The sequence below is a fragment of the Seriola lalandi genome, unplaced genomic scaffold (genome assembly GCF_002814215.2).
Source record: "Seriola lalandi dorsalis isolate HSWRI2012SDOR001 ecotype SW California unplaced genomic scaffold, Sedor1 jcf7180002054311, whole genome shotgun sequence".
In the NCBI taxonomy this organism is placed as follows: Eukaryota; Metazoa; Chordata; class Actinopteri; order Carangiformes; family Carangidae; genus Seriola; species Seriola lalandi.
The window spans coordinates 321,236-380,694 of record NW_019524864.1 but is presented as its reverse complement, the minus strand read 5'-3'; the positions used below and the strand labels follow the sequence as shown (position 1 = coordinate 380,694).

General features: G+C 40.6%; 2 protein-coding genes across 2 annotated transcripts; one reads left to right on the top strand and one right to left on the bottom strand.

The window, feature by feature from the left end:
- Nucleotides 1-1,635: 1,635 nt before the first annotated feature.
- psme4b (proteasome activator subunit 4b) lies at nt 1,636-37,983 on the top strand. The gene is made up of 47 exons (XM_023406547.2): nt 1,636-1,913; nt 2,620-2,760; nt 6,201-6,317; nt 7,611-7,655; nt 7,881-8,030; nt 8,881-8,944; nt 9,383-9,457; nt 9,541-9,663; nt 9,751-9,843; nt 10,181-10,359; nt 11,745-11,831; nt 12,668-12,854; nt 13,235-13,324; nt 13,909-13,973; nt 14,192-14,342; nt 15,950-16,048; nt 16,447-16,516; nt 17,522-17,589; nt 18,079-18,282; nt 20,623-20,780; nt 21,118-21,213; nt 21,329-21,384; nt 21,519-21,575; nt 21,685-21,740; nt 21,859-21,957; nt 22,063-22,125; nt 22,268-22,363; nt 22,548-22,679; nt 23,648-23,857; nt 23,958-24,094; nt 24,308-24,361; nt 24,777-24,906; nt 26,154-26,235; nt 26,550-26,703; nt 27,152-27,218; nt 27,306-27,431; nt 27,706-27,858; nt 27,975-28,079; nt 28,908-28,999; nt 29,180-29,311; nt 29,602-29,804; nt 31,321-31,406; nt 31,670-31,798; nt 33,532-33,687; nt 34,546-34,684; nt 34,877-35,010; nt 37,030-37,983. Exons 1-47 carry the CDS (start codon nt 1,720-1,722, stop codon nt 37,162-37,164), a joined length of 5,439 nt encoding a protein of 1,812 aa, XP_023262315.1. The 5' UTR covers nt 1,636-1,719; the 3' UTR covers nt 37,165-37,983.
- Nucleotides 37,984-38,268: 285 nt separating this feature from the next.
- Nucleotides 38,269-42,321, bottom strand: chac2 (ChaC, cation transport regulator homolog 2 (E. coli)). The gene is made up of 3 exons (XM_023406534.2): nt 41,982-42,321; nt 41,339-41,374; nt 38,269-39,973 (listed from the first exon to the last, which is right to left on the bottom strand). The coding sequence occupies exons 1-3, from the start codon at nt 42,114-42,116 to the stop codon at nt 39,578-39,580; spliced, it is 567 nt and encodes a 188-aa protein (XP_023262302.1). The 5' UTR covers nt 42,117-42,321; the 3' UTR covers nt 38,269-39,577.
- Nucleotides 42,322-59,459: the final 17,138 nt, after the last annotated feature.

Here is a 59,459-nt window from a genome sequence, read left to right as displayed (position 1 = left end):
CCCCCCCCCCCCCCCCCGCCCTCTGTTGGGTCTTCTCCCTGCTGAGTCAAAGAGGCATCATCATCATCATCCTGAATCATATTTTCCATCTGTAGACTCCACTTGTGGAATAATGAATCTCACAGATGTGTGCACACTCATTCGTGCGTGCACACGCAAGCGCCTGTGCCCATACAAACACACACACACACACACACACACACACACACAAAATTCCAACTAATTCTCTGTTTCCAGATCCCCAAAACATTACAAGGAAGAACAAATAGGAACAGACACCATGTTTCTTCCTGGATGCAGTTCAAAATTGGAGACAGTGAAAACAGGTGCTGTCACTGCTCTGAGAGTCAGAAAAAGCCCAAAAGTAATAAGATCTGAGGGGATATAAAAGGGAAAGACTTGGGTGAGATTACTTGGCAAAGTCCAGCGTGACTCTCCTGGGCTGATATGCCTTGTGGAAGAAGGCACACTCTGTTCTGGGATCTCTCTCAAAAGGCTGTCTGTCTTTCTCTGTGTTTATATAGAGAAAATCGTTTTAAAGAGGGCACTCCGCTCGCTGTCTCGTAAAGGTGAAACTGATTGAAGGCTGCAGGGCTATCATGGTCTGTAGTCAAAACCTGTGAAAGCATCCAGGAGACCTCTAGTGAGATTGAGGCAGGGTTGAAAAACAGGGCGCTTTGTGCAATCTGGCATCTTAAGAAAAGGCAGAGGTGGAGTGGCAGCAATAGCCCCATTTCTCTGAAAGGAACCAGAGCAAAGAACTGAGAGGGCTTTTGCATTATGCTCTAAGCTCTGGCTGTGAGCAGAAACGTCAGCGGTAGGCAGGCCAGACAATATCCTGCAATCGCCGCACCACTCTAAGCATGAAGTGGTCAGAGAATTACATGGGCTTAAAGTAAAAGGATTTACATGGGAGGGTGCACAGTAATGCTAGAGTGGAGAGGGCCGGGGACAGAGGTGTCATAAGATGGCAAAGGTAGACATGGATAAGATCAGCAGGAGTTGCTATTGGGGACTGTAATAAATGTATTACCGGCACATTTCACCGTACATAGATAGATAGATAATCTGCCCCTCAGTTTATCCCCAGTAACGGGGCTGTGGGTCAGTAGAACAGGAGAGGGGCATTAATCCAGTTATCAGAACATCCTAATATTCTGCAGATTAGCTCGCAGCACACGCACACATACAGCGCCTCTGGGATTTGTAGTCCAGAATGAAGCCTGCAAGGTTTCCTCCTCCCAGCCCACTTACCTAGTGCCCACACATGAAAGCCTTCACATATCAAAGGCTTCACTTCTTATTAAACTCAGTGGTGCTGAAATCAAAGCCTGACCTTAAAGTAATGCAGCCTTTCTTGCAACCTGTGGGCTAGTCATTTTCACTCGACCTCCTGTCGTGCGTCACCTGCCGGTGCAAGACCCCCCCCCCCCCCTCTCGGGGGCAATGCAGCCTGTGGATATATGTGAGGTGTAAAGTGAGAGGTAACGCAGCGCCTGCACGTCGCAGGTCAGGCTCTCTTCGGCTTTGCGCAGCTCAATTAGTCTGACATACTTTCCCCCTGTGATCACCCTCCTTCCGCCCGGGTTCCTGGACACAGCGGATTATGCGCACTAACTTCGGCAGCGCACCTCCCAGAAGGCACAACGTCCATTAAATAAAGAGATTTATTTTTTCTTTACTAAACTGCAGAAAAGGTGACCAGACTGTCAGTGGGATATGACTGTGGATGGGGATATGGCTGGGTTTATCCCTCAGAAGGAGGTCGTGTATAACAGCCTGCTGCCTTACTCCGACCGGTTGGACCGGGAGGCCACGGAGCTGTTGGCGGAGATCAAAGCGAACCTGTCCAGAGCCGTCATCCTCAGGGAGCTGTGGCCAGGAGTCGCTTTCTGGTCCAGGAAACTCTTCTCGTAAGTGTTTGTGTAAGGTTGTTTTACCACAAGTTAAACCCATAATAAGTGATTTGGGATTCATGATAATAGTCTATTTAAAAGTTCTTTCAAGTTGTGGTACTTTAAGGTCTTTCTTTGGGCACTTAATGCTAAATTGTGCAGCTAGTAGCCTACAACACAAACTACATCGTGACACATTATCATAGAGTTATATCAGTACCTCTCTGGTGCCATCAGTGACACCTAAAACAAAATGTAGTATGAGATTCACAAATAAGATATAATATTTGTTGCCAGGTAATCATCCTGGATTACAGTGTGCAGTGTTTTTTAGAGCGGGGTGGGGGGGTGGGGGGGGTGGGGTAAGAGCCTTAATAAAGAGGCTATTGATTTAAAAAAAAAAGAAAGAAAAAAAGAAGGCACAAGCCAAGTATTCAGTGCTAGATCTTTAAGTCAATTGCACTTTAACAAATGGGAAATAAAGTGCCAAAGAATATATGTGTCATTAGAGTCTAAAAACAGACCACATGGTGTTACATATAGAGTGCCATCATGATCTGCCCTTTAACTTTAAATAAGCCCTGGACTTTTAATTCACTTTGTCCATTTGGCATCAGCTCAGATTCAGTGAGGTTAGTCAAGGCTTCATTTTGGGACAGTGGGCCACTGACGTGTTCGCTGTGGTTAATTGAAGCAGGAAGTGATGGTCACCTTTCACCCTCAGGTTTCTGAAACTGTACGGCCGCAGGTTCAGCAAAGACGACCACATCCTCTTCATCAAACTGCTCTATGAGTTGGTCACGCTGCCGAACCTGGAGCCCAACATGATGCAGAGCTACGCCCGGCTGCTCATTCACCTCCTCAAGTGGGTGTGACACGAACGCACACATAACCGCACACATGTAGAAGGGGTATCTGATCAGCTCACCCTTAGGGACGGGGTGAGGAGCTCAGACATCTGGTAGAACCACAGCATCTTCTTATTAATAAAAGAAGCCAGTTGATGTGGTTCAGGCATCTGATCAGGATGCAACCCGGGTGGCTCCCTGTGGACCCCGGGGCAGGCCCAGAGCATGCTGGAGGGATTACATATCCCATCTGGCCTGGGAATGCCTTGGGATCCCCAATGGGGCTGGAGGACGTGGCTGGGGAGAAGGTTGCCTGCAGCCTGCTGCTGGATGGATGGATGGATGGATGGAGTATACTAAGCAGTACAAAATTAAATAGCTGTATAACTAATAAAACATGACAGAAAAATTATTATTCACTATCACAAGCATTGACAGACATTTTTTCACAGCAGAAAAAGTTGGACACCCCAGCATTAACCTCTCCTGGCCTTTGGTATCCTTTAGTATAATGAGATCACATAACAGCACCGGTGGTAAACATTACTGTGCGACAAGATGCTGATGTCACGTCACATGACGTGTTAAAGTGGATTTTTCACTTACGTCTCTGCCATTTGGAACGAAGCCATTTGGAAGTTTAAACAGCCTGCAGCGTTGAGAAAGCAAAATAAGAGTCACTCAGAAAGCATTCAGAGAGCGGATGTCTCCACCAAGTCCTCGCAATCCTCTAAATCTTTGCTTTTAATTATAGCAAATGTACACACCTGCACCTAGATATGGATCTGCATCAAAATGAGTAGTGATTGGTATTCATTCAAGAGAGTGCAATACCGGAGTTCTTAAGAAAATTGCAAAAAACAAACACACATTCTATCTTAAAATTTTTCTTCATCATTCTCCAAAAAATCGTTGATCTACAGGCGAATCCAGGTCTGCAACAAAAACTAGACAATTGCCGTTTACAAATGAAAACTAATATTCATTGTAAGTTCAAAATTCAGCACACTCAGGGGTTTTGTTGATACAGCCTTACTTGGTCTGGTATGACCAGTAGCTTATGGTAGCTAATGTTAGCTGACCTTAGATAGATATTACTGTGTAACTGACATTACGGAAATAGTTTACTGACTTTACGGCTTTTCTCTATTTGTGCTACTGTTACACTACAGTATGTTTTAGAATGCACATTTTTTTCTGTGTCACTTGTGGACATAGTAACTGCTGTTTAGCAAAAGTTATGTAATCTCCTTTAAAGCAGCCATTGCTCCGTTATGATTTCCCTTTCATGCTGTATGAGTTATTTCCAAGAAAATGCATCTTACTTTAGTTTTTAGATCTTCAGTTGCAACTAAACAACTATTTTAGCCTCATTTCAAACCTCTGACTAGCTGCCCAGCTTTTAGATTTGTTTTTCAGTGATGGATGAAATGCATTTCAGTCATATTATCAGAATACAGCAATATGGCTTCATGTGTAGTGGTTACAGAAAGTATAACAATCATATGAAGTAGTCTTCAAAGTCTTACTACTACATACTACTTGGTACATTTAAGCATCAAAAGTAAAATTACTCTGTGTGAGAAAATGAAATGAAAACGAGGCTTTTGGCTGATACATTATTAGTAATGACATCATTAGATTATTATCGGTGTATAAGCAGATTTTTACTTCTACTACGGCTGGTCAAGGTGGAACCAATTTACCTACTTTAGATGCAGTTTGATAGTTTAAATCAGTGGTTCCCAGTTTAGGGGTCAGGCACAATCCAGTGAGACACAAAATAAATCTTGGGTATTATTAGATGAGGGAGGAAAGAACAATTCTATATAAAGTTTTTGTGCTTTTCTCTACTCTTTGTTTTGTTTTGTTGTTTTTTATACTACCTCTTTAGTAGTTTTGCCTTTTATTTATTTTTAGCCATTAAATTGAAAAACACTCTCTCTGGTAGGGAGTCTCTCTAGGTTTGCTGGAAGGCCTTTTTGTAAGAGGTAACAATTAAGCCGAACAGATGAGGAACCACTGCCTTTTATCAGCTTGATATGTTTTTTTTTTATATGTAAAGACTGGATCTAAAAAGAAATGAGTGATTATAGCTTTCAAATATATGTTGAGGAATAAAAAGTGCAACATTTCTCTGTGAATTGTGTTAAAGAAGTGGAGTTAAGGTTATAGGTTACAAGTATGTCAAAAATGTACAGTGCAAAAAGGACAATACTTGAGTAAATGTAATTTGTTACGCACCCACAGACTCATGCACTCCAACAGACTCACTCAGAGTAAGTAAAAAAGACAGCATGTTGGTCTGACAGTACATTTATTACTTTTTGCTTTTGTCGTTCAAATCAGATCTGTCACTTTCTCCTGCGACTGCAAGATATTCTCCGAGACGGTCACATTCATCACTTCCCATTTGTCTCCACTTGTTTCCATGATTTTCACATCCATCATGAAACAACATCTTAATGTAGATGTCATTTGTCTGAGTGTTTTCCATTAGATGAAAAGAGAAAAATCTAGGCTAACCATATATTAAGTGCCAGGTCTCACTGCTGAGAGATGAATTTGATACTCAACATCATGCATTTGGGTCTCAATAGGCTTTTTCTTTTTTCATTCCTTACATTGCACCGTCAGTTCGTCTTTCCTTCATTTTTCAAATCTCCCCAATGAGAGTGTGTTCCATAGCTGTTAGATGAATGAGAGAAGAGGAGACAAGAGGAATCTGAGGCTGTGGAAATTGTGCATATTCTTCAGTGCAGGGGCTCTCAACTTTTCTGTGGGGTTTATTCCTGTAAAAAATTGCCATTAAACAAAGAACCAAGTAATAGAGTACAAGGAAAGCAATGTTAAAGTTTCTCAGGAGGATTAAAAAGAAAACCTGCTTCGCTTTAAAGCTTATAAAGTACTCATCAGTGGCACACTACTTACCATGCAGTTTAAAAGCTTAACAGGGTGTTTGAAAAATCAAGAATTCTAGTAAAAGGTGACTTTACTGTGTGGTTAGCTTGCAAAAAGTTGCGTTGTGTCTACTTTCAGATCTTAAGCCCCTTTCATTTTTCTCTACAGAGCCCCTTATAGGACATTTGCATTGTGTGTTTCTTACACCAGCTAAATCTACACCTACGAATTTCTAATGTCTGCGGCTGTCAGTTCAAATTCACTTTACTGGAAAAAAAAGAGAATCACAGTGTTGTGTTTGCAGACATGTCTGGAAGTTGGCAGTCATCATGTTGAGCACAGCCTGCGAGGTAGTGACTCACTTTCCCACAATTACAGACCCTTTCAGACACCCTGTAGTTTCTCACGTCAAAATAAAATTATTACTGTGATTGTGACTTGACCAGGGATTTTTTTTTTTTCGAATGTTTTAATGTCAAGTAACCTGCCTGCAGTAGATGCAAAAACTCTTATAAATTGGCTGGACAGATGGTAATTTACTGCTTTTTCCAAACAGGAAGAAGGAACTGCTATCAAGGGATGACCTACAGTTGCCGTGGCAACCCCTCTATGATCTGTATGAGAGGATCATCTACTCCAAAACTGAGCACCTTGGACTCATCTGGTTCCCCAAGTATGTAGTTTTTCCTTTACAGTGAGCCACTGTGAGAAGTTGAAGCTGGTTAACAGCTGGTGCCTGGTTTTATAGCTTAATATTTAATTTTTCAAAATGCTATTCAAACCTTAACCCGAGTACCTACCTTTCTGCATTAAAGGAAAAGTTTGACATTTTGGGAGATATGCTTATTTGCTTTCTTGCCAAGAATTACATTTCATGTATGTGCACAAAATATGAAGCTAACTTAGCTTAGCATAAAGACTGGAAGCAGGTGGAAACAGATCTCTTCAAAAGTAACACAATTCACCAACCAGCACCTGTAAAGCTCGCTTATTACCAATCTTAAGTTGTCTTTTTGATCTAATTAAAATGACAAATTGCAATTTTAAGGGGGTTATGTGTCGGACTTCCTGGAGTCTCCCTTGGTTGTACGTGTTACCTTTGTACGTGATGCTCCAGGACCGAAGTTATCCCAAACTCTGAGGCTAACCCCCTTCAAAGGAGCCCGGCGTTGGTTTTGAGGAGTGCAGCATTTATTTTCTAATAACCAGTTACAACTGAGCAGATATTGCCCTGGTACTTCCAACTAATCCTCACTCTCTGCTCCGGTCGCTAGCTTCACCTTCGCGTACAGCAATGTACAACAACACTTACAACCTACACCACCAAAGTGCCAACCTGCCCCAGTGGCCAACAGTGGTACTGCAACAAAAAATCCCCTGCAGCCAACCCCAATACATTGTCTACCACTTTAAAAACGACGTGTATAAAACACCTGACATGATGCAAGATCAATATATATATATATAATGAATTATGAAACGCAGCATCGTGCTGTTGTGAAAAATCGATGGGTTGCAGTGGGCAGCTCCAGATGTGAATGTGTGTAACTTGTGTGAGTAAATCAGGGAAAAAATGGTCAGTTATCAAGGAAAGATGCCAAACATTCTCTGGGTTGTGAAATATGAAGATTCCCTGCTTTTCTGTCTTTTGTATTACTCTGAACCAGTAAGTTGTCTTTTACAACTGATGGTTAGACACAGCAGATAATTTCAAGATGTCACCTTGGGCTCTTGGAAGTTTTTACGGGCACTATTTCCTGACATTTTATAGACTAATTGATTGCCTAATTTGAAATAACAAACAGATTAACTGATGATGAAAATAATTGTTGTTTGCAGCCTGAATACTGAAGGTTTTTTATTTTTTTTTACCCTTGGTGAGGACATGTGGTTCTCGCAAGATAATTAAAGCAGAATTCCTACACAAATGCACACTCACACACCTCCTCTCTCTGCTTGTTTGCAGCTCAGTGGACCACATTTTGAAGGCTTTGATCAAAAGCTGCAGACTGTAAGTCTCATTCTCTGTGATCATGTAATTTGTGCACCGGATAATGTACTGCTTTGATCTCCAGTTGAGCTGTGTACTGTAGATCAATGTGTGTATTTGTGTCTCCAGTCTGTCTTTGCTTGTCTGCATCTGATTATACTCATGTTTTGTCGTGTCCTCGCTGTGTATGTGTGTGTTTATACGTCTGTGTGTGTGTGTGTGTGTGTGTGTGTGTGAATTTCCCAGGTATTTCCCTGCACAGTCCACCAAGGAGATGCTGGATGAGTGGCGCCCCCTCCTGTGCGTGTTTGACGTGGTGATGCAGAAGGCCATCAGCAACATGGAGCTGTTCCTGCCCACCATCATGCCCCCAGAGGAACACAGCCAGGGCTTTCAGTAAGTGGGCCAGCTTGAATGGCTCTGTTTAGAAACAGGATTGGACGCCAAGTGCAGCTTGTCAGAGCCAGAGCAAACACAAAGGGTTTATAAAGTTTTAGCAAAAGCACCCTTTATAGAACAATCTCTGCCAAAAGAAAAAGGTAAAATATGTTGCATTTTTGCCATTTTTAGTCCTGTAATGGAAATGCAACCTTTAAATCTGTCATTAAATCTCAATATTTTCCTAAAGTGATTTGGTTGCATCTTGTAACTTAGCACCAAAATGCCCTGCCTTAAGTGCACTTGTCATGCCTGACCACATTTACAGGCTCTGCAAGTGTTTACACTTTTGCACCTTTTCAATAAATAATGCTCTTCTTGCATTAGCAGTGCTTCCCCTCTCTTTGTTTTGCTTATGTTTTTCTTTCCTGGAAAACCTTTGCCCCCACCGCCCCTCTCTCTCTCTCTCTCTCTCACTCTGCGCAACCTTCACAGTTGTGTTCCAGCTACCAAGCCTCTTCGCAGCGCTCAGTGCATTCTTTAGTGTATTCACTCTTTCACAAGCTATTTGTCTGGATTTACTCTTGGTTTCATCAGCGGTTTCTGCACAGTTTCCACAATACATCATCTTTAATACTCTATTTTTCCATTTCAGTTTTTCTCTCTCGCTGCTCCAGAATCTACAGGGGAGGGAGCGAGTTCATATTTTGGGGAATTAGAGATAGATGAGGGGAATTCAGCCTCAGGTGTGTGTGTGTGTGTGTGTGTGTGTGTGTGTGTGTGTGTGTGTGTGTGTGTGTGTGTGTGTGTGTGTATGTGTATGTCAGCGGGTATGAAAATAATGTTTTTTTTGTGTGTGTGTTTTCAGGTTGTGGTTTGATGAATTAATGAATCTTTGGATGTCAGTGCAAAATCAGCCAAGCTGGGAAGGGGTGAGACATCCACATACACACACAGACACACACGCACACACACACACATCCTTGTTTAACTATATCCGTGGGGACCCCTCATTGACAAAATGCATTCCCTAGCCCCATATCCTAATCTTAACCATCACTACTGAACGCCCACCTCCACCACTTATCCTAACTCGTATGCTAACCTTAGTCTAACCCTGGATAGATGATGATTGAAATGTTGTGTTTAAGTATTGGTTTCCACTTAACTCAGATATAACTTTTTCCATTTGTGCCTCCGCTCTGCTTTCAGCCTCTTGGCCCAACGTGGCCTGGCTGCACACACTTCCTCTCTTCTTGAACATCCTTACTTTTTTTTCCAAAGTGGATTTAATTCTTGGAATGACAGCCTTCACTTTTGGGAGTTTTGTTTGTTCTAGCAGTGATTGTTTGTCCGGTTTTGTCCGGCAGCACCTAGTGAACCTGTTCGCCCGACTTGCCAACGATAACATCGGCTACGTGGACTGGACCCCCTATATTCCCACAGTGAGTCATGGGCCGAATTATGTGGATATGCAAGTATGTCTGTTAATGTATTTTAATACTTTCCATTGTGTGTGTGTGTGTAGATATTCACCAGGATCCTGCGCAGTCTGAACCTTCCAGTTGGAGTCAGTCAGATGGTGGCACCGCGGTATCTTACCAACTCCTACGACGTTGGACACTTGGTGTTGTGGATCACAGCACTTCTGGTACGAGCTGTGCAGACTCATGAAGATTCATAAAAAATAAAAAAAATCGCAGCTGATAAGTTAAATACTTACTTTACATCCCTGCAGGGTGGACCAGGAAACCCTGCACAGAAAGAGCTGACCTGCCTCTTCAACAGCATTGCCTCCTTCTACCATCCCTCCAATCATGGTCGCTGGCAGGTAAGTTTCTCTTACTCATACATACACACACACACACACACACACACACACACACACACACACACACACATGCACACACCGTGAGTAAGTTGGGAATGTTTTCAGCAGCTTGCTGTCACACTCCTTTGATTTATACCCTGTCCTTCAGGACTTGGCTGGTTCTCTTCGCACTAACAACACAATAATGAAATGCACAAGTGCTGGAGAAAAGAACGATATCACAGATCTGTTTACGGCAGACTGTGGGAATGTGTCTCCAGATGATAACGGTAATGTTGAATGTGTGTGTGTGTGTGTGTGTGTGTGTGTGTGTGTGTGTATGTGTGTGCGCCTGCAGTCTCGACTGATGCGGCTGCTTCAGCGTCTCCCGGCGAGTGTTGTGCGCCGCGTGCACCGAGAGCGGCACGCTGCCCCCAGCTGGATCACGGTGGTTCCTGAGTGTCAGAGGATGACTGATGCAGACTTGCAGGAGTTCACCCGCAGCCTCATCGGAGCCGCCCTGCTGGCCATGTTCAGGTACAACACTCGAGGGTGGCTGCAGTGACAACTACAATACAGAAAGACAACCTCACCTCCTGTACATAAACATTTTTTATTTACACTCGTTTTTCAACATTAGACATGGAGAAATTTTATCACTCATGATCCCTTTTACTAGAGGTAATATAACACATGAGCATGCATACATCTACAAGTTAACCTACATACACACACATAGGCATATTCAGACATATGTTATTTACATGTAAATACTAATATCTGTACTCATACACATGCATAAGACATGACATGGTTAGCCTAAATTTAATGTTGGTAGGGACAATTACTCTCCGAAACAGCTGGATCACTACAATAGCAACACAGTAACTCAGCGTTATTCAGCAAGTCGTTTATTTATGGAGCACTTTTAAAGCAAGATGTACAAAGTGGTAAGAAGATAAAACACAATAACAAGACACAAGAGGCCCTTAAAAACAAGAGCATCGCAGAAATTAGCAGCAAGTAATAATACAACACTTTGGAAAATTGGTAGTGAAAAAGTATAATGACAATGATACAACCAACAAACAAACAAAAGAGGGAGATTAAGAGAAGTGCATACAATTAATATATGAGGATAATATTAGTTAAGTAAAGCCATTCTGCTAAAACAGGTTGTAAGATGACATTTAAAAACAAAGACAGTGCAAGACGACCTCATGCTAAGTGGGAAGGCCGATAGAAACTATTTCTACTCAGGCAGAAATAGAAACGATAGGTGTCATTGTGGGAGTAGGTGTGAGCATTCTGTTGCACCGTCAGAGCCAATCAGTAGTCTTGTTAACCCACGTTTAATGACCAGACGTCTTTTCATCTTTTCAGCCAGAACTTTAGTTCACAAATAGATTCTTTCTGCTAGTTTGGTTTTTAACCTCCCTGGTTTCAGTTTAGACTCAACAATTATGTCCCTTTTTCCACCAAATATCAAAGCTACCAAAGACCTCCTGGTTCGCTGGTGATCAGCAGGGCTCAAATTTGTTTTGCTTAAGTCACATAACACCATTATTTGAACAGCATTTTTATTAAAGCGTGTCGTTCGCATTAAGATATGGACTAAAACAACTAAAACAACAGTTGGATATCTAAAACACCGTTACTTTTCAACCAAATTTAGCCTAGTTTATAGCAGTTTTGACCTATCAATTATTAAATCTGGTGTTTACATAGTTGTTACTGTGTAAACATGTCATTTGTATCACTTCCAGCCAGCGATTGTAGTCACACAACAAGCCTAAGCTGGACAAAGACAGGTCATCTGTGATTATCTACCTGCTTGTGTGTGTGTGTGTGTGTGTGTGTGTGTGTGTGTGTGTGTGTGTGTGTGTGTGTTATGTTTTATGCCCTCCTCTGGCCATGTGCAGTAAAACCGGCAGTACGGATGCAGCCTACGCTCTACAGAACCTGGCTCTCCTCACACCAGAACTGGCCATTCCACCTGTACTTGAGAAGTATGTAATTATGTGAGATGTCTGTTATGAAGCATGTTGAGTCTTTGCACTGTCAAAAATTTTTTTTTTTTATTATTGATGAATTAATATCAATGTATTTTGTAACTCCTATTGTTATTCTTTGTCTTACTGTGATTCTGGCAATGATAATAACAATACATGTGAAACATAGTTTGAGGTTCTTGGGATGTAAACAGGAAGTATAATGTTGCCATGGAGTCAGATAGTTAGCTGTGGGCTAAAACCTTTTCTTAGCCTGCATGTATGTTTGTTCCCATTTTGACATCATTAAAAGTCATTATCTGCTTGCAGTGTACCCATGGATGTATAGACATATGTCACTGAATTCCTTTCATAACTGAAGGAGAGTTAAAGTCATGGTGTTTCTAGGGGAAGTTCTGCAATTGGAATATAAGGAGCATATTTTTTTGTGATTTCTAAGTAGTTTTATGGACATTTATTTGCAATGGAAATCAGAGATGATGATGTCCTTGGAAAGCGTAAGTCACACAGAATCAAAGAATATATGTATCATAGCTGTGTGCTGAGATTAGACTGAGTTATGACGCAGAGAAGGAGTATGAACTTTGACAAATTGCAGCTATTGGGTTCTGAGGGTTTTAAAGCACCTTAATTGCCTCCGTGAGCTGTGTGTCACACAACTGCTGCAACTGCTGATCATGTTGATAAGCAGCCAAATCAGCAACCAAAATACAATAATTACCTTCCAGTTGCTCTCAGAGCAGCGACATGCACCTGCGCCTTTCACTTCATGCAGTACCCCCCCCAAATCATCTCACTTTGTAATTTACCTTCTTGTATCTTGTGTACAACAGGACCTACGCAGCGATGGAGACCCTGACGGAGCCGCACACCCTCACCGCCACTCTCAGCTGCATGATCGGCATGGCTCGCAGCCTGATTTCCCCTAACAACAATTACCCAGAGGGCCGTGCACATGTGCTCCCGCTGCTCATGGGCTCTCTGCCAGGGGTGGACCCCAACGACTTCAGCAAGTGCATGGTGATTAATGGATGTGTTGATTAGTAATGAAGAAGAATTGTTAGACAAGTAGACAATACAGCTCTTGCTGATTAAATTTCTTTCTAGCATGCTCTGCACTATCCTATTAATAATTCCTGAAAGTGGAATGAATATCTCAGTTTGAAGAACTCGCAATTAATGTGGCCCAATCTTCAGTTTCTGCTTGGATTGTAAAATGGATTGGATTTCTCGTTTGGTATGCTCATTGTCTCCAGACTACATTAATCCATCACAGCAGAATAAATTAATACATTTTAAAAAAGGTATTTCCACTGACATCTGGTAGGTTATTTAACTTAGGCTGTGATAACGCAGGATGATGTAAATTGATCTGTTTCCCGCTGTGTCGCTCTGTTCAGATAACGTTCCAGTTCATCGCCACCTTCACCACTCTGGTGCCTTTAGTGGATTGTTCGTCTGCTCCCTGTCGACACAGTGATCTCACAGAGGTACGCACAGGACACACATGAACAATTTAATCACAAAAGAGATTAAATAAACATAATATCTGTAAAATGATATGCAAAAGTCTTGAAGTACTTGGTATTAATCATTTAAAGACCCTCTAACTTTTTCTTAAAGGAATAGTTTGACATTTTGGAAGAGCCAGATCAAAAGATTGATTCCACTCTCATGTTTGTGTTAACACACTGTATCTCATTCGTTTCATTTGTTCAAAAAACTAAAGCATAAAAAAAAAACATGTTGTGTTTTTTTCTTGAGGCTTGTCATCACCAGAGTCAGACTAGCTGTTTCCCATTGTTTCCAGTCTTTGTGCTAAGCTAAGCTAAGCTAACCCTCTCCTCGCTCCTGCTTCAATATTTAACAGAAAGACACGAAAGTGATATCAATCTTCTTGTCTAACTTTCAGCAAGAATGTAAATAAACATATTTCCCATATGCCAAACCATTACTTTAAAGTGGGCTCATCACTTTTTGGAATAAAACCAGCTCACATACAGCGTCATAAACTAAAGCACACACACACATTATACTAATACACCGACTAATCACCTCTGTTTGTCCCTCTCAGATGGAGAAAGATCTGTGTTTTGCTTCAGCTGAGTTTGAGGACTTTGTTCTTCAGTTCCTGGACAGGTAGAGACAAATTAACAAGCCAAGCTGTCACTTTGTAAAGCCTCACTGTCAGCGCCTGGGTGTGAATGTGTCTCTTTCTGTTTGAAATGCACTGGTCTGCATCGCTAGCTGTGCTAAAACAGCCTTTTTGGCTTTTTCACCTTTGACATGTTCATCGCTGACAGGTATATAAGCGTGTGCTCATGTATGTGTGTGCGTATCTGTGGTGCTCTGTGCAGGTGTTTCGCTCTGATAGACAGCAGTACCCTGGAACAGACGAGAGACGAGATGGAGACGGATACTCAGACTCATCTGGAGAGCCTGGTGGAGCTGGGCCTGTCCTCTACTGTTAGCACCATCCTAACACAGTGCTCCACAGAAATATACAAGGTATCACATACTCTCTCAGATACATCCCTGGTAGCGCCAGTCCCTTTACTTAAGTTCATTTATTGTCTATTCCGAAAGTCTGACTTGAACGCTTCCTGTTTCTAATACAGACCACAAACCTTAAAGGCCCTGAAAACATATATTCTCAGTCAGCTTCTTACTGTGGGAGATGGACTCCTACATGAAAACAAAAGTTTCTGCCAGAGTTGGAACAGTTTTGGTTGTTTCACATGAGACATTTCTGTCTCTGCTGTTTTGTCTGCTCTTCTCACTGGTTTGAAGTAGGCGGGGAAAAAGGTGACGTCACATATTTCTGTGCACCAATCAAGATTAGGCAATATTTTTGATCAAAATAAGATGACAACTGTGAGGTTATTTGCTTGTGTTGCCAGAGAACTGACATTCAAATATGATCAGATCACACCCATGTAGTCCAGATAAAGCAGATTAGCTGAGTTTTTAGTGTTAAACTCTTAAATAATTCCTTAAAATGAACTCTGATAGTTGGTTATGTAATCATGAATATTTAATGTTATAGGGGAAAAACTCAGTTTCCTAGTTTGCAGGGGCTTTACAGGTACATATCCATTAATAATACATAACTTAACCATGAAATTACATTTATCTGGCTGATGCATTTGTCCAGAATGATTCACATTAAGTCCGTCCAACTTCAGTACAAAACCTCCCCACCCTAAACGCCTCACAGATGTACGTGTCTTTCAAGCCCCACAGCTCAAGTTTGACATGAAGGCTTTATATAAAAAAAAGAAAAAAGAAAAGAAAAGTCTCAAGTCCAAGCTGAAATAACCCTGATGACACCATCAATCATCAGGGTAATTTTTTCTTAAATTTTGAACATCTCATCCAGAGCCACAGAAGACAGGATACAGCTGCTTTCAGAGGCTGAGTAATACGTCTCGTGACAAGCAAACCGACCTTCACGTGTATGATCGGTGCAGTGCCTTTTTGATAATGACCAGAAACTACATCATATTACCTGAGTAACATTGATGGTGGTCTGAAAATTCTGTACCGTAATTACACTTTAATGTCATCTAAAAAATGAATAAGCAAGTGAATTATTCATACCCACTTAAAACATATGCAATGAAAAGTGGTAGTATAGGTAATATAGTCACACATAATTCAATTAATGCTGGCTGGATTCCATTTAGCTGCTTCGGTTTCAGGGTCCTGGTTTTGTGCATGCTGGCTCACTGTCATGCAGCACTTGGATACTTGAATAGACCTCAGGCATCATTAATTTTACTAGTTACGCCTTTGCTTTTCCTACTGCACCAAGTCAAAACGTGTGCTGTTAAAAAAGGCTGGTTGGAATGAGGTTATAAAGGGTTTATGGCTCAGAGACAAGAGAGGCCACTTATGGTGTATGAGCAACAGAGACTTGGTGAACACGCTGTAATGCTGGTTGTGACAGACTAATATAGATTTGCAGCTATACATTATGAATGATTATCAATCATTCATTTGTATGTGGAAAAATATCGCACACAGGTTGCTCAAAAAATGTCAAAATTTAATCTATACACATGAGCTGCTACATATGCATCACCTGATCCTCCTAAACTTTTTCTTTACATTAGGTGGCGTTGCAGAAGGTGTATAACTTTGCCACCTCCAACATCTTTGAGACATGCGTGTCAGGCAGGATGGTGGCCGACATGTGTCGAGCCGCAGCAAAGGTAAGCGTGTGTGTTTATCAGGTGGGGCTTTTTATATCTGTCATTCTGCTGTGTGGTCTAGATTTGTTTGACTCAGTATATCTCAAGATTAAGAAATAATGCAACACAGAAGAAAGACTGTATTTCATATGTTGGTGCAGGTTTTGATATAGTTGCAGGAAAATGCAACCTAATAAGGTCATGGTTATTTTGTTTGGTTTTTATTAATTCAACACCTCTGCTCACGTGTCATACTGTATTTAACTCCTCATTTACTGCATGTTATTTTGCTAATTTTCAGTGTTCACAGTGAGAGATCATTCCTCACTGATGTATTTTTCTGCATGCTTGTGCTTGTGTATGCAAATGTGTGTGTGTTTGTGTGTATATGCATGCATTTTCTGTGTATGTGTTTGCAGTGTCATCCCACCGAGTCGCTCCGTCTGTTCGTCCCTCACTGCTGCAACGTCATTTTCCACATTACTGACAGTCAGTACCACACTGTGTGTGTGTGAACAGTCTAGTGTGTTCATGTGCGTATAGAGTAGACAGTGTGTTTGCATGACGACTGTTCAAGTCCTCTAGAATGTAACAGTAATTGAATGAGTTCATTCACAAGGTCATTCACTGTTTAATGGTTTAAATTCAAAATTCAATTCAAAAACAAACAAAAAAAAATTTGTTTTTTAATCAGTGATTTTGTTTGGTGATTTAACAAGTAAAAGTTGCCTTTAAGCAATTGGTTAACAAAGTGGTATCTAAATGTAACAAAAAATATGTGTTAAATTTTAAGAATATTAATTTAAATTAATTTTTATGCAGGGACTTAGAAATAAAATATATTTAACAATATATTCTACATTTTTAACATTTATTTTATTGAAAACAATAAAATTAGTCTTATTACCAAAGAAAGATTAACAAGGCTAAGACTACAGCCACGCTAGCTACTCTGCCAGGCTATATAATACTTAGGGGCTGTTGTATTTTGAGCTAAATGCTAACTTTTGCATGCTAACATGCTCACAATTACAATGCAAACATGCTGATGTCATTATGTTTAGCAGGTGTAATGTGCACCATGTTCACCATCTTAGTTTAGCCGTTTGCTAATAAAGCACCAAACCAAATACAGCTGAGGCTGATGGGAATGTAATTTAGCAGGTGTTTGGTCATATGCAACAAATTACATTTTTGACATGATGGTGGCTCTAAATGAAACAGAGGAATCATCAAAGTTAATACATTTCATCCTGAGAGGGACATGAACTAAATTTTCTCTTAGGACCATGAATATATTGAAGATATGGATAAGGACTGAAGTGGTGGACCAAACACCCCAAAATCCCTAAAAATACACCGCTAGCATGGCTAAAATCTGAAATGACCTTAAAATTCTGCAAAAGGAGCTCAGCCTCTCAGGAGAGCAATACAGTACATAACTCAGCTTCTTTATGTCTGTGTGTGTGTGTGTTTGTGTTTGTGTTTGTGTAGACGAGGAGTTGCAGAGTGAAGACGAGCTGGATAAGGAGCTGTTGTGGAATCTCCAGCTGCTCTCTGAGGTGAGACAAGGATCTATCACCTCCCAAGGGCTTCAACACTCTAAAAAATATGAATCCTAATAACTTACGTCATCCAGTTCATGTCTTAAAAACTTATTTAATCTTAAAATGATTGAAAATGCTACAGTGGGGTCGGTATATTTACTTGATTCCATTACAGATCAGTTTGTTTTCAGAATATCATTTCCTCACTACCATGACACTTTTGTATTAGAAAATAAGACTACAGTTGTGATATTGTACGAGAAAAAAAATTATGACCCAAAGACATTTTTTGCAGCGTGCGCCCTGCATGGTCATAAATATCAAAGAGCATTGTTGTTAACCAGAACATATTGATACCCTTTCTGTTTTGTTTTATTACTCCTGGGAGCTTAATGCGAGTGGGAGCGAGCCAGATGCTGTGATTTACAGGAGAACCTCGATATTTAAGACACAACTCTCCACTGAATTGCCTGTGTCTCGTGTTTGTGTGTGTGTTGTTTTTAGGTAACCCGTGTGGATGGTGAACAGCTGTTAAAATACCAGGGGGACATGGAGCGGATCCTGTGTGTGTGTGTGCGACTGCGCTGTAAACGTGCGTACACACTCGCCTGCAGTCTGCTAGAGCACACACTCCGGTCGCTGTCCCTCATCTATCCCACCGAGTACCGCAGCACCTCTGGAGGTTTTGATTCTGACCTCCCTATACGGGTAAACACACACACACACACACACACACACACACACACACACACACACACACACACACACACACATACAGTACATACTAAAACTGCTGTGACACTTTACTGCACAAAAGAAGATTATTTTAAGAGACAAAACAATGACTACCACTTTAATCTTACAAACTAATACGTGAATTAAATCCCATTACTTGTTTCTAACTGTATGGTTTCAGCTACAGCTTATTTGCTAACCACCTCGAGTGGTAATTGGCTGTCAACACAGCTATTACAGTATCTAGTCTGTGACAGGAAACAATGAGGTTTTCTTGGAAATACAAAATGCCACAAGTAGAATCTTTAAAGCTGCTCTTTCCCGCAGTTAAATTAAATGGGATGTTACAGGTTCGGTAATTGCACACAGTCGCCTTTCCATTTCCATGAAGACAATTAGAAAGCATTTATCAAATTGAAATTAAATGGCTACACTGCTGGGACATACACTGGCTAATGCTGCTCTCTCTCTGTTGTTGTTGTTGTCTCTCTTTGTATTTCTAATTTGATGTCAAGTTGCTTTCTTTGCACAACAACTAAACACATTTGTACACAAAGATGGAAAATAGCAGATAATGGGGGAGGAAAAAAAATAAAACGTTGATAACAGCAAAAGTCTAACACAGTGAGCGTAAACTGTAAAGATGCAATCATTCATCTTAGACAGTGGTTCCCAACCTGGAGATTGGGACCCCCGAAAGGGTCACAAGAGAAATCTGAGAGGGGGTCACAGGGTGATCATTATTATTCTGACTTGTCTGTATATTTGCTTTTTCCTGAGGAATATTGAATACCTCTTAAGGCCTGTACAAACCCTTCAGTACAAGCAACTTATGTCCATGTCCCGATCTGCAATAAGAGACATTGTGTCCATGGTAGCTGCTTTCTTGTTGGCACAGGAGTTACTATGTTTTGTTTTGCAATATTATGACAGATCTGACACAGGGGCCGCAGGTAGTTGCAGTTTTTCACATTTGTCAAAGAAATATGTTGAAGAGTTGTTATTTCTGTACTTGGCCACAGCATGTACAGCTGAATGCTTGAATGCTGAAGCTTAATGTAGCCAGGTAGGTTTGGGAAGGTTGTGTTGGATGGCATCCCAATTCATAATCCTTCTTACTAATGCTGCATTCAATGTCAGCAGTGTGGGAAGAATAGGAAAAACACCCCTTTTTCTGAGTGGGGAGTGTTAATGTGTTATTCTAAGGTGGTTCACCGTAGATAAACTGCCTAATTTAGCTAGAAGCAGGACAAGCTAGTAGCAGGTTTGTTGCAAAGTGAAACCATGAGTGATAGAATTGGATTTTATGTGGATGTAACTGCAAGCTGTGGTGCACTCGCAGCCATTCTGCCAACAGTTTGTTGACATGTGTGCGTTGTTATTTTCAGAAGTTCCCAATGTCTCAGACTCAGAATAACAACTTAGAGGCTCACATGAATGTTTCTTTTTCTGCACAGCATTTCATAATTATGAGTTAAACGATATGACCTGAACCTGGCAGGACATCAGATTTGTTGACAAGATAATGATAAATAATAAAACATAATGTGTAGGACAAGTGCAGAAAAGTCAAAAAGGACTGACTGGTCACACCAGACCAAGTGTGGCTGTTGAACATGTATTGAATTGAGAGAGGTTGGATTTTCTTGCTTGCAAACTGGAGTTTTTATTTTTAATTGAAAGAAAATTTGCTAAATTCTTCTTTTTTAAAGTCTTGCTAATCTTGCTTAAAGGCTGATAGATAATTTTGTCTGCTTTACTTTGTGGCAGCAGGAGACCAACCGAGCCGCCTTCCCTGCAGTAGTTCTGTAATCATACATGAAAAGTTTTTTTCAGAACCTTGACAAATATTTTTATTTTTCTAAACGACTGCATCGTGTCTGGGTTGCTGTAATTACAGATACATTCCTCTGCTGCTTTCTTGCTTTTCCAAAAATCTAACTCTTTTTATCTGCAGTTCATGGCCACTGAATGTGTATTTTGTTTGGATTTGATTTTCTTTGAGTTTCTTTCAGTTAGTGGTATTTTGCGTGTTGGATTCAGCTGTTAGTCTGTCATCAAAGTAGGTCAGTGTGTTGCATGATTTGTTTTCTTCTCTCCAATGTTGAGTGTCCCTACCCCTTTAAAATGTGTTTCAAATAATTCAATGCCAGAAGATGACACTGGTCTGCGGTTGTGAGGTGGATTGGTTGTTCTGGTTTGCCTGCAAGTTGTTCCAGTGGAAAAAGTGGCAGCATCTCTAGCTCTCTCTCTCTCTCTCTCTCTCTCTCTCTCTCTCTCCAACTCTTTGAGAAAACGTCTTTCTCTCTGCAGGACTGGGGCAGAGCTGGAGATGTGGCAGCCTTAGGTGTGTGTTGGCACGTGCCTAGTACGGAGGAGGAGAATTTTGTTTTCCAGCTGTTGTCCCGCCTCCTGCAGCCCGAGCTGGAGCGAATCAAGGGCCACGTCTCTGGAGATCAGCCAATGAGCAGGTGTGCTGTCTTTTTCTTGGTTTTCCATTTTTAGATGTAATCAGGCACGCACACAAATAAAACAAAGAAAACCCCAGCCTGTCAGGTCTGATTAATGAGATTTGTCTGCGTCCAAAAAAATGAAACCTGAAGTCTAACATCTGTTTTTAATATCTGTCCTAACGCTTTAGCTGAAGCCTCATCAGGGGACAGGGAAAAGTTTAATTTAGCACCATTAAAGACTTGCTAGTTAATTCATAACACACACCAACACACACACACACACACACACACACACACACACACACACACACACACACTGCTATGAAGGGACTGTAATGTGTGACCTCTTTCACAGGGAGGAGCTGTTGCAGAGTCTTGCTATTGTGCAGCACTGCCTTCTTGGAGCAGGAAGCATGCTGCCCCCTCTGGATGGACCACACGTATCTGACCTGTGAGACCCGCAGCTACACACATACACACACACACACACACACACACACACATACACACACACACACATTATACACTGTATATAAAAACACACTTTTTTTTTCACTTCTTCTCAGGGTGCCCTCCATGGTGGATCTAGGCGAGATCAAGCTGCATATAGGTGTTGAATACAGTAAGAAAACACAAGCAGCCAGACACACACACATAAGTAGTCGCTCTCCCAGCAGTTTCAGTGGGAGATAACGCCGCTCGCTCATCCTGTATTCTGTGTCCATACCGGACATCTGTGTGTTTCCTCCCCTCCAGATGATTCACAGGAGAACTACAGAGAGTCCATCTGCCAAACCATGAGACTGCTGCTACGTGAGTGAAGATTTGAACTCCCCTAGACTCCAGCTCTTAACTCACTCACTCCGTTTGGAATGTGATTGGATTGCACAATTAATCTGTCTACCACTTTCCCCCCATCCAGATCACATCTTGGAGCACTCTGAGGATGACACAAAGTCACTGTTTGTCATCATTAAGGTGTCCAAGCCATGTTGTTTTTTATTTTTATTATTCATGTATTAAATGTTATTATTCTACGCTGTGGTAGGCCCGCGAAGGTCTCACAGCGCCCTTTCTCTGACTGTCTTGACAACAGATCATCTGTGACCTCATGTTTTTCCGAGGCACTCACAAGAAGGAGTTTGACTCACGCTGGAAAAGCTTCACTCTTGTCAAGAAGTCTATGGAAAACAGGGTGAGCTGGGGAAAAAAAAAACGCACAAGGCTGCTGATTGTTGTCACTTGTCAATGAGTCACTTGTAGAGAGATTTTTAAGTATGTCGCCTCTTTCCTCCTGCAGCTTCATGGGAAAAAGCAGCACATTAGAGCACTGCTGATTGACCGGGTTTTACTCCAGCATGAGGTTAGTTTAACAGCACACACACCTTGTGCACGGTCACAGATGTGGCTGTAATCACATGCGCGTAATATAAAACTCATCCTGTCACTCTCAGTCAGAAGCTGCTGTTTTCGTAATATTAAAAACTGTATTTCCGTGTGAATAGATGAGGAAGCTGGTGGTCGAGGGCAGTGAATATAAAGTGGTTCATCAGGAGCTGCTCTGCGACCTGCTGCTGCTTTCTACCAGCACTTACAGCCAGGTAAAAACTGACAAAACACACATTAATCAATTCATTCATTTGTTTTAATGAGAAAAATACAATCAGAACATCTGCTGGTTCCCATTTTCCTGATGTCCTGATGGCATTAACATAAATATCTCATGTGAAATAGAAATTAATTGAGAGCGCATGTGTGTGTGTATGTATGTGTGTGTCCTTGCAGGTCCGTAGCAGGGCCCAGAATGTGCTGACAATCGCACTGGGGACCTATAGCTTCTCCTACAGAGACTTAATTCCCCGAATCCTACAACTGCTTTCACCACAACACACCACCGGCACACAGCAGCAGTTCAAGGTACCATACTGGCCACTGTCCGTGGTGCTGAAAGTTGAAGTCAGTCCAAAACTGTGTGCCCTTTTCTCACTTTACATTCCTGTTGGTAGCCTGAGGTCTGCAGACCAGTGACTTTCCCTAGGGCTAGACTAGACACAGACGGTTGATAGGGTCAAGGAACTTATATTTACTTATATTTAATCCCTTGAAATCCTTGAAGGTGCTACTAGCCAGGAGCAAAGTCCATAGAATTCACACATTACGGAAGCACCAACAAAACATGTTTGCAGGAGGAAAAATCTGTGAGGGCTCTCCTGATGTGTGAATGTGTGAATCCTGTGGTTCTTGTCTCACACAATATGACGCCAATACTTCATTCTAATGGTGGCTGTTTGGTTGCTTACATAACTGTCCAAGCCACACACACACACGAGATGTATGATTTACTGTTTACATTTACAAGAGATGTGGTTTCAAACAGGATGACTCGCCAGAGATTTTGTCAAACTTGCCTAAATCCAAAAGAGCAGGACAAATTTGACAGACAGTCGTCATGGGGAGGATTTGTCAAGTGATGTATTTTTACTTTAGTATAAGGTTAATGGTGAACGTTCATGTAACTTCCATTTATCTGTAACGATCTGCAACTGGATTAATATGATGCCAGTGCAGCTACGGAGAACAATGAGGTTTATGCCTGATTTCTAGGTTTCTATTATTCACATCCTGCTGTGGCATTTTAATGGTGCTGTTCAAGTGAAATATTTCAATGATGACAGCCTGAACACAAATACCAAACACATTAATGCGATGCAGTCGTGACATTTCCTGACTTTATGAATTGCAAGGATCGCCTGAATGCAGGTTGTTTGTCATTTCCTCTAAATTCAGACAATAGCCCAGATTTCAGTGCTCACACCACCATCATCGTCTTCTGATTTCATTACAATAACATGGTCTTTCATATGTCTGTGTCTGTGTGTGCTCAGGGTGCTCTGTACTGCCTGCTGGGCGTACAAAGTGGTGTTTGTCTGGCCAGTGCGAGGGACTGGGACTGTGTCGGAGAGGTGTGGCCCGCTCTGGTCCGCTGTGGCCTGTCGCCCTCGATGACGCTGGAGAAGCCGTCCATCGGCAGACTGCTCGACGAAGTCACTGACAGGATCCATCGCCAGCACGACACCATCGGGATCTATTTTACAGTGAGTAACGTGTCCATTAACAAGTCAATACACTGCCCTCATCTGATCCTTTTTTTTTTTTAATTGCATACTGCTCCCCTTTGTCCACTTCCACGTGTAGGTATCTGAGAGTTGTGTAGAGACAGCCTATCAAATTGCACAGTCTGAAAATCCCACGCCTTGCTCAGAGGCGCCGACCACAGAGGAGCTGAAAGAAGGGCTACAGCGTCAGCGAATCAAAAATGTGGTTGCTGCAAGGTAGGGATATAAAGTGGATTATTAATATCTGTTATAACTCGCTCACTCATTCAGTTTCAATAACACTTTTAGCTTTTCTCAAGGTTACATAAGATCAAGAGACCATCTTTACATTTATTGATTTTTTTTTTTACTATTTTACTATTATTACTGCTTTTACACTACTAGTACATGAGCAGTACTATTGACTAATGCTTGTTTTTCTTTTTACAGGAAATATGAGAAACTGGTCAATGACCTGTTGGATTGCCTTGAAGACAGAGAACTGTGGGTTTTCTCTCCACCTCTATATGTATTATATGTATATGCACTTGTTACGCAAATGTGTATAAACATGTTGCATTTGGACGAATGACATTATTTCATACAGTTTGTATTCTGTTCTTCAAGAGGGCATTATGGACATAACCACAACCAGTAGCAGTTGCAAAAAAACTTTCTTCCTCCCAAAGCGTCTAGCCAGTGATGTCAGCCTGTATATTTTAAAATAATATGAAGTCATATTTAAATAAAAGACTTGTAGCAGAGACTCACCACAAATGTCTATTTTAAAGATACACAGATGACAAATGTATGTACCGTCATTTCTACCACAGTAAAAACACCTCTCAGCCACTTCTTGTATTATCACCAACATTATTCTGATATTCCTAATGTGCAGGTGTGTTTGCTTGTATTAAAGGCCCTGGAAGTTCGAGCACATGGCCACAGACCTGCTGTCTCTCCTGCTGAGAGATGATCACCCGCTGCCCCCGGACGCCGTCCTCTACTTCACACAGAGCCTCATACACGACTCCATCAGCATACGCAAGGTCTCTGCACTGAACAGTGTGTCCCAGTTTCATACTACATACCAATCTTTATAGTGCACTGTTTTTATAGTTAGCATACAGCATGGAATGTTACAATACACCCACCTTTGGGTGTCAATCAAAATGTGACATTAGATTGTCACTTCCAATTAAACTCCACAAAGAGAAAGCTAAATGTCCTTCTAAAGATTTTACCATCTTTCCAACATTTTAATTTAATTTTATTGAAATTGTTTGCAGCTGTGATAAGAGCCTCCATGTCCCTTGTATGGAATGTTATATCATTCATTCAGTCTTAGTTATGTAAGCTTGTATATTTAGGTTTCCTGCCTGCAAACTCTGTTGCAGGTTTCATTCAGTTCCAGACTCGCAGACTTACTGTCAACAAGCTGTGAGGCAAAAAAAAAAAACTGCACACACAGACTTTTGACAGGTTTCCTGCACAGTCAAGTTTTGTAAGTAGAGCTTTGTGAAAGAATCACATGGTCTCTAAGAAGCGAGAGAGAGAGCCAATCAGCAGCTGTGGAGCTGCAACAGGCAGCACAATTTGTGCATTTTATTGTGGGACAATAGTATCCATCAACAGCACGCTCAACAATCAAGTGTTTTTTAGCATGCATACCCACTTAATTTTTTTCTCTTTTATAGAGTGAATGCATACTCAACACCTGCATGGAATTAGTGTGTTGTGCTAATTTGGGACACAGCTGGGATTTTAAATTGTCATTCATCCAATTGCAAGTATGGAGTTGAGCAAAATGTCACCTTCTCTGGGAATGAGGTGCAAAATAAAAGCATAGCATGGATAACACAGCAGTACATTGACATCGATTTTTCAAAGGGACCTGTGTAAAAACAGCAAGTGCATGTAGCTAAAAAGCTACGAGCAGTATGAGGAGTCACAGCAGCAGTGTATTATAGTAAAAAAAGATCAGCAGCAACCAGAGAATAAAGTAAAACTCAGACTTACCAGTGCATCTTCCAGCCCACTACCAAGATTAGGACAAAGGCACAGACAGCACTTTTAGTACTTGCAGCACTTTTTGACTGGATCCAGAGCAGCCACTTTGTTTATGTGGGGCTCCAATTAAAGTGTGCTACTTGTAGGTCTGGATTTAATTGTAGTTCGGGGTCACTGTGTGGCATCACCTCTGGGATCTGTACCAACAGTTAAGAAAATGGCCAACTTCCCTCCTGATATGTGGTTTTACTCCTGTGTATATATGTCCTTTGTCTCTCTCTTGAAGGTGGCGATCTCAGCAATGGCCGGGATCCTGAGACAGCTGAAACGACCAAGGAAGAAAGTGGCGGTGAAGCCTTCAGATATTAGTCAGTATACACACACACAAACACACAATGAATTTCACAATCATATCTGCAGCTGTTACTTTTAGTTCTTGTTTAATGTGTAGGAAAAAGCAGTTATATAAGTAAAATAAATGTATACATAATACATCATGATGTACAGACTAATTTTATAGTAATTTCCCAGTGAGTAAACAATCTGACCAGAACATATATTTGCTTTCCATTAGAAAATAAATAGCTTAAAATTTGAAAACTCACACATTCACTTACTGATAAGACATTACATGCTGATCTGTGTGTGTTAAGGAGTTTTCATGTATTTGTTGTGTTTTCAGGTGGTATAGAGGATCCGGAGGATCTGTGCATAGGGGATCGTGAGGGGAATCGCTGGCTGCAGTACGACAGCAACAACCTACCTCTCACCGAGGAACAGTGGGACTCTCAGCACTATGTGGAAAAAACACACTGGGGCTACTACTCATGGCCGGGGTAAAGAGAGTGACTGAGTGTTTAGGTGGTGGATTAAGAAAGTGGAAGGCTGATTAACTGCCTGGATGGATGGAGCTAAAGAGCTGATTGACTTAACTGTCTGCTTGATTTGATACTTGGCTTTGTGGCTAACTTTACGTCAGACTAACTGCTGGATGTGCCGCTCTGAGTGGCAGGATAACTAGCAGGATGTTGAACGGACTTCCTGTCACAGCTCGGCCTAGATAAGGCAAACTGAACGACTTACCGCCTGGCCTAGATATAAGCATTGATGTATAGGTGCAGGGGCTGTCTGCCTGTATGCGGATGGCTTGCTGACTAACTGACTTTTTAATCATTCATTTATCCTTGCTGCTCATTTGAAGACAGTATGTGTCTATCCGTACTTTTTTCTGTGTTGTTATCTATAAATCAAAGCAGCCTTTTCTTTGTCTCCCGCCTGTTTTAGAGAAATGATGATCAATGCAGTTTCTGAAAAGCCAAAAGATGACCTGCCGTATGAGGAGATGAGTGAGGTGCAAGCTCACACCACACACAAAGTCTCTCACTGATGCCTCACTGTTACTATTATTACATTTGGTGTGTGTTCGTGTGTCATTCAGGGTGAAAAGATCATCTTTGAATATTTCTCGGACCCAGAGTTTATTGACCAGCTTATAGAGTTCCTCTCTCTGGAGGATCGAAAAGGAAAAGACAGCTTCAACCCCCGTCGCTTCTGTCTCTTCAAGGTACAATTTAAATTCTCATTTTAAATCGATCTGACAAACCTTTTACAAAGAAGTGACACAGCATACCACCGCTACCCAAGGCTGATTTGAACGTCGCAGAGCTGGAATTTGTGTCATCAACTGCTGTGATTCATTGTTCTCCGTCAGTCAGCTGACAGTTCACTTGTGTCAAACAAATGACTGTAATCTGTCTTTCTTTGGTTGGGGAAAAAAAAAGAAAAGATCTTAGTTTTTCCACATCGAACCAACATTCACACTCACGCTTGATTGACAGGGGCTGTTTCGTAACTATGGTGACGTGTTCCTGCCGTTACTATGGCCTCACCTAGAACAGCTCGCGAGTGACCCCCATGAGAGCTCCCAGCGCTGTGTGTGTGAGATTACTGCAGGACTAATCAGAGGCAGCAAACTCTGGAGTTTCAGCAAGGTGCTGTAGATACACGCACACACACACACAGCGACAAGCATACACACTGCACTAGTTTTTGATAAGAAAAGTCAATATTAATAAAAACTTTCATTATTGTGTGTGTGTGTGCTCAGGTGGACAGGTTATGGCAGCTTTTGTGTCCTTTGATCAGAACGGCATTAACCAACATCACAGTGGAAACCTACACAGACTGGGGCACCTGCATCGCTACTGCCTGTGTGAGTCTCTCACATGCATACAAATACTCTGTATGCAACACAGCTCAGGGCTCATTAAAGAAACCTGGGAATTGATCTGTTTATTTTTCCATATAAAAAGTGGTGAAAATCAGATTAAGAAGATTAAAAATCTATGAAACAAACATTTGGGTGAGAATGGGATTTTGAAAACACCATTTGCAGCACAAACACTCTTTAGTTTAACAATTTGTTGTTATTTTTAGCCAAGTAGTGGCATGGATGGCAATGTTGGTTGGTTCACCACTGTGGTCCAGACTAAAATATCCCAATAACTAAGGGAGTGCCATGAAATTATGTCCAGACAGTCATGGTCCCCAGAGGATAAATCTTAATGACTCTGGGGATCCCCTGACCTTTCCTTTAGCACCATCATGAGGGTGACATTTGTCATTTTGAGTGAAAAATCTCAAAAACTATTGAATGGATTTTTTTTTAAAAGTGAGCCATTCACTTTTCATCTAGCGCCATCATCAGGTACAACATTTTGATTTGTTCATTTCGTTAATGACCAAAATACTTGCAAAACTAATGATGTTTCTATCAGCATCAGTCGTACTTAATTAGCAAACGTTAGAATGCTAACATGCTAAAATTAAAATGGTTACAAAATAAATACTCAAAATGTACAAATAATTATGATCATAAAATACAAAAACCACCTACAGTTTTGAACCAGGAACTACTTTCTCTGTTTCCATTGGAACTAAAAGTATGGGAATCTGTGTATACAGTACAACAGTGTGTGAATACAACCTGAAGTAATAGTTCCAAAAATAAGCCTATTGTGTATTTGCTGCCATCCAATAGGAGGGCCGGGACCCCAGGAAGCTCCACTGGCTGTTGGAGCTGCTGATGGAGAGCCCCCTCAGTGGAGAGGGCGGATCATTCCGGGATGCCAGGTATGTGTGTTTGTGCGTGTGTCCGTGTGCATGAATAACTGTGCAAACAGGGTCTGTGTTTATGTCATCGACAGTATTTCAGAGGTTTCTGATTTCAGGCTGCTGACGTATGTTGAGCTGAAGTGCCGCAATAACACAGCTGTCTCTTATACACATCTCCTCTCTATTTTTCTCTGTCAGTTTGCTGTATGTGCTTCAGGGAGGTCTGGCGCAGCAGCAGTGGAGAGTTTCTGAACTGCTGCACAGACTGCTGGCTTACCTGGAGCCCAAACTCACCCAGGTGTATAAGAATGTCAGGGAGCGCATTGGCAGGTACTAAATTAACTTGGTGTTATCTCTTCTGGATTATATAATCATGGTTAAATAGGTTAATCTAATTATCTTGTGTGTACTGTTTGGGCTGTTCAATTTTAAGCCTCTTTATTTGTCTGCATGTGTGTCTCAGCTGCTCCTATTGTGTATTTGTGACACTATTCCTTGTCTTTATTTCTTTTCCATTCTGTTTCCCCTCCATCCTCCTTCTGCCTCTCCTCCCTTACCCCCTCTCCTCCACTCTTTCTCTCTCTCTCTCTCTCTCTCTATCTCTCTTTCTCTCTCTCCAGTGTCCTGACCTATATCTTCATGATAGACGTGGCCCTGCCCCACACCCAGCCCACCTTCTCCCCCCACGTGGCAGAGTTCGTCACTCGGGTCCTAGAGCGGCTCAAGCCCCTCACATCGGAGCCAGAGATCCACAACCACGTCCACGAGGAGAACACCCAGGAGACGGACGAGTGCACCCAGGCTGTCAAACTGCTCAAGACGGGTCAGAATGTGGATGCAAGCATGTAGACTGTGTGGTGGATAGACATGGTGTAGGATGAGGATAGACAGTGACTGTGGGAAAAAAGAAAAAATATATATATAAATATATATATATATATATATATATATATATATATATATATACAAGGACAACTTGTTCCGTTGATGAAATAGACAGACACACTGAAGCAAGATGAAACAAACTAAAATTGGCTCCTTATTGATTTCACCCCTCAGATCTCTAGGTGTAGATGAAAGGGTATTTCAAGGGTTTGTGTTCAAGCCTTTCAAAACTAAGTTAGGGAAAGGTGTCCAATTCAATATTTTGGAGGTGGTCTACAGTATTAACATTTGTACAGGTCACATAGTGCAGTAATTTTTACTAGATTTTATTATTGATTTTTTTCCCCTCTTAGTTACAGGCCAGGCTCCAGTAGGAGTTAAATAAATTGTGTTTTTCAGCATTCTTTCTTTTTTTTCAAATATTCAATTAAAGAGTCAGTTCTCCCAAATTACAAAAACTATTTTTTTTTTATATCACTTGCCTCCTGTGGTATGTTGCCATGCACGTAGTTTTTATTTTATTTGACCAGGAACGATGGGGACTAGGAGGTGGATTTTTACTGTCGGTGCTCACAGTGTTGAAAATTTTGATTTATAGCAATGTCTCTTTAAAAGTGCTGGAAGAAACCTCAAACATGGTTACCTAAAAGCCATGAAACCAAAATTATCTGCATGGCCAAATAGCACTGGAGGTATGTAAGTAAAGCCATAGTAATTACTGAGGACACACTTTAGGGAATTTGGTGGTTTTTGTAACCTGCTGGGACTCAAAAACAAAAGAAAACTAATCAAAAATACCACCAAAGTCCACTTGAACTTGACCACTTTCAGCTAAATGAAAAATAAAGTGTTCAATATTTTCCACCAGATTTTTATGTCTAGCAGTGAGGAGGAGGCTTTGAAACTGTGTTTAGACCTTCATGCAGGAAAATAAAATTTACAAAAAATGTAGCTGAAAGTGAACTGAAAAAATATGAAAACATTATTACATTGACCAAGCAGTAGGTGTGTCTCTTAAGGGCAGAGAATGATTTGAAACTAAAAATCATGTTTGAGGCAGATATTTCATTTTAGATCCAGACTTTCTTATTTAATGTTTATTCACTCCTGTTCAGGTTGTTGGATTCCTGTTTGCCAGTGATGGAATTTAGATCTCATCTCTTGTCTTAACATTTTTGCGCATTGTTGCTCTTTCTGTTATTATTACTCTCATCTCCTTGATACAGATTAATATCTGACTATGAAATTATCCAAATCATTAGATACTAAATCATGATAGATTATGTTTTATTACCAGAGCAATGCAGGAAGGTCACAGCGCCAAGTCTGTTGTTTTTATTATTTGGCAGCAATCCAAAATCTCCTCTGTGTGTGCATGTGTGTGTGTGTGTGTGTGTGTGTGTGTGTGTGTGTGTGTGTGTGTGTGTGTGTGTGTGTGTGTGTCCCATTTGCAGTGTTGAAATGGTTGATGGCGAGCGCAGGGCGAACTTTTACCACTCCTGTTCAGCAGCAACTACAGCTCCTGCCTCTGCTCTTCAAGGTAACAACACACACATATGCAGTATACACACACACATGCACACACACACACACACACACACACACACACACACACACACACATACACACACACATACACACACATACACACACACACATACACACAGGTCCCAGCACAGCATTATTACCCACTCAATCTTACTTGCCCATTAAACTCAATTTCTCTCTTCATTTACTCAAAGTGCGTAGCTGTGTGTCTTCCTACCTCTCTCCATCTCTCTCACTGTTTCTCTCTCCCTGCAGATTGCCCCGGTGGAGATTGATGAGAGCTATGATGAGATGAAGCAGGATGCGCGCACGTGTCTCTCTCTCATGTCCCAGGGCCTGCTGTATCCTGAGCACATCCCTCTGGTTCTGGCAGCGCTGGAAGAGGTAATATGCGCGCACACACACACACACACACACACACACACACACACACACACACACACACACACACACACACACATACACTGGCCCACCTGCCTGCTCTCAGTGTTGCGAGCCTAATGCTGCCCAAGGTGTTGTTAGACTAAAAACAACCTGTGCTATTTTAATTTGCTTACTTTCAGATGCTTACAGTGTTTCCACTGTGAGTTTTGTATGTGAGCATCACCCCTGTGGAGAAATGTCTCTACTCAAATCTGATCATCTGGGCTTCATTTTCATATTTGATGGTAGCTGGGATGAAAAAGCGTTGCAACATTTTTTGGTCTCACCTTGACACCCAAACCTAAATGTTTTTATCTTGGGAAGAAGATATCATGTTGTGCGCAAGTTATTTAAAGGAATTGGTTGACGTTTTGGGAAATGTGCTTGCTCGCTTTCTTGCTGAGAGTTGAATGAGAATATCACATCTGAATGCTAAACATGAAGCCGCAGCCAAGAGACAGGTAGTTTATCTTAGCATGAAGACCAGAAGCACAGGGAAACAGCCAGCCTTGCTCTGAAGGTATAAAAAGGTTTGATTTCGGGTGTGCACATGTTTGGGACAGCTGACTACAGTAGCACTTTTAATGCTATAACCCCCAGTATCTCTCTGGTGACTGCTTGTTGGGCAGGCATTCAGCCAAATGATTTTTTCGTGAGAAGCCGTCAATCCACTCATTAATACACACGAGTTGCTAGATTAATATGGTGCTTTTTAGAAATCCTGTCTGCTGTGAAGTCAGTGCCATCTGTGTCAGTCCTAATTCTTTTTCTTTACATTTGATATCATGTTCTTTGCACAATATAAATATCCATCTACACATATGCATCTTCCCCGGATGATGTACTGTGACTGATCATGGATGGAGTCAGTGATGATGTCAAAATAGTTAGCTTGTCCAATTTGTATATTAAAATATGTCCCTGTCTTTAGCCTCCTAGTGGGATGGCTACAAAGTTGGTGAATCAGTTGGTCCACCACTTTGGTCCAGACTGAAACATCTCCATAACTATTGAATGGTTGAACATGAAATTTTGTACAGACATTCATGTTCTCCAGGAGATGAAGCTTATGAGTTGGGTAATCTCCGACTTTTCCTCTAGCATCACCAGTCGGTTGATATTTTCAGCTTTTAGTGAAATATCTCAACAACAAGTGAATGGATTGCTATGAAATTTGGTGCAGATGTTCAAGATGTTATTCTAAAAAACTTTGGTGACCCCGCTGACTTTTCAGTTTGTCCAGTAATTTGTTTTTATGACCGAATACCTGCAAAAACCAAAGACAATTCCCTCATTCTCATCCATTACTGTGTTCAGTGCTAATTAGCAAATGTTAGCGTGCAATGCTAGCACACTAAGCTATGATGGTGAACAATATGAACATTATTCCCCGGATCAAAATGTTAGCTTTGTCATTGTGAGCATGTTAGCATGTTTATGTTAGCTAACATGGCTGAAGGCTGTTAGTCTTGTTATAGCTGAAAGATTTTCAGTGTATGACAGGCAAAATGATCTTATTCTCACAAGACAATAACTTGTGCGCACAACGTATGAATCTTACAACATAACTCATGTCCACAATATAGTATTTTGTTTGTGCAGGATACATAAAAACATCTTTTTTTTGGGACTTAAGGGGCTCTGTACAAACCCCAGCCCAACCTCACTCCTCATTCTCTCTCCCCTCTCTGTAGATGGCAGGCAGCAGATCATGGCATGCACGCTACTCAGTCCTGACCTACCTCCAGATCATGGTTTTCTACAACTTGTTTACCCTGCTCAGCGTGCCTGCTGAGGTGTTATGCATCCGAAAGCTGGTGATGCAGCTGTTGCTTGACGAACAGCTTGAGGTAATGTATGCACAAAAAGGCAGCACACACTGGTTTAATACAGCCATCGCTGCTTTGTAAGGTATAAGTGTCAGGGGATTATAAATGGCCACTTATTGTCCCCTAGTCTCTCTTTACTAAATCTTAATCCCTCTTTTCTATTCACAGTTATTGCTTAAAAATAACCCCATTACCTCAGTGCTCATTTGTTTTGACTGTTGATATTGGCGAACTGTTGCTATGTTCATTCATTATTAATATGTGTTTATTGAATTCAATAAAATCAACTTTACTACTTCTGTGCAGATCCCCTCTAATACGTCATCTTTTGTCCAATCCATGTCTCACTTGTGTCTGTGCTTTTAAAACCGTCTTCAATCTGTCTTTTTCCATTGATCTGGATGTACAGGTGAAAATCAATAAGCACTAGGCTTCAAGCGAGATGTCTAAATTACAAAAGCAGTTGCTGTGCTTAATATTTTGTAAACTGTGTAAGTGTACAGCTGGTGAATGTGTTGTCTTTGTATCATTGTCTGTTTCAATGCATCAGCCGTCACTCAGTGCTTATTCATAATTTAAGCAAAGTGATGCAGGAAGGCAGTGATGTTCTGCAAGTGAATTTTACCTCAGCTCAACTCAGCATCTATCCCTCCCCCTCCTCCTCGTCTGCTCATCTCTGTCCCATGTACCTCACTTTTCCCCGATCTCCTTGCACTCACCTCTTTTAATAAATTGTGTACGCGTTTCTCGCCTTAAAAACTGCCCTAAAACTGTCGGTTCTGATCTCCACAGGTCTCTTTTTTTTTTAAAATTCAGACTCTTTCTCTCTCCTTGCTGTCCCTCCCTCTTCCCCGCCTTCTCTCCTCCTTCTCCCTGTAGGTGAGGGACATGGCAGGCACCACCCTCAGTGGTTTACTGCAGTGCCAGTTCTTCCCTCTGGACTCCAGTCTGCAGACACAGCTCCAGACGCTGAGTCAGACTCGCCTCCCCAAGGCCAGAGGAGAGCTGGCCTCCACAGGTACACACACACACACACACACACACACACACACACACACACACACATACACGCGGAGAGTTAAAATGGCCCTAACCATTTCAAGGTTCACAATTCCCTTGGAATAAGAAAGGGTAATAGGGCAAGTATTACTGTGATTGCCTCAATGTGTGATTGTGACGTGTGTGTAAATGTGTGTGTGTGTGAGTGCAGACTTAGTACGGCGCCATGCTGGAGTGCTCGGCCTCAGTGCGTGCATCCTTTCAAGCCCCTACGATGTCCCAGACTGGATGCCTCAGATACTGATGGACCTGAGCGACCATCTCAACGACCCACAGCCTATAGAGGTACAGACACACACACACACACATTAGTACACACACAGGTGCAAACACTCATATACAAACATCTAGCTCGACACAGTGTGAGCTGAAAGAATATAATTTCATTGTCCAATTGAGGAGAAAATTGTGTCTTTGGCTTTACTTCAGGCATGAAGAAGACATACAATGTAATCCGTAGTGCAGAGTTTGAATAATACATTACAGTGATGGGGAGCCAATGATGATGATAATTTAGACCTTCTCCTGTTGCAAAGTGAAAGAGATGAGAAAGAGAATACAATGGAATACAGTTTAAAAAAAATACATTTGCAAGTAGATGAATTAGCTTCTGTTGCAAAGACTCCTGGAAAAAATAGTTGAACAAATTCTTTATAGAAAGGACTGAATAATAAAGGACACTAACTGATCTGTAGTCTAAATCAGTTTTGCTTGTCAGGCTAGAGGAACCTTGTTGCTTCCCTCCTCAAAATCGAATCTAATTGTTTTGTTTGAAGGCCATAATGTAAAATGAATGTGCCCCATGTTTAAGTCATGACTACATCCTTGATTATAGTGATCATCAGTTTAATTCCCCGTTTTTGTGTCCTTGTTGAACCACACTAACTTTTCACTCCAAACTTGTTCCACTTTAAATAATTTCTCTGCTGTATTTAAATTGTTATATCTGGCATTTTAGCATCAATAAATCATTAGTTTTTAATTAATTGAAACAAACAAGACCACGGCAAAGAAGGATCCTCAGCTGCTGTAGGATTCTACACTGCATTTTATAACGTGAGTCTCCAGATCAGAAAGTGGCAGTAATTTTGTTTTACCGCTTCAAGCAGGAACCGTTTACTTTGCAATATTCAGCCTGTTTCTAGTTCCACTATTAAACTTAAGGGTAGCTCCTATTGAAAGAATAGATAGTGGTTGTTATCAAGCGCTCCTCAAAACAAATGAAGCAAGAGAAAGAACTATCAACATCCTCCTCATTGAAGGAGTTTTACTGCAGACTTTAATGGAAACGTCCTAATTCTGATAAACAAGTCACTTGTAAATGTACTTTTTCATTCCAAGAGGGATATAGGAATAATTTGTGTTGTAGTTTAATCCATTCAATTAGCTTTTACTTAAGTAATAAGAAAAATAAAGTTTTGAAAATATCTTTTCAAAACCAAAATGAATGACCCATAAAAATATTAAACAGGATCATATGTTGCTCATTTACAGTCGAGAACTAATGATCGCCCTCCGGCTGTTCCGCTCACAGGGAGAACAGATCGTATGAGTTGTGTGACGTGCTTTTGTAAATTGCATTTATACAGTATTTAAGGACTCAACTTTGATTTATGACTCAATAAAACCCTGGAATACAAACCCTGTACAGGTGAATGGCTTTTTAATTTTGATCTGTATGAGTTTTCTAACTTTGTGACAAAAGCCTGGAAAAGAAAGCAAGATGGATTATTTCATTAGTATTTACTCTGATTTCTCCAGTATTATAGAGTAAATGTTTTTGTCAGTGATTTATGAATTTTGTTGGACACAAAGAAGCCTCTAAATAACTTGTTTGTGACAAGTATTTGATTTGGTTTTACTTTTCTTTTCTTTTCTTTTTTTTCTTTTTTTTTTTTTTACTGTTTTGCAATTTACTGACTTGGTAGATGAAAGAATCAGGTGTGTTAAAAATGCAAAGTGTAGTTAAAGTATCAAGAGTAAAAGTGCACATTATACAAAAATATGGCCCTCTAGGAGTGTTGTATAATCATGTAGTTTGATCATTATTAGTGATGCATTAAAGTAGCACAAATCTTAACATACAAAGTAATTAGTAACTACAGTTATCAAGTAAATGTAGTGGACTAAAGTACTAGTATCTAAAATTATACTTAGGTACGGGACAGTAGAGTGTGCGCTGCATTCTGGATCTGGTTTATATCATTATGTGGTGTCTTGTGAGCCAATACGAGCTGGGCGTGGTTGTATGAAGACTGTGTCAGTAATTAATCTCTAATGGATGATTATGTTGTTTGTCCCAAGATGACGGTGAAGAAGACCCTGTCGGAGTTCAGGCGTACGCACCACGATAACTGGCAGGAGCATCGGCAGTGCTTCACTGACGATCAGCTGATGGTGCTCACAGACCTGCTGGTGTCACCCTGTTACTACGCCTAGACAGCCAGCTGCCTTCCCAGGTCCTCTACAGACTGACTGATCAGTACCATAGGGAAATAATTATACCTTTTAACACTGTTGGGAACTCCAGTCCTCTGTGCAGCCTGTTAAAATGATATCTGATAATGTTGCAGCGGCTTAGAGCCCTGCCTCTGGAACCTCACGTGCCACTGTTGGCCTTTAGTAAACATAGCAGGAAAGCAGTCCTAGACAATCGGTTTCAAATAGCTAACCTCATTGGTGTGTTTATTTTGTCTCACCAAGCAGCTCCACAGCCCCAAAGGTGGCCACCTTACTTAGAGATTACCACCATTTAGGTGTAATTTTTGTTGTTGTAGAAAACATTCAGCCAGATACCTCTTTCTCTTTTCATATCACAATTTCTGAGCATGTCACTCTACTGTACCTACTTTAAAAGCATTTTTGAACAATACATAAAAAGTTGGGCCTGTCCAATTTTTTACTAAATACAAGAAAAACATATATAATAAAATATGTAGAATTAATATAAAAAATGACATGAATAGCACAAAATACTGCAAACGCTAATGGTATTTCTGGTATTAATGTAATCCAACACTTATCATACAATGTGATGATGCTTATAACACTATATATAATACTTAATATTCATATAATTATGTAATTGATTGTATATAATATTTATAAACATATATAGTATTATAAGTAATAAAATATATGCTATAATAACATTATGTCATGTACCTACACAACAAACTGTGTTGTATTATACAATAGCTCAGCACTGAGAATTTACTGTTGTTCCCAGTTAAATAAATTCACTGCATCATTTGTAAAGTGAGATGTATTTGATTCCAGAGAGGAAGAATGAGTGTGGCGCGCTGTATGTTTGGTTCACTTTGGTTGGGTTCACTGATCATGTAAAACAACTGCAGTTTATCTGCCGACATCCATCTCACATACAGTAACCGTTCACAGCAGATTAGGGTCTGCACAGAGCGGGAGGGCTCAAAAATACAGTAGATGAGATGCTTATTTCTGCAATGAGTGCCAACCATGTTATGTTGTACAGATGCTGCTACTGACACCGGTGTGTTTAAGAAGGACAGGATCACGCAGATAGACATGTCACCATTTTTATTCGGCATGTTGATTTTTTTTTCGATGACTTGACTTTGATATGTTCACTGTGCTGAGATGCTGATATGTTCGCTGTGCTGACACGTTTGCTGGCAGAATGAGAAGCAGCTGATAGCTGACGCTGTAACACCAATAGGTCCATATATACTGAGACAAGGTAAGTACAGTCTGGAATAAACAAGATTCACTTGAGAACTTGACAACATGATTACAGTGGTTTGATGATACCTTCCCTGAAATTTGCATTTCATATCAGGAAGAGAGATGGCAGGTATTTACTACAAGTGGATTATCAGGTTAATCATGTAATCAAGACCGCTAGACACTGCAGCAAAAGGCCCGGGCTGGATTCAAACCCAGGGCTCATAAGCCTTTCTACCAAGTGAGTCACCGGGGCGCCCTTTATTGGACACTTCTGTCTGTGTTCTTTTTCTCTGAGCTCTTCTCACTTGGTTGGAAGTGGACGTGGCTCAATCGGAAAGAGGTGGTGTGGCATACTTTCGTGCGCCAATCAGAGTTTAGCAACACATGAATCAAAATGTGATAACAGTTGTGGGGTTGTTTGCTCATGTTACCAGCATATCTGACCAAGCCACGCCCACACAGCCCTTATGAAGCAGATTAGCTGAGTTTGTGAGTTTTAAACTCTCATAAAGATGTTTTCTGCGCTGTTGCTTATTTTGTCCTGAATATTTAATGTTATACAGTAATAATAAATATTTGAAACCAAGCTTTCAGTGGCTTTAACTGTGACAAAACTGCTCTAGAGTAACAAAATACACCTACTGGAACTTTTACATTTCATGCCACTTGGGATAGCAGTGCACACATACTTCACATGATGTTTTTATGTTTTAAAATGCATTAAATAGACCAACTGTATCTATGAGTTCACATATATTCAGTATATACTACATATTCATTCAAGACATTCCTCTTTTGTGCTGCTGGATATTGTACAATGAGTAAACCTAGAGGTTAATTCAACGTGTTTGTGATCACTCAACATGTAGCTTGGATGCCAGTTACAGTACCTTTATGTATTTGACATTTGTCCTATTTTTATTAAGCTTATTATTTGCATTGTCATGTGTTGGCATGGGATGAAATGGTGAAATTTCTTTGCAGTGTAACAATAACGAGGATGAAAACAGACTTCGTCGACATATTCTCTGAACCCCACAAACATCCTGATTGGCTCCATGTGTATCTTAAACCCTGAGATTATTTGCCAAATCCAGCCTGGTATCTATCATTGATCAAGACTTATTATTTAATTATTTAATTGCAATCAACCTGTTTGAGTGTTTGAGTGTTTCTGCCCACTTTGTAGCCTTTCTCTCACTAAAGTTTCTAGAGAAAACAGGTGGGCGTCTGAATCCTCAGGCAGAATTGTCCTCACAGCATCAGCGAGCTGAAAGAGGTACTCTGTGTTTTGCCCACTTGGACCGGTTGAGCGGATGATCTGGTTGGCTATCTCCTCCAGAGGGGCGGGGCCGAGGTAGTCTGGATTGTCCTGAGAACCGATATAGAGCAGCGTCTGGTTGGGAGGGGGAGTGAGAGGTGGACGGGGGTGAAAGGTCACCGTGATGACCTGATAACCACCTTTTTCTCGGTAGTCGAGGTAGCTTTTCACTTCCTGCTCCCGGCCCTTCGGCAGCTTATAGGCAATGCCCCAAACGCATCCCTGAAAACAAAGATTAAAAGCAAAAGAACATTATTTAAATCATTTAAGTCATTATTTAAGCAAAAATGCCAAAAGTCCACTGGCTCCATCTTCTCAAAGGTGAATATTTACGGGTTTTCTCAGTCTTCAATGATCATAAAAATGAACATCTTTGAGTTTTGGACTGTTAGATGGAAAAGACAAGCAAACTGGGTTTAAAGAGATAATGATGATGGTTTTTTTCACTATCAAACAAATAATTGTTTAATTGAGAAAATGATTGGAAGTGTAATCGATAATGAAAATAATTGTCAGTAGCAGCCCTACTTGTAACCAATACTTAATAATAATACTAATACTTAATTCATTTTACTCTACATATGATTAGTCCAGACTGACCATGTATTCAGTATTAACATAATGTAATCTTGAGTTACAGCAACACCACTGTTTGCACTAACATACTGTTCTGTGGATGTTATCACAGATTGGGACTCGCTTTAGAAAGATGATGAACGGTTATTTCAAGCTCACCAATAACACTTTTAAGATACTCATCAGTCACCTCTAAATTCATGTTTTCTGGACACTTACCATGTTGTCACTACATCACAGGACACACTCTGTATCTCTCTTTATCTTCCCCATCAACTACAACAAATGATCCCTCATCCAAGGTCACACTACACTGCACTGTCCTTTCCCTTGAGTCAGATGTATAAGATGCCACCTTCCTTCTTTCTTAGTTTGCTGGCCTCCACACTGCAAGTCTTCTGTTAATTGTACGCACTAATACAGTAATAAATGACAAGGTGAGTGAATTATGATTCTCAGGTGGTGCTAATCTAATTATTACTGTATAAATAAAAGATGATTCTGTTTGCTTTGCCCCTTAGTATGGTCTGTCTTCCAATAACAACATAACCTTCATGGCAACTATGTCAAATTTAATTAATCGTCATCTTAGTGGATGAGGGAAGCTAGGTATTCAAATAAAAAGGTAGATATGTGTATGCATCTTATTACACATCAAATTAATAACTGATGAAAAACTACTAGCATTCTGCTGAAATGATATATTGATTTATTAGCGGAGAGGAAATTCATCTATAACACTTCTCCAGTGTGATGACTTGCTTTTTTTCTCTGTTATATATCATTCGTAAGCTGAATATTTAGGGGTTTTGAACTGTTGGTTGGACAAAACAGTACATCTGAAGACATCACCTAGGACTAAGATGGACATTTTATCACTATTTTCTGATATTTTATAGACTTAACAATTCATTAATTAATCAAGAGAATATCAGATGAATTAATAATGAAAATATTCATTTTTACAATACACTGTATGGTGCCATTAAGTTTAGGAGGGGTATGTCTAACCTCGGGATCCTCCACAAGTGTCACGACCCGGCCAGGCTGTAAAAGACAGAGGAACAGGCACTTTGAAAAAGAAGCAAAAACACATACAGTACATTACAGCAACCAAGTAGGTCATGCAACAAAACAAACTATGGGAAGTACAGGAAAGATTATGGGAATGAAATAAGATGTGTACTGTAATGTATTACCTGTAATGAATAGTTTAAATTCCCATCATAGTAGTCATAAAATAGCATCATAATGAGCTGCTAATGACTTGTAGATCTCCATAGCAACATCTTTTCCCTACAGTTACTTTACTTTTAATAGTAGTAGTAGCAGCATTGTTAGTATATATTCAGACACTGCATTTGGATGAGTACAGCTAAAGTGTGGTGTGTTTTTACAATGAATTAACAATGTAATGTCAACAGACTTCAATGTCAAATTTGTGAGTATATTTCTGTGTTTACACAACTTAACTAAAGTTCAGGAATTCACCTATCAGGACTTATCAGTACTAGTGGAATGTTTAGAGGAGTTCTTTCATACATGTTTGCCCCTGGTTTCTGCCCTGTTTGACAACGCAACTTTGAGCTCCACATAGTCTCAATTTCAGAATAGCAAGATTGCATCACGTCCCAAAGCAATAACGTATACTCACCTTACCCGGTACTCCCCGGTGGTCGGTACTGCCCTGCCAAAAACGACGACTGAAGCCTTTTATGTAGCCAATTCTCTTTTCTTCATAGGGAAAGTCCACTTTCCATATCAGAGACCCGTAACCGAAAACCCACATGATAAAGACGTTGAGCTAACGGTACCGCGACAGCAAAGACGGTTAGAGCTAAGTGGCAACGTTAGTCTGACAGCTAGCTAGCTTACATCGAGAGTCATAACATTGTAATGACGGACAAGTCTACCTGTAACAGAGAAGGTGTTCTTTCACGGTGCTAACACAAGTTCATTACGCTACAGGACTAGATTGATAAGTCATCTGCAGTGCGTAAGCACGTTGACTTCCGCCCAACAACTTTCAGTTTAAACGGTTACTGCCGATCACATTGTAAATGTTAAAGATGTAAACTACATAGAGGGGTATTCAGTTATCAATAAAAATGAAATATCACATTTTCATAGCACATTGTATTCATTGCCATATACCGTAACGCTGTAGCCATGTCTTTTAGACCTTTCTTCTTTTATTTTGAAGGCGAAACCACAATTCCGGAAGTTTTAACTAATTTTATATTTTAAATAGGTTATCGCATTATATCCATTTCATATTTATTTTATCTTATTCAAGCAAATGGTCGAGGCAAAGCAAAACCCTATCAAACCCACATCTGTCCAATCACAGCTCATGAAACTTTTTGCAGCACCCACTCCAGGAATAAGCTTTATTTGATTGATTGATTGATTGATTATCATTGTTATTATTGCTACTGTTATTATTTTACAATTATTAATCTAAACATTGCATAAAAGCCTACAACATAGGCAACATGGACAAAAGGACTGAGAAACAACCTCAATGCACACATAAATATCAGAACAGAAAAATGTCTGAAAATTACATAGACAAACTACGAGTTAAAAAAAGAAAATAATAAAAACATTTAAAATGTAATTGATTAAATTAATTATCCCTTAAAACAAAACGTTCTGTTCTATTTAAAACATAATAAAAATGTCTCTATTTCTCCTTTAAAGACTGTGAGCAAAGGTATTGTTTTTGAGCATTTCACCTTATAAATAAAGATTTTCTCAAAACCAGACAAGCCATATTTGTTCTTTCCAGCCATTAAGAGCTTCAACCACTAAAAGCCTGATTTAAGTCTCAGAAACAATCCTACTCTTTTTTTAATCAGCTAAATTATGTATTAATTATTGTGCTGTACGTTTCTATATCTTGTTGTAGGCTACCTTTGAGATGCAGCCATTAACTGACTTTCGAAGAATGTCTAATTGTGTATTAATGTTTTTTAAAGCGTGAACTGGGAAAGTTAACACAGGGAATGAGAGCTTCCATCTTGACACCAGGGGGTGCTGGATTTTCTGTTTCCCACAGTATAGCGTTGTGTGTCCTAAACAACATGCTCTTCATGTATGCAGTGTGAGCACTGATTCAGATCCAAATAAAGTGGACAGTGACAGTCTGGCCTGTAATGTCAGCTCTATGAAAAGCAGCAATGCTCATCCCTCTGCCTCTGAGAGATCCCGGTCAGCAAACCTTTTATGTAATTTACAAGCCTCGAGTTTGGAGGGGCAGATCTGTGGTTCAAATCCACAGCTGGGCTGGCAAATGCTGCTGAGGAAACATCTGCCATAAAGCTACCATCGTTCAAGACACCCAAACTTCACCTGCTGCAGTGGAGCTGCTCATCAGCCAAAAGCAGAAGACTAAAAACAAGCACACTTGGAAATGTGTGTAAATATGAAATATACATGAAAATGGGAACTCCAATTTCACTGCTCTTGAAACCTGTGGCCACCAACACAAAACCATATTCTTCTTGATTTTTACCCTCTTATGTGTTGCCTGAATGACTGTTATAACACTTCCTGTAATTCAAGACAGGTTGTTAGGGTTGTTTCAGGCAGCAGTTTCCAATTGCTATGTTCCCTACTGTGAAAATAATGAGCTAATTATATTTACTATAACCCTCTACAGAGCTACACTGAAGTGTGGGCAAGTAAGCCAAATCTTACCCCAAATAGTTTAAACCTAATGTACACATAATTGTTATCTCATTCATATGTGGATCAACAGCACAAAAAGCTTGCACAAGCTGTCCCACTGACTCACCTTTTGTGCAGTATTTGTCTTTGACAGGGACACATTTCTTGTTTTCTGCTGTTTCTGGCATATATTTTATTATAAAGACAACATCATAGGCATTTAGGAAAATATAAACAGCCTGCCGCTGTAGCTAGGTGAATTTGAAAAATTTGTTATCTCTTGTTTGGAAGATGGTAAACAAAGATGTTTCAGTAAATATGAAAATGACTCAAGAGGAATGAATGTGAATACAAATGAGTGGAAAAGGCATAGTTCTGCTATCTCTGTTTATATCACTAAGATAAACTTTTTTAACTTTAGTTTGTAGCTTTCAATCTTAATACAGACCATACGTAATTAAGTGACTTCAAAAATACAAGTTAATCCACTCTTTATTCCTGATGTAATCAAAAGAATTGTCGTATCAACACGATAATCATACCAAATCAAATAAGTCATTGTATTGTTTTGCTCATGTGTCGTCCTCCATCAGTGTTTTTCTCCCAATTTCTGTATATGTTCCATTAGCTTCATTTTATTCTCATAGGCCCTCTTCCTCCCTGACAAGCACATCCTTTCAGGTTCAGTTTCTTTTCCCTGTGCTCCACCTCTCTTTGTGTTCCGTCTCCGACTCCAGAGCTGTTTCTAAACCTTCTTCTTCTCCTCCTGCACAGTATTCTGTTTATTCATTAGGGAGGTGACCAAGATAGAGCTTTACTCCACCATTTTCTCCTCCAGTTTGCTAATTTGTACCAGCTTCTTTTCATTTATAAAAGTCCACATTTCACTCAACAACATCTTATGTCTTGCTTCCAGAGGCAATCCACTGATTTGACACATCAGACTTTGTTTAGGATTAGAGAAAAATTGTGTTTTCAGCGTGTAATGTTGATTATGTATAATCATGTCCTGTTTCACTGTCACAGTGGACTTTCCCTGTATTTTACCCCTAAACTTAAAGTTTCTCTTCAGACATGTTTTAAACTATGTAAAAATCCTATAATTATTATTTTGTTTAACATGATTTGACATCTTACTTTCTCTTTCAAAAATCTGGATCAGGCCTTTAGCCCCGCCCACCAACGCTGCGTGCGCGAGGTTGGCAGGTGAAACAGCTGTGAATATCAACATACTGTATGATCAGCCAAGGAAACATCGTAGATACAGAGCTATATGTTTGAGCCTCAGTCAGACGCAGACTCAGGAGTTTTTGGGGAGTTTATTGTGCACGAAAACCGGCGAATAGAAGATGTATCAGCACGGTAAGCATAGTTAATTGGTTATGTTGTTTGTAAGGTTGTAACTGGCAGTGGCTGTGATAATGCAAACTTTCTGCAATGACAAGGTTTCAGTCACTGGTGAAGGAGCAGAGAGTATCATGATGGTTATTGTTTGAGGAAACATTGATGAGACACAGCTACATGTTTGACCCTCAGTCAGACCCTGACTCAGATGAGGAGTGTGTTGGCTAGCAGACATATCAGAACGGTTAGCGTAGTTAGCATCTTTTAGTGCTGTTGTTAGCTCGCAACTGACAGTGGCTGACACAGTGTTAGTGGTTGTGCTAATGCAAACTGTTGTTCTCTGCACTGACTAGATTTTGCGTTTACTTTGTATGCCCCTTTTTCCCTGCAAGATGAAGGGATTGGTTCCTTAGTTATATGACGTACGAAACCCTGGTTGTCTGAATCCGTGTTTATGAGACTGTCATTGGTTCACTGTAGTTTCAAGATGGAAATACTCCGTCATGGTGTTGACTGCTTATTTCGATCAGTAGTGGGAAGTTGTTAACATCGACAAAGCATTGGACTTTTAACATGGGACTGCTGTTCATTTCAGTTCGAAATAATTGGGCATTAACCAGGCGAACAAGAGGTTCTATTGAGTTGCATTATGGGAAAAAAGCTTTGTAGTTTGACCCATACTGACAAAAAATGCAAACCCCCTGCTATGTCGATTTTGACCCCTTTATTTTTTTCAAATCTGGCATTTGCAAGTCCCCCAACTTTATGGAAGTACAATACTGAATTGCAGTAGTGTCCCTTTGAGATGAGTTACACTCCCCAATGTCTGTTTTCTTGTTCTCTGTCTGACAGTCGATTTCTTGTTGAGACTAAAAATCTCAGAAAATGCATCTTTTGTAGTTTGTGCCAAGGCCTTATTATCTTTAACCCAATTATATTGTGCTTCGCTGAATGGAGCTTTCAATTTCCAAGAATTTTTCTGAGTGTGTTTGTTCCAGTCAAGATTTGAAGGCAATGTGAGAGGTTCTGTTCCATGCTGGCCAACCTCAATCATTTCATTCCTTGTTATTGCTCATAGTGAGCAAAATGTACACCCACCTCTCTTGCTTTCTTTCAGTCCATCCTTATAAAACGTTGACATACTCTTTAGCTTCTTAACCTGCTTTTTCACTCTGGTTGAGGTTTGAAAAGAGATTCCCTCAGTTAGTAGAACTTATTTTTTTACCACCATACACCTGCAGTATCATCTTAATAACCTCTGATATTTAGTTGTTCTCCTGCAGCGATTGAGGTCTATAAAACCCATCCAAATGTCTCCTCCATATTGACTCATTCTGGCAGCAGTTGTTGCACTCACACAAAAAAACTCTTGAACCTCTGACTCAGTCTGAGCAACCATGGTGAAGAATTGGAAAGCTGAGCCATAAAGGTCCACTATATGTAGAGAGAAGAGTAGATTGAGCCATTCAGGGCTCTGCGGCCTCAGACTGTTTGATCCTGAACTGCTCATATGACTCCTGAGATTTCTCTTAGGAGGCTCACATAAGGCTTGGTGAAAGCAGCCACATCTATCGCCACTGTTGTACTTGCCCGAAAATGTGATTCTATTCTGGGTATAACAACTAATAGTGATAAAGTGAAGGACTGTAAGATAAGAAAGCCATTATTAGCGAGTCAGTATTATCTATTTTGACTCGGTTTTTACACTGAGACTGCAAAAACCTCATTTATAAAAAAAATGTTGGACCAGCACAAGCATTGACGAATTAGAATAAGAGAATGAGAGAATCATGTTCACTTTGGCATGACTGATATTCTTCCCCTGTCTTCAAACATTGTAGATGTCATAATAGAAACGACGATAAGATAGAAAGTTTCACAGATGATAAATGCTGTGTTCTCTTTTGTCTTATCTGCTACAAAAGCCAAACATTTGGAGTCCATGTGATGATAGAGGCTTTTGTTAATACAAATATTCATGGCGCTGACGTTTATGCCAAAAAAAAAGAAAAAAAGAAAAAGAGAAAGTCTTTGAGTTGATGGCAATAAATGGAAAGAAAAAGAGACGATACAGACACTAATAAATTTGTTTTTCTGCACCAATAAGAAGAGGGCAATATCCATGTTATACATCTTCTTTAAAAAATTATGCTTTTACACACCTAAATTACATTACTGCTGATTTTAATTTGTTTTATAATAATGAACCACATCCTGCTTTTCCTCGTTGGCTGATATCAAATAGAAAAACTTTAGTCATTGCTCCTTTTTCCTCATTTAATTTTTAAGTTAGAAAATTAAATGTCTAAATTGGGGTCATTGTAACCTTTGAAATTTTTTATTAAGTGTCCAATCATCAAACTTGTATTTTCTGTCTTCATTCATAGGATGAGATAAGTATAAAAAACAAATTCCTCTCTTCAAATTGACATCACTGAAAGGATTTGAGATATTTTCCCTGTAAAATTGGTATAAATACGGCTTAAGTCCAGTCACAGCAATAGAAACTAATACTCCAAAGCTTCCTCAAGCTTAACCAAAGTCTATAACTTTATCAGCATGTTTGAGTGAGAGCCATGAAGTATTATAGGAGACTGATCAGAAGGGACTCCCTTTGGTTTCTGTGGCTGCCGGATTGTCCAGTTTAAAATGATCTGTCTTGGGAATAGCAGACTCTGTGTGAGACTCCATTGCACAAGTTGCAGTGACCCGTGGGACATGAGGGATGTAAAAATGTAAATCTACTTTATAAAAAAATGCAGAGAAGGAGCAGAAGTTATTATACATATATGGGTTGATACAACTTTGCCATTAGTAAAACCACTGAATAAAAACCTTGGTTATTTTTTTTCAAAATGCTTTAAAGAACGTATTTTTTTCCCTGTTAATAGTACGAATTGTTCAGATAATATATTTTTGCTCTGCTGTAAAAAATAAGGCAGATGCATGTGCTCCTTTTTTTCTATAGACTTTTGGCATTCAATAGATGTTGCATCAGCTGAAGTTAATGCTACAGTATTTGGAGTGATAGCAATCCTCAAGAAGCAAAGAAAAGGATTTCAGAATGTAGAGGACTGGTGTAGATAAAAAGTGACCCTGAAATAAGTTACACTCCTGTTAACTATTCGAGCAGAACGTTAGATAGAGCATGACTAACAGTCTACAGCCACGCTATGGCTTGCATTAGATTAAGGTGGTCCGACCCAGGATACTATGGCGCAGTCCACATCGTGTTCACTGAGTGATGGCAGAGCCAATCGAAATCTAAAATTATGTTTCCTGTTGCGCCCCTGCCATTATTGGAGTTAGAGCATATAGGTTAGGTTAGGTTATGTCAGGTGTAGCACAGATAATTGGTGAGGGTTAGGGCTAAGGTTTGGTTCAGAATTAGGTAAAGCGAAACACATATCGACAGGGAAACGGTCTTCAACACAACAGCGGTGACTCCAACATCCTACGTTTGTTAGTGTTATATTCAGTCAGGGAGGTTTAGTCTTAGTCATATTCGCTCTTGCTCTGTCAGCTTGCAAATGCATGAGTGCTTGATTCAGCACAGTTGGCTACAACCACCACTAACAGCCGTGCTACTGGCGCTGTTAGGCTGTATTTAGGCAGAGCAGTGCTTTGAGCTAAAATGACAATGCTACCATGCTGATAGTTAGAACTTATAATGTTTATAATATCTTTCTTTATTTTATTTTAACATATTGGCTAAACTTGCTAACAAGCACCTAACACAAAGAACATCTGAGGCTGATGAAAATATCAATTTTTAACATATTGGACATATTGACATTTTTAAATGATGGCACCAACATCTAGATGAAAAGTAAAGGTCACCAAATTTTTTACAATTCTTCCACTGGGGCATATAAATGTGATGAGGTATTCCAGTCTGCCCCAAAGGGATGGACTGACAGGACCTAGAGCCACTAGTGTGGCTAAAAATTGACCCTGAAATAGGCTGTGTCACTGTTAACTATTCAGGCAGAACTCTGAGTAGAAAATAGTCTTAGCACTGTACAAGCACAGCTTTTGGATTGGAAAGGTGACAGGCTTGGGTCTAAGGTTTAAGAGCAGCGATGAGTCAAAGCCAGAGTTGGTGGACAGCTGGCGTGGAGTCAGAATGGAATCAGGGCCAAAGTGGAGTCATAGCCGTATCAGAGCAGAGCTGATGTCTGTGCCAATCTGGCCGAAGGAAGGATCCACGGAAGAGATGGAGCCGAGACTGCGCTGTTGCCAGAGAAATATTTGAGCAAAGCTGGAGCTGATGCCCATTCTGGAGATGTGTAGGAGTTGATGTCAGAGAGGGAGCCTCGCTTTCACTGAGGAAGCAGGAGCTGATGACGAAGAAGATGATGAGTGGAGTCTGAGTTGCGTCAGAGTGGAACCAACCAGATAATTGCTGGAGAGCATTAAAGCTTCTGGAGTCTGTACTGAAGTCAGACAGAGAAGTGGAGTGGGGGAGGAGAACTGAGATGAGAGGTGTAAGAGACTGGGGATTCATGAAAGTTTTCTTTCTCTTTCCATTTTAGTACTTTTCTGATCTTAACAATGTGTTGAATTTAGAAGCAGGGAACAGTGTGAAGCTGATGAAGAAAAAGCATGCTGTCAGTGAATATGTTGAGCTTGGCAAGTGAAGAGGACTGATTTGATATGATGAAAGGGAGCCTGTCACTCTGGCTGGAGACAGAACATTTTGCTATGGACATTTGACAGATTTGCTGGTGGTAGCCACAGAGAATAACATTTTCTTTTCCTTTCTTGCTCTACACTGTCATTTACAGTTCTTATGTTGACCTTAAACTATGCAACTATTTAAGATCAAATCTGTGATGAATTTTATTTTTTCATTGGTCTTAATATCATCAAGATAATACATACCTGAGGATAGCTCTCCTGAATGAAATGCTTCATTGGAGAAGGTGTTGAAGATGGCCCATTGAGGTATCCTGAATTACGTACACATCTTATAACATCTTACAGCATCTTTCTTTTCCAACTTGGTCTCGCTGCAGGTGAAAGCTCTTCATTCATATTTACTTCTGACTTTATTGTATGAAGTCTTTTTATCCTTAAATCCTGCTTTAGTATTTTTACTAATGCAATCAAGGTCTTTAGCCTCTCTCTCGCTGCCTCAGCCTTGTGAACAGCTTCATTCATAATTCTTTCTTTTTGTGATCAGTATAAAGAAAGCCTGATTGTGATTTATGGTATTCAAGGACTTAGTATATTCTGTATGTACACCATACGGTTGTCAGACCCAAACAACTGTTTGCTGCATGGCAAGCTCCTTTGGTTGCGTACAAGTCCGTAATTTAAAACCTCTTCTTAATTGTAGCAGCCATGTTTATAGTTCCCAGCTGTGAGATAGAGCACAGTAAAATGGCTTTTTTGTCATATCATTAATATTTTCTACTTTTTCTCAGCTGTAACATTTGGATGACAATAATTTGGACGATTTAGTGATTGTGAGGGGAATACGAGTTAGCGCACTATTGACTACCGCATAGCACACATCACATAATGAGCACAGTGGGACAACATTGAAAAAATCCTGGAAAGAAATTGTAGCTCAGAGTTCATGGTATGTTCCTACCACATGTATCATTTTTAAACATTTCCTACAAATGTTGTGTTTACTTTAAGAAATGTTCTTTAACTAAATCATCATGCACATTTTTTTTAATTTGTTGTATTTGTTGGGTTTTGTATTGCATCATTTGTTGTGTGCATTTTTCCAAAGGCTTTCTTCAACTGATTTATGTGTATGTAACTGAATATGTTCTTTTAAAATTAGTAACCGGTGACTATAAAAATGAAAAACAGACACATTTCCCCTTTCACTTATCGACCTACTGAATATCATTCCAATGGTTTTAAATGCTGATCATGTGTTGTGCTGATTACAGACTTTCATATCGCTTACACAGGGCTGCTGATTAAATGTCTTGAGAAAACAAGATGTTTTCTAAGAAACAATATCACGTAAAGGAATAGGTTGATATTTTGGGAAATACGCTTATTTGCTTGAGAAGATGAGACGAGAAGATCAACACCATTCTCCTGTTTGTATGTTAAATATCAAGCTACAGCCAGCAGCTGATTAGTTTAGCTTAGAGTAAAGACTTGAAGAGGGGAAAATAGCTGTTTGGCTCTGCCTAGAGGTTAAAAAAATCAGCCTACCAGCATCTAGACAGCTCATTAATTAACACATTATATCTTGTTTCTTTAATCCATTGAAAAAGCAAAGTGTAAAAACTGCAATTTCATGGTTTACAGGGAAATAGCAAAATTACCCCTCATAAAACGACAAGTAGTTGTTTCATCACTTTGGTTTTTGTACAGATAAAACAAATGTTAATTAGTGAGCTGTAGAGGTGCTTGTGTGTGGATTGTTGTAATATTGGAAAGAGACAGGCTAGCTGTTTGCCTCTGTTGCCGGTCTTTATGCTAAGATAAGATAAGCTAAGCAGCTGCTGGCTGTAGCTTCACATTTAGCAAACAGACATGACAGAGGTATTGATCTTCTCTTTCAAGTATTTCTTCATCTGACATATTAATTTAAAAATCCAGGTTATTCAATCATATTCCTGCATGTCTTTTAAATGTTTATATCTTTGCAGCTTTCTGAACATCTGTCTTAATCTTTAGAAACTCGAAAAAATTCAAGTGGATATTGGTCAGTCCCAGGCAGTCCTCTTTGCTGTAAAGACCTTTGAGACATGGCCTATATGATGAATAAACGCATCACTAAACCTGACATCACTTATGTAATTTTTCACTCTAAAGTATTAATACACATATTGACATTTGCATTATGTGTAAATGAAAAGTCATCCATTTTAGACCACAGCCTCAGACCTATTACAACTTACAGTCTCTGCCTCCCTTTCTCTCACCACCATCTCCTCTTTTATTTCATTTTATTGTGACAGTGCGTGTAATAAGTGCTGAAGCAGAGGCACAAATGGAATGGAACCAGTTTGTTTCTTGCGATGATGAGGTGACCATGACTGTGTGATGGGTCAGATTGGAAATTTAGCCAGGCCACCATGGAAGGTAATTGTTTTCCAAGGATGGCAAGGGTTATAGGGAAAGCTAAAGGAAGAAGCAGGGAATGAGAATGGAGACAGGAAGGGAGGGTATGAGTAGGTAAGCAACATAAAGAGCCATTCTCTTTTCCTCCACCACCACCTCCTCTTCTGTCATTTGTATCACTCTGTCCCTCCTCCTTCTCTCCTCCCATTCCTTGTCCTCATCAGATAAGTGAGGACACCTTCATTCTGAAGGTGCTACTAGACATCTCCAATAACTATGCGTGTGTTCATGTGTGTGCCTGTGTGTGTGTGCGTGTGTTTTCATGACAGTTATGGGAGCTTGTCATCATGCTCCTCTAGATCAATGGAGCACAGTTGCCTAGCAACCTGCTGATCAGGAGGAAGGAGGCGGGAGAGAGAGCGCATGAGAGAGAGAGAGAGAGACAGAGAGAGAGCGGCATGAGATTAGAAAAGAGAGATGGAGAGGTCTGGAGAGGGAGGGAAAGAAACAAGAGAAGTGGGTGAGATCAACAGTAAAGAATGCTGTGGTTGGATGACAGGAAATAAGACCTAAGACAGTAGAGCTTAGCGTGTCTAATCGGTCTTTGTGTGTGCTGTAAGAGTAGGGTGAGGAGGTGGGAGGTGGTAGGTGGAACGTGGGGTGTGAATGCATGAATAGTGCATATGTGTGTGATTGTGTGCATAGTAGTTTGGGACTGATGAGTTGATGTTGATACTATCACGCTGAAATAGAACATCAAAGCACTAACATGGTGACGCCAGCAGCACACTCTCTCTCATTTAGCTGCTGATTTAATTATCTTTATCTTAAAGGGGAACAAAGTGGTTAAACGCACTGCATTGGGAAAGAGCGGCGGTAGAGATAAACAGCGGGGAATGAGCGGGAGGAGGGGGAGAAAAAAATGGAGAGGGAACTTGGAGGGAGATGAATTTGGACAGGAGGAAATGAGGAGAGGGGAGATGGGCGTAAAGAAGGAGAGGGGAGGAGAGCAAGGAAGAGGGGAATGAAACGAGGGAAAGATGGATGGAAAGAGACTCTGATGATCAGGTGTTGGTTGGCCTCATGAGAGATGCACACATATGCTCCAGATCGCCTATGATATTTACACAGTCTCCCTCTCTCTGCCAGTGATGGCAAGAGGAAGGAGGAGGAGATGAAGGGAGGATGGGGTGTCATTACAAATGAAAAAAAGAGGGAGGGAGGGGGGAGAGATGGAGGAATAGCTGTACATCCCAGAGGTATACTCTGTGACTGAGTTAGAATAACATGTGGAGGCAGAGTGGCTGTTAAACTTTATGGAGGATTGAAAATGGACAATTAGCATCTCAACGATCTGGCTGTCACCTGGAACATTCTCCCCCGTTGTCATAGTAACCCTCCTCTCCTTGCTCACACTTCCTAATTCTTGCCACCCCTCTCCACCATGGCCTCCACCAGTGCACATACTTGCACCTGCATACTCCTGCACACACACACACACACACACACCTGACCCACACACACACACACACACACAAACACAAATTGGCCAGCATCATGTGCATGTTTTGTGTGCTTCTTGGCAGGGGCTGATTTCAGTAAGGGAAATCTTAATGCTGCAGCGATGTTTTAGGCAAGAGTGTGCTTCCAACTTTGTGGCAACAGTATAGGGAAGGCCCTTTCCTCTTCCAATGTGACAATCCCATCACACACAAAGCAAGAAGCATGAAGAAATTGTTTCCCAAGTTTGCTGAGGAAGAACTTTCACAACACCTTTTGGATGAACTGGAACACTGAGTGCCAGCCAGGCCCTACAGCCAACATCTGTACTCAACCTCGCTAATGCTCTTGTGGCTGAAAAGGAACAAAATCCCTTCGGCCAGCTTCCAAAATCTTATGGAAAGCCTTTCCAGAAGAGTGGAAGCTGTTATATACAGCAGATTAATGCCCATGGTTTCGCAATGAGATGTTCAACAACAGGCAAACATTTTGACTTTGCACAGGTGTTACTAATCACATTAACGATGACTACATTCTATTCAATTGTCCCAGTAAGCCATTACAGTGTGACAGTAAACCAGTATCAAGACCCTGAAACCAAAGCAGCTAAATGGAGTTTAGCCATTGTTAATAGTGAATATCTTTCATAAGAAAGGCTATGGGTGTCATGTTCGGGTGTCTACATACTCTCTACATAGAGTTTTTCATGAAAATCCAACTGTGGTTTACTTGTGGTTTGTGTAGTAGTAGTGTACTGTGTATGAGGTGAGGTGTGCAGGTGTATCCATTTATTTTTCTATTTCCTCCTTTGCTCTGTGAGGTGCATGTAGCTTCAGGCAGTGGGGCACTGGAGCGTTCTCCCTGTGTGCTGTGCAGCTATTATGACATTTTTGAGGCCATGAGGTAAAAGGTCAAAGGTGAAAGTTAAAAGGTGACGATGTGCTCCTTGTTACTGGTTTCCCTCATCATTATCTGCTCTGAAAGTCTGTTCCACTGTGCAAAACTGCTCTGACCCTTGACCTTAACTGTAGGGCATGGAGTGCCGTGGGCTTAGAGTGGCTGCATCGCCATGACAACCAATAGCAGCTCATAGGTCAAGATTTATGGTCACTCTGATGTGCGCGGACACACACGAAGTGCTGCACATGTACACACACACACACGCACACAAACGTAAATCAGTGGTGTGAGGGCTAATGAACTATGGATCTTGACTTTTTTTCCATTTGGTTACACGTGTAAGCATCACTCTCTCTCACTCACACACACACACACACACACACACACACCTCCTCTCATTCGACCACTTCACTCGCTTCTGTTCACAAACATGCACACATACACACAATCAGACAGCCTTTGTTTGGTCCTTGTCGGTCACTCTCCATCTGCTGGTCAGATGATCAATGCTAATGCCTGTTGAGAGTTCTAATGACACACAGATCTATACGCAGATAGACTGCGCATTTGCTCTTGGTGTGTGTGTGTGTGTGTGTGCAAGTGCATGTGTGCGGGTCTCCATGTGTGCATGTTTGCGCACATGAGCTAATGTTATTTGTGTTTAGAGATTGCAATCCTTTGATGAGGACAGGTCAGCGCTATTGTTATAAATGAGAGTAAGACTGCAAGGAGGTGACCTCTCCTACCTCACACACAGGGATACACACACACACACACACACACACACACACACACACACACATACACATATGCGCACGTGGCTGTTTGCACTATTGGCAAGTTGAATTAGTAAATGTATGAGCTACACAGAAACTCATTACAACACGATTAGAGACAAACCTCCCATTTAATCTCATTTAGAAAAGGGTGGTTGCCTGTCAAACACACTCATATACACGCACTAACTCACTTATGCGCATGCACAGACACACACACATTTATACTTACACAAAGACCACCTTCTCTGTATGAATGACAGCAGGGGTGTCTGTCTGACTCATAAAATTATACTCTTACAATCATATGCTCTCACCACTGTGTAAGTACAGTGTTTAAAATGACACAGAAAGTCTTCTACAAACATATAATCCTTCTGTTTATATTATATCATCATTAAAAACCTGAAATTTCTACATGTGGCACTTCAGCTCCTCCCTTCCTCACCCCCTATGTGCTGTTTGTCACCATTCACAGCGCAAACTAGGTAAACCTCACCGTCTCAAGCTCAGCTCCAAAGACTGTAGCACAAACTGACATAAATGCAGGCACAAAATATGGGCGCGCAAACACAAACACACACACATACCCGCTGGATGCTGACAGATGAGTTTTTATTTTTGGCTGTATATTCTCTCTGCTGGCAGTTCAGACACATATTACCCGTGCACAAACGCTCCTGCACACACGCACACATATATATATAAAGAAAATATGTATACACACCCAGACACACACGTATACAGTGACCTTCTCTCTGCTGAGTAGGCAAAGAGTCAGGGGTCACTGCTTGCTGTCAGCCTGTCAGAGAGAGAGAGAGGAAGGGGAGAGGGGAAGTGAGAGGAGGCAGAGGAAGAGCAAATGTGGTTGGAGGAATGTACAGAAAGAAGCTCCTCCGCCTCATCATTCAATAAAGACTAATGCAATCAGAGGCGGCCCATATCTGTCACGGTTAATGTTGGCTGATAGAGTCGCAGCAGTTTAAAATGCTCATGGTATAATGCATTTCCCTGTGCCTCTTACAGACTGATGATGCATCACATCACGCCTTGATGACTCTTGTAGAAACAGATAACCTGTTCTGCAGCACGCTAAATTGGGCCTCCAGTATGTCTCACCATTTTGCTCGTTTTTATCTTCACCGGCTACAAAGAGGTTCCATTCTGAGATCCATTTAAAAAACAAAAAGTTACCTTTAGTTCACTTCTTGTCTTACAGAATTATTGCAGGTAATTATATCCCTTTTGTTGTGATTTCGTCAAGCAAAAGCGATGCTCTAACAAAGGCCACAAAGGACATCTGTCACTGAGTTTTAATTTAGCAATCACTTTCTCAGAATGGATTTTCTTCCCAAATGTGAATATATTTTTAGAATACTATCACTGCAAAACTCAGTCTCCACATGTTTGTGTTTTTATTGAGTAATGAAAATGTTATATTCTTTAAAAAAAAAAAAAAAAAAAATTCAACCTGTTTCCAAAGTAAAGTAGTTTGTTGAATTTATCTATGGAGTTGAGAATCAAGTGTCTTTTTTTTATTGATTCTAGTGCAGTGATGTGCTTCATTTTGTCTTCTTTCAAGGTACTGCCATGTATTTCTTGAAAATCCTTGAAAGAAGTTGTTTTGTATGTGGAAGAAGATTAAATAATCCATCTAAAATGGCTGATTTCTTTTTCATTCATTTTAAGAAAACAACGCATTTGAAGCTCAATAGACAAAGTTACTTGTTAAGATTAAATGTGAATTATTTGTTCAATACTTTACCTTTTGTTTGTGCATGTTTCTCTACTAAATATGTGTTTCAATGTCTTTTTTGTGGTGTTTTTCATTGCACAGGGACGAGATGGGGGAACGTTATTATATTATAATGCCATTTTGTCCAAAAGGTCAGCCTGGCCCGGGGATGGAGGGGAGAAACCGAAAGGGGAGGAAAGAAGGGAGGAGCAGAGTTTGAGGGGATTTGAGGAATGGTTGTGGTGGTGTTGGTCAGTCCAATGGGAAACCAGGTGCTGATGTTGAGATAGTTTCCATAGTAACTCTTCCTCCTCCTCTTTCTCCCTGTCTCATTACCCCGTCTTCCCTCTCTAACACTCCCCTCACACATAAGAACACACACAGAAACATGTGTGCCACTGCATCCACAGACCTCCCCTCTGTATCCCAGCGATGTGGTCAACCCCTTTCGCTTGAATATCTGTTGCTCAAATCAATTTGAGCCTTCTTGTTCTAGCTGTGTGGTCATATGACATACTGTGGCTCAACCATTAAAGCTGCCTCTCTGTCAGTCGTCTGCCTTGCTGGAGTAAATATGTACATGAGTGCATATCTCATAGCACCAAAAAGCCGTTACAGACTGTACAACAATCTGCAAACATACACAGATAAAGATGACAACTACTGTGCAAAAACAGGAATAATGCATGTGTGTGTAGTTGACAGCTGCACAAATGCTGAATGCTGCTCCATTCATCATTTCTTTAGTGGATCTTGAATTGGCATCTCCGATCAGGTCAGGGTTGTTCTTTTTACAGGAAGACCCAGCCTTTGGTTGCCAATTTTCCAGCTTCACTACGCCTCCTCCTTCAGCTCCAGCACTCGATGAAGGTGAGTGGCAAAGCAGAGTAAAAGGACTAAAGCAGATGTGTTGGCTAGTCTTGACATTCTATACAGAGAGAGAGAGAGAGAGAGAGAGAGAGGGGCAGCAGCAGTGGTAGCAGCTGGCACAGGGAGCCCAGGGAGAGCACCTCTGAGCTGGGCTCAACACAGCTGGAGTCCATCCCTGGGACTGGCTGGAAAAAAGCCCACTGTATGTGCATATAAAGACATTACATGCCCAAGAGTGTGTGTACACCTGAACGTTAAATGTGATTGTCATAATGCCTGAAGCAACGTACTTCACAAGAATCAAATAAAGTGGATACACGCCTGGCCACACATACAGCACTGTATAGTACACACACAAATCATGAGTAAACAGTGGTGTCTGATACACAACATGGCCAAAAGTATGTGGACACTCATTCCAACATTCCATTTATGTGCGATTGTTGGACATCTCATCTAAAAACTGTTAATATGCTACTATAACAACTTCCACTTCCAGGAAGGCTTTGCACAATATTTTTGAACCTGGCTGCAGGGATTTGTTCCCATTAAACCACAAGAACATTAATGAGGTTGGGCATTGATCTTGGGCGCTAAGGCCTGGCTCGCAGTTGGTGTTCCAGTTCAAAGGTGTTGGATGGGGATGATACCAGGGAAATGGGATGTTAAAACAGGCGATGGCCTTTCCCAAACTGTTGCAACAAAGAAACTAACCCTAACCCACTGTCTGAAATGTCAGTGTGAATTGTGAAATGAAGTTTAATTAATTTACCATAATTGGAACTAAGTGGCCTAAACTATGGAGGCCTTGTGAGAGACAAAACACAAACAAATGAAGACCAGAACTTTAACAAATTGACAACACATGCACAGCATTGAGACAAAAAAATACTACACATATTGAAACACTACCAGTATCACAGAACATACAATTGACCAAACCAACAATTTCATTCAGTCTTTAGAAATTTTGGCATGTTAATCACTTTTAAACATCTTTCTCCATTTGCTTCTGTTTTGCCTTTTTACATATGTAGCCTAAATGCTGTGCAGGTGCAGGGCCACAGCACTAAACCATGAAAGGAAGTAGCCCACACAAGTCCATATAGACCTACTTTTGACCGTAAAGTGTATGATTGTGCATCCAATAGTGGGTTTGTGTGTGCAGAGGAATTAAGTGTGGTCTGTATATATGTGACTAACTGTGTGGGCAAGGAAAAGACAGAGAGTGAGAGAGATTTGTAAATTGAGACGGCCTTTCTCTTTCCTTTTCATTCCGTCCGTCCCCCCCCCC

Excerpts from the sequence above, each read along its gene's own strand:
- psme4b (XM_023406547.2), top strand. The coding sequence starts at position 1,720 with ATGACTGTGGATGGGGATATGGCTGGGTTTATCCCTCAGAAGGAGGTC. Across the intron at positions 9,458-9,540 it reads GGACCCCCTATATTCCCACA|ATATTCACCAGGATCCTGCG; the intron begins GTGAGTCATGGG and ends GTGTGTGTGTAG. Across the intron at positions 21,214-21,328 it reads GGACCACACGTATCTGACCT|GGTGCCCTCCATGGTGGATC; the intron begins GTGAGACCCGCA and ends ACTTCTTCTCAG.
- chac2 (XM_023406534.2), bottom strand. The coding sequence starts at position 42,116 with ATGTGGGTTTTCGGTTACGGGTCTCTGATATGGAAAGTGGACTTTCCC. Across the intron at positions 41,375-41,981 it reads ACCGGGGAGTACCGGGTAAG|CCTGGCCGGGTCGTGACACT; the intron begins GTGAGTATACGT and ends TGTCTTTTACAG. Across the intron at positions 39,974-41,338 it reads CACTTGTGGAGGATCCCGAG|GGATGCGTTTGGGGCATTGC; the intron begins GTTAGACATACC and ends CTTTGTTTTCAG.